Below are 65,321 nucleotides of genomic sequence, written 5' to 3'. Positions count from 1 at the left end.
CACATCTCTAAAGCAGCAGCTTCTCTCAGGGGGTGTTATGGAGACACGCAGCAGCAGAACAAACCTGGGAGAGGATCACATGAAACACGAATGCTAAATAGCATTCATTTGGGCTAATGTGACAAGTTGGTTGTGCCCATGTCCTAGTAACACAGGGATAATTGTGTCGGGGACTAAAACTGGAATCCAAGGAACTGTAAATTGGTGGGTTTATTCTGGTCAGGTGTCCCATTAAGAAGAGTTCAAGGTGAAACAATGACTGTAACTTAACACTTCATAACAACCTCTTGGAATTGTAACTGTCAAAAAGGCCATTTAGGATAGAAAGAATGTTCTAATTAAGGAACATAATAGGACTGGAAATACAGAGAAACCGCAGAAAGAGGGCAAAGTCACTTTTGCCACATTCGTATATTGTAACTTAAAGGCTAAGCCCAGTGAAAACTGAGCTGTATTTAGAATAAAGCCAGAAGCTGCCCTTCTGCTGGGCAAAGTACCAAGAACTGGGTGGGTGAAAGAACTAAGGAGGCTTAAAAAGCCAAGCGAGAATCTGTCTTGAACAAAAAGAGCAGAAAAGAGAGCTTGTAATCTCAAAAGAGAGCTCTGCAGGACAATGCAGTAGGTGTTAACTGTTACTTCCTCACACAGACAGTGATACCACTATCTGCAGCTCCCATGTGTTTTCTTTTTCAGCAACACTGCAGTGGGTGAATGCAGAATCTGATTCATGCTTTCCTGGCTTTGCCAAATGCATCCTCAAATCCTATAACTGTCCTATGAATTAATCTGCTCACCCAAAGGTCTGATGAGACATGGCTGGAAAAACACTTGTCCTTGGAGATTCCAGCCTCCTTGCCTGAATAAGGGATTGGTCATCAGCATCCGGAATGGTATCAGCAGGAGGCCTGGCAGGCACTGAAATCAATAGAAACTGGGTCAGAGCCACTCTGGTAATCCCCAGCAAACAAACACCTCTGAACAACAGGGCATTTTGAAACGGGAAGTTGGGAGGAAAGAGAATTTGGGGTGGCGTCAGGCATACCAGAGGTGTTACCAAGCAGGGACTTTCTGGTCCTGACAGAGCACACAGCAGCTTGATGTGCTTTCACTGGCGGGCACATCACCTCTGCAGCACATCAGCTGCAGCACTCAGACTGTAGATATTCCCCTTTTCCCATTCCATTCCCAGGCTCTGTGCCTTTTTCTCTTTCCAGCCCATGCAAACATCTCTTTTTTTCCAGGAAAGCTTTCAGTTTCTCTAAGGCTGACCTCAGTCTTTGCTGCGGAAACATGAAAGAACAGTTTCCTGTGACAAGACTAAAACTAAGAACTAAAGACTGAGAACTGGGCGTTCATACAATTTTACTTCCCCTCTGCACACTCCCCATTTTGTTCAGCTCACAGGCAGACATCCTGAGTCACAGGCTATTTTGTCATGTTTAGTAGTGCTAAATCGGGTTTTCATCCCCTCCTTCATCTGCTTTTTAAGCTCATTATGTTTTGGCATCGATGTTCTGCAGCTGCAAGTTCTCATTCATGCACAGTGTGAAAAGTCGTTCCCTTCTGTTTGCCAGAAAGTTGTTACCTGGTAATTTTGTTTGATGCCCACGAGTTCTCATACGTGAGAAATAATGAGGCGTATTGACCATTTATGATTACCCAGACCTGTGTGGTATCCTCTGGTGGACAGGATAATAGTCTTCTGTCTCAAGAAGGCACAGGAGAGTGTTAGTCTGCTTAGTCTTACAACATATGAAGCTGTTCCAGGCTTTAAATCATCCTTACTGATGTTGTCTGTTGCCTTTTCTGCTGGTTTTGAGGTGAGGAACAGCTAGAACAGGATATTTGGTACAGCCAGTGTTTGCGCAGTGACCTGTGGGTTCTCTTCTGTTTTGCTTTCAGTTAACATTCTTCTCCTAAGGGCTTTTCTTGGCAGCTGCTGAACCTTACACTGATCTTCTCATAAACTGTTCACATTAACTCCAGAATTGGTTTCTTGAATAATAAATGGCTCATCTAGAAACCACTGCTGTGTTTGCGTAGTTTGGTGTGCCTTTGCTCTGCACATGACTTTGTTTAATAACACTGAATTTAGTCTGACTTTTCCATGCCCAGTCATTTAGTGTAAAGAAATACTTCTGCACTTTTTCACAGTGGCCCTGCTCAGAGTAACCTCATACAGGATTCTGTCCAAAGCTTTTTAAAACTCCAGGAACACTCTTATCCACAACATCACCCTTTTCCATGTAATCAGTGATTCCTCAAAAGCATTCAAGTTGATTTGAATTATTGCTACAAAATCATGTTGATTTCTCCCATTTTATCAGAACTACTGATGTTTTTATAGTATAAGAATGGATGGAAGTTTGGGTCTGACAGCAGCAACCTTAGGACAAAAGAGAGGGCACCCAGGACTCCACTGTAAGGGCCTATTTCATTACCTGTGGCAGGCACTAGGGCTTGCCTGCTGCATCTAGATAATACGATATGTATTTCTAGAGCTTCATCCCACCTTTCAGAGGCAAGAGAGCATCTTCCTTCATCCACATGCTGATTTTCACTGAAGCTCTCACAAGTCGATGTCATTTGAAACATACTCGTTTGACTGGAGTCAGACAGTAGATTCTAACTTGGAGAAAGGTAGGGGAGGTGACAGGCAGATGGACAACAGGAGTGCATCCACTTCTTTCACTTCTTCAGGAGAGAATTGTGACTCTGATCAGCTTACTCTTATCAGTACAAGGTCCTGTACTGGGGAATGATGAAACAAGAGCAGAAGGACCATCTGAAACCACCTAAGGGTTTTCATGTGCTGCAATATAGACACTATATCTGTGGACTTAGTGCTCTTCAGGCTTTCTCTCTTTCTATCTTAGCAAGATGAGCATGTCAGCATGTTCTCATTGCTATTACTAATTTACCATTTAATTTTCTAGCAGAAATAATAACTCAATGTACCAGCTTAAGGAGGCAGCATTATGGGAAATTAAAGCAAATGTTTGGAACAGGCTATTCATGTTCCCAGAGAAATGTCTGAATTAAAATGACAATATGCCAATATTTATTGCTGAATCTAAGAAGCTATTCCAATCCCCCACTCCAACAGCAGTTGCCTGGACATCACTTGTTCCCTGTAATAATAGCAAATCACTCATTTTATCTATTTCAGCCTAAATTAAGCTTTTGAAGCTATCCAGTTCCAAGAACTGAAGTCGTAATCAATTAAGTGAGAGCGGACTGAAATACCTGATGGCATAGGCTGCACTAATACATGGCAAGATGCTGAAACACTAATTAGGGTTTCTCTTTGTTGCTTTTGAGAAGAAATGGTGGGTTAATGCAGCTAGCGAGAATGAATCAAATTGTTTCATAGAACTGCAAAACGTAACAGCTGTCAACCCACCTCCATTCTGAACCATTCCTTTCCCAGCCCACACTCCTTTGTGCTTTCTTAGATCTTTTATAGAGCCCTAAATCCTCCACGAAATCTGACATCATTGTTCTAGTGGCTGTGGGAAGGGTGGTGCTTGAATTTCCCATATTCCAATGGGAATAAAGAGCTAATTGCTTTAAATGACCACATCTCCCCCTCAGTGTATTGTGTAAGAAGAGAAAATATAACCCCCACCAGCAGCTCAGTCAATGTATTTCCCCAAATTTTAATGAGTTTTCTGTGAATGGGTATTTAATAAAATGTCAGATAAATTTCCTGCTCTCCTATCAAACTATGTGACTAAGACTTCTCATGTGCTCCTTCCAACTGTAAGAAAGTGGCCCGGGCTCCCATTCTTCACCAAGCCCCTATCCCTCTGCACTTTCTCTCTGTTCCTTTGGAGCTCACTGATGTCTCCAGTAAAACCTCGGGGAACGTGACATTTCTAATTGCAGTAATCCAGGTAAAACACATCTCAAAGGCAACTCCAAAAGAGCAGCTTGCTAAGTTGAAGAACTTTAACGTTGTTTGCATGCAGAATCAACTTTTTCCTGACTAACATTGCTTTTACACATTTGCTAGCTCACAATTTCGTACCTGTCACCGTATAACTTGTGTTCCTTTATATAAGCAGCCCAGGATTATAGAGCATGAGAGGGACAAATTTAGGTGCCATCCACGCAAGGTTTGGCTGCAGTCCTGCAATGTGATGTGTGTGGGCATGACCCCTCCTCTGCACAACACTGCACTTGCTGCAGTGGGCCTTGGCACAGGTGTGGGGTCCTCCCACACCCATCACATTGCTGGAGTTGGGTCTTGTCTCGTAAATGGGTCAGAGCCAAACGTTGTAGCCAGGTCGCCTGTGTGATGGGTGTCCCGTTGATTCATCTATAACACATTTAGTCAGTCAACCACTAAGCAAAAGTTCTGGCAATTGTGATTTTTGTCCATGCAATCTTTCATCTGTATTTTTCCATCAAATCCTCTTTCAAAACTGAACTTCTTTCAACCGTTCAGTTAACACTTTTCTCTAGGTTACACAGTAATAATTACAATATAAGTAACCAGGTAGATAATTCTCTAAGATTCTCTAAAATTTACATGCTTGAATTTCAAGTTTTGCAGTTCCACAGTACAAAGTAATTTTGCATTTATGATGCAGCTAAAGAAAACAGTTTCCTCCTGTGTTGTTCTATTTTAACATGAGACTTCATTTTTGCCAAACACTACTTTGCTTTTTGGCTTGTTAACTTGTACCCAAATCTCTCTTCACATACACCCTTTTTCTACACTTCTCTACAGACTCTCTGAAGTATAGGAATATACTGTATGGAAAGCATGTAAAGCTTAAATCTTTACTTCAGTTGACACTTTAACATCCGCTCCACTTGATTTTTAATTTCCTCTAAATAAGCTGCTCATGGCTATCAGTAATAGCCCTGGCAAACCCCTTACAGGTTAGAAACCCTTCACGGTCTTCTGGAAAACTTAGGGAATGAAAGTTATTTTGCATTTATTTCTGCATGATTAGAACATTTCTATTTGTTAGTTTTACATCTCGTACTGGCGAAGGCAGACTAAGGCACTGCAAGAGTCCCACTGTGTGCCTGTCTTGTCCTTCAGGTTTCTAAATCTAATCTTTACTGCTAAGGAGAAGACAACAGCTAGTGATAGGATGAAGCAAGGCCATCTCTTACTGAACAGTTGGTCAAGATTAAGCCTTCAAAAAGTTTTGGGTATATTTAGACATGATTTAAACAACGACAACAAAATAAAGACCCTGAAGAAGTTTGTACAACCATGAAGCACACTCTGTAAAGTTGGAAATCCTACTAATTTTCATTCAGAAATGAATTAAGGAGAGTGAATAAAATTTAGGAAAAGAAACTGTGATAAGGGAACAAGAGAAAGAGGAAGGCCAGTGAAAAAAGGAGGAAGCTTATCCTTTTGCTTGAAGAAGCAAAAGTAAAGGAGGGGCAGGGCATTATTTTAAAGAATAAAAAATAGAGACAAACACATTTGCATTTGATGGAAAACAAGTAAAAGGAGAAGCTAGAAAGGACAAGCTAAGCTTCCATAAGCTCCTAACCCTCTTCCTGGGTGCTCAGTGCTCCCTAGGTAACAGCAATAACCAGGCAACAGGAGCAGTAGCTCCTTGTATCTAGAGGCTCTGGTATCCTTTGGAAACCACTCATCAAAATCAGCTGGGGATCAGTAAGTGAATCAGGTTTAGAGCTTGGATCAGATAAACAGAGTGATGAAATATTAAAATGTGTGCCCAAATATTAAAGTTTCTAAAGAAAATGTATAGCTGAAGCTATCAGCTGGTAAGTTGATGATGAGAGATCCAGAAATCCAAAGAAAAGGCATGAATGTTAATAGCCTGTAGATTGTGCAAGAAACTCTACAAAAAGGTGTCAGGAGGGCAGAAATGCAACCACAGACAGGACTGAGGAGGAGCCATGTTAAATTAAAATGGTGCAGAAAAATAGCAGCATAGTTACAAGCTGAGGGATGAATTAAGACAATGAGGTGGGAGGTTATGTGCCTGATGGGACATTGTGCGTACGCTAAAGATAGTATTAGGAGTGGAAAACTTCGAGTAGATCTGGGGGTGTGAGGTGTCAGCCACACAGAGTGAAGGCAGGAGTAGCGGTGGGTATTGAGAGAAAAAAAGGTTTTAATGCTTTTCCAACTATTCTGTGCCAGAGATGAATAAACAGCATAAATAATGAAGCTACAACTTTCAAAATGACTTTAACAACCAAAATGTAAGCTTAACAAATAAGGGATTCTTTTATCAAACAGTTTTTATTGATAGTGGTCAGTGTCAAGGGCACCAATAACTCTAATTGTCCTGACCAACCTCACCTGAGACCCAACCACACCCCCTCCATCCTTGCTCCAGGAGCTCCATTTAAGCTCAGGGCTGAGCACATTTACTTCCCTTAAGTCATAGGCAGATTAGTCTTCAGTCTTGCTTCAGGGATACATCTACATTTATGTGATAGCTATGTTTTCAGTCTTGGAAATGTTGCTGGAGAGACCCTGCTGCCACCCCCTGGCTCTGCCTGCCCTGCTTCAGGTACTTTGGGAGTGTGTCACTTAAGTGCTAGGGCCACCCTTAGCTCTTTGTGTAGCCCTAATTGTGCTGCTCCCTGATGTTTGGCTGCAATGTAGCAGGTTCTTGGTGTTTTCCAGTAACGATATTCTTTACTATATCCTTTCTTTATGCTATTATCAAAAACAGGGTAGTGGGAAAACTTTTCCTGCACTTGGAGCAAGTACTGGAAGCATTTTTTAAAGGCTTAATGCTCAGAGTAGAGGCAGATGACCTAGTGGTCATATTAGCCCTATTAACAATAGAATTCTCCCCAATTTCAAGAAACTTGCCAAATAAAGCACCTTTCTAAGCAGCTTTCAGAATAAAGAAGCCCTTCTGCACAAGTTTAAGTTGCAGTAATAGTTGTTCCTAGGTGACACTGTGCTGGTAGTAGAAGCTCATCTGTATGAACACAAAACAATGACTTCTGAAGCAGACAGAGGAATAAAAGCTGGCTAGCACATACTTGAATTAATAAGGATATGTAGTGGTCAGAAAAGTGAAATTAGGAGGTGAATAGGAGTGAAAATAGGAGGTGAAGAGGTGAATCTTAAAAAAGGAATTGCTGTGAACATAGCAGAGGCCAGGGCAAACTGGCACCATAATGGTCATCATGAATTCACTGCAGCCTGGATCGTCTCACTCAGATATTAATCATGACTGTTGCAGCTTTGTTTTAGTAATAAAAAAGGTCACCTGTATTTACTCAGTAGCAAACTAAATTCAACATGTGGTTATAGCAAAGCTGGCAGCAGTATGAAAGACTCTATCTCCAGGTGATCTTACAGATCTTATGGCATTATGTTTTCTGTTCATCCTAAAGGTACAATAATTTGTTTGTTGTAGGAAATGCTCATAATCATTTGCATACCTCTGCAGTAGAATTAAAAAATATATCTTATGCCGTAAAAGAGGTAGGTGTTCAGCATTTCTTACAATCGGCTGTAGCTTCAGGATGCGCAACCAGCCAGTTCTTCTTAGGCCACCCTAGAGTGACCAGGTAAAAGTGGGGGGGAAGTTGGAACTTCATTGACTTCATACAGGCTGTCTACATTTCTTGATAGGCTCAGAGCGCTGGGCTGGTTCGGCCTGGAGAAGAGAAGGCTCCTTAAGGGAAGACCTTAGAGCAGCTCCAGTGCCTAAAGGGGCTTCAGGAAACCTGGAGAGGGGCTTTGGACAAGGGCCTGTAGGGCCAGGCCAAGGGGAATGGCTTTAACCTGCCAGAGGGGAGACTGAGATGAGCTCTGAGGCAGAAGCTCTTCCCTGTGAGGGTGCTGAGGCGCTGGCACAGACTTTTCCCAGAGAAGCTGTGGCTGCCCCATCCCTGGCAGTGTTCAAGGCCAGGGTGGACACAGGGGCTTGGAGCAACCTGCTCTAGTGGAAGGTGTCCCTGCCCATGGCAGGGAGCTAGAACTGGATGAGCTTTAAGGTCCCTATAACACAAACCATTTTATGATAGTATATGCTAAAGCTCCCCTGCTGCATGGGGTATTTGAATACTGTGTGATTACTAATACTGATTACTTTGACTGTAGAGTATTAGATGTTTCATGGTATCATCTTCTGGAGTTCTTCAGGCTCTGTACAGTGAAAATAATGAAAAACTCGGGTTCATTTAGGGAGAATGGCAAAAGGTTCTTATGGCAAACAAAGGAAAAAAATAATCTTAAACTGGCTTGTCTGAAAAAGGACAATACCAGTAGGAAGACATGAGATGAGAGTATCTCTGAGCCAGGAAGCTTTCAAAGACAACCACAGGAATGGGTCCCCATCCTGAGAATGAGCCAGTGCCGGTGGGAGGAGACCTAACTGAGTGACATTGAGAACTCAACTTGAAAGGTCAAAGACTCTCTTGCTAAAACAAAGGCTGAGATTGCCAGAACTGGAATTGGCACATAGCACAGTGTAATCATACCAGAACAAGCTCTGGTTTCGAGGCTTGTGTTACAATGCTTTGTACTGTAAATAAGCTGCTATTGTACATCTGTTTTTTACCTGTCTTGCTCTTCACTGCTGATAGATGGCAGCAAATGACAGAAGAGTTTCTGTCTGTACTGCATTCTGTTCCTCTTTCTGTAGAACCCTCCTCTTCAAAAACAAAATGGTGCTGATTCCACACTAGCAAAATGTATGACCCCTGTCAAGGCAAGGGTTTGGTTGAACGTGTCGTGCAGTTAAGGCAAACGATGAGACTTTGTCCATTGTGTTCCTATTCCCTGTGATATTGGAAGTAATCTGATTCTGAGTATTTTTGTTCTGCACTGAATTGAATGTGGTTTCCCTTGTTAACTGATGTGCTCAGGAAAGCAATTTCATTTTTTTTTCTATCTATTAACATCCCTTTTGTTTTGAGCCCCAAACAGGTAAACAACTCGGGTTATGCTGCATTACTGCTAGGACGTGAAGTGGTGTGTGGGAGGGAATTGCCTAATGGAGACAGCAAATAAAGTTATTATTGAGTTTTATTGTAAAGTCGCAGTTCACCTGCTTTTATCTGTTGGCAAGAGAAGGCTGAGCTCATCCTCTGAGGTTGGTTAAAGGTTGTAGGATGCTGCCTGAGAACACTCAGATGTTTTAGGAAAGGCAAATGAGGGGGGATTAAACTGCAAGCAGACATAAAGCACTATAAAGAAAAATCTTTGTGGTGTTTGGTTGGAGAGTCGGTCCATTAAACAACCAATTTATGCCCTGTGTTTTTGTACATGTAGCATCTACATAAAAGAAACTACATATCAATGGTTTTGGGAAGGCTTGCTAATGAAAACAGGACTACTAATAGATACCACTGGTACACTACTAGATACCACTGAAGGTTTGCTGAACAGCTTGCAGGAGGTGAGCTTGCTGCTCTAGATGAGAAGTCCAGCCCCTTGCTGGCCTTGTTATTTACCTCAGCATAGTGGTTGAACAGCAAAATGCATTTTAAAACTGGCTGAAAGCTTAATTAACATGGAGATGCGAGAAAAGTCAGTCACTCAGCCTTGCTGAGGGGATGCCTAAGATAAATTTTGGGTTTTCGTGTGTGTTTTAGCTTTCACCTGCTTTTCACTTTGTCAGTCAAAATTACCTCAGTTCTGCCATGTATGTAAAATATGCCTTGTTTTCGGTAATTCCTGTAAATCCCTGGAGAAGGCTAATGCTGGTTACCTGATGCTTGAGGAAGGGGAACCCAGCCGGGCGCAGACGCCTGCTGCAGCAGCCCTGAACGAGGAGACAGTCCCCTCCAGACCTTTGTTCTCTCAATCCATTCCTAACCTCAAACACAAGAGGTAAAACACTTTCACGGAGCGTTACAGGTCCCGGTGTACCTCAGGACACGCCGCCGTCGGCTGCTATCCCTCAGAGCGCTCATTCCTCCCCTCAGCGCTGCGGGGCCGCGTCCGTCCCGGACTGTTCCCGGTGTGTGCGTGGGGCTCATGTCCCCCCACACCGCCCCCTCAGCGTGAGCCGGCCGCGAACGCTGGAAGCTTGATCCTTGCGCGCTCCCGTCCGGGCTCGGCCGCGGTCCGGGGCGCAGCGAGCGGCGGCAGCGGCTGCTCCCGGCGGCGCGGCTGCCATGTCTACCCTGGCCAAGGCCTCCGGCGCGCTCAAGTCGGTGGATTATGAAGTGTTCGGGCGAGTGCAAGGTAAAGACGGGCGCGGGGCAGCGGGCGGGCGGTGAGGGGCGCCGGGAGCCGTGGGCCGCGCATGCGCTGAGGCGGTGGCGGCGTGTGAGGGAGCGGTAGCGGCCGGAGCGGGAGAGGGGTGAAGAAGGGGTGTAAATGTGTCCCCAGCGTAAGGTTCGCCCGGTTCCATGGAGAACACAGGCTCTTGTGTCAAAAGCACTTTCCGTCAGCATGGTTATGTGTGAATCCTCCTCCCTCCCGGCTCAGGCAGCAAACTTCGAGGCGAAAATAAAGTCAAAGGCAATTCCTATATTGCAGTGCCTTCATTAAAGCTGCATGTGCTGTCTGCGTTAATGGACTTGATCGTTTGCCGAGGGGAAGGCTCAAGGCCAGCTTGTACCCGAATTCCATAGACTTTGCCCAATTCGCTAAAATTCAATAACAACTCCTTGAAACTTCTGTAAGAAAAGACCACAGATGGCTTGTAGGCATTTTACTGTACACTTATATGAAGTGAAACTCCCAGAAGTGGCATTCCTTCAAACTATTTTACTGTCTTTTTCTGTCTTTTCCAGGTGTTTGTTTCAGGATGGTAAGGCAATGTCTGATTTACCGGCTCTGCTTTACAGTATAGTATTTCCAGTGCTAAAAATACAGCAGCAGGTCTGTAGAGTGTAAATATATCCAAGCCGAACTCTGAGTTCCAGGTTAGAAGGCTGAGTATTGCAAGTGGATTTAAAGGGGGAAATTTCCCCCTTTCATATTATTGTTACATTAAAATGGATTTTTGAAAGCTTACTAATGTGTTGCTTGTTTGTATAGCATCTAAAGGTGGTTGTTTGTTAGGTTACTTGTGACAGCACAGCCACAAGAACATTATAACATGTTAATCTTCAGAAAGGTTAAGTCTGAAGTTCTTGATACTGGCTTCTGAAACAATGTGTTCCAGTTTAATCTTTTTTAATTGCACTTTTAGTCCTTATATTTAAAGAATGGTGTTTCCTGGTAACAATGTGCTACAAACACGGAGTCTGTGGCTTGTATCTCAGCTGAGTATCTCCTCCAGCTCTGAATGTGCAGCAGGTAGATTTGAATCTCACAGAAACTTAAGAAACAAGAGGACACATTTCAAATAAGAACAATTTGTTGTCTGGGAGTAGTAATATATTAATATTAGAGTAATATACTTAATATTAGATCTAAAAGTTGCTTTTGGATAAGCTACTATGGAGAACCTTATCCTCTCGAAATATCCTCTTGAAATAATCCTCTTGAAAAATGCTCTTCATAATTAATAACACCTTTTCATTGGCTAAATTACCTCAAAATTTGGTTTGCCTCTTGGAATGTAGCTACATCAACCTGATATTTGGCTGTTGGCATTAGAATAAGTGTCTGACGAGGCAGATAATGCGGTGTTCCCATGTAGTATCTGTGTACTGTTTTGGGTAGTACTGCAAAAAATCTCAACCCAACCCACACCTCAAAAAGCAGGGTATTTGGAAATTCCTGGTTTTATCACAAGAAGTGAATAGCTGGGAAAACTGTCATTTGGTGTGGTATTGCAAAAATAATAGAAAGTCAGTATAATTGCAACCTTTGCTGCTATTTTTCAGTAGTAGTGCAGCAGCTGCAGGTAGAATTTAAAGGTGAAAGTCAGGAGGAAAGGATTTAAAAGGAAACTGGAGAAAAGGATCTATGAAGTTTGTAGATGTAGCAAATTTAACGAGTTCAGACACTGTGATTGAAGAGGCAAATGAGCAGTGATAGGAGCTATAGAAAGGAATACGGTAGGTACAAAGGAGTGGTGTGGGATTAGTAGAATTCTTTGTGATTAAAACTGTTAGAAGTTCCTAAAATAAGGGGAGCTAGTCTTCAGCCTCCCTGTAAATGAAAAAAGCCTCATACCATCAGAAGGCTTCTGTGCATATCCATATGATACAGAGGAAGATGACTTTTATGAGCAGTGTAATGTCTTGGTTGGAGCCATCGTATGTGTAGCTTTTTTTTTGAAGAAAACTATTAAAAGCTGTGAAAATGAAAGTGTGAATTAACTCACATTATGTATATATGAAATCTCATTCTTCTTCACAAGTTGCCTGCTTCTGCTGCAACTTCAGAGCTGACAGGAGCATCTTAATGCCTCAGTATGAGCATTGTGGATTTTTAAGTGTAGGTCTTAAAGCTATGCAAATGAAACTATTTAAATGAAAGTGGGGTTTTTAAGTGATACACATGTGGTGTATGTGCTGATGCTGACTGTCCTCTTTCATTATTTTGTGAATCAGTACACAGAAGAGGAAGCAAGGAAGTTAGGAGTGGTTGGCTGGGTTAAAAATACCAGCCAAGGAACTGTAACAGGCCAAGTTCAGGGCCCAGAAGATAAAGTAAATGCAATGTAAGTATTTTCGTGGTTTTTCTTAGTCTCACTATAGTCGTGTACAGAAGCATTTTTAATACAAAGTTGCAAGTAGGTTCATATATCAGTAATTTAACAGCACTTTCAATGCTCAGTTTTAGTTTTGAGGAGTTAAGGAGATGCATTCTTTAAGTTGTACAAAAAGCCTGTAAGCTTCAAAAATGGTGTGTAGCATCAGCCAGTTTTAACCTTTAGTGTCAAATGGTTTCAGTGTATTTCCCTAATATGCTCTTTTACTGTGAAATGAAGGAAAAAACCTTTATTCATACACGTGAGCGAAGATCTGGTTTTTAATTCTTCAAAATTTCTCTAGTAAGAAACAGATTGAAGAACTTCCCTATGTAATTTAAAGGAAACTGGGTTTAAATACGATTTTTTTTTCTGACTTAGAAATATGAATCCAAAATACAGACTGCAGCAAAGGCCTGTAGTCTTTACCATCTGGAAATAAGTTTTGAAGTACTTTGGTGTCTTTAAAAGAATAGGTAATTATTTTCTTTATTAAAATGCCAATTTCCGAAAGCTTAAAGCTATCACTGAGAAAATGATGCCTGGAAAAACACAAAGCCCAGTTCAGTGGCTTCCAACTATCACTTTTTGCAAGTGTATGTAGGGAAACTGGAGTCTTTAAAAATCCTTCAGTGGTTTGTTCCCTCAGCAAAGAATGAGCGATGGTAAAACTTTCCTTTGTCAAGCTTTGTTATGGGGGGACAAATTCTGCCAATTCTGATACAGGAATTGCTTCAAAACTGAACTTGGGTAAAGTGAAGTTGGCTTTTTGCAGAGAAAATAGTGTTAAGCTTCCTGGCGAAGAGATTTATATGTGATTATCTAATGTGACAGATGTATGTGTAGTAATTTTCTTTGGTTTTGAGCTTATCGTTGGGTTGCTTCTCTTGGGCTGCAAAATATTTACAAAGCCAGAGAAATATCAGTTGTTTTCCTAGATCAAGTTTATACTTATTTTCTGGAAGAACTTTAATAGCCTCATCTAAATACTGTGTGAATTTAGTATCTTGGTGCCATCTCTCTAGGTAATATAGAATACTGAAAATGAGCATGTGAGAAATCAGGGTCTGGTTTCTATTTGCTGGAGTACTTTTTAGTATAAAACTTTCTAGTCGGTTGATTTATTCTCATTAAGCAGGTTCAAGTGAAAGCACAGTTTAGCTCCTGATAGTTCTTTGATTTGCATGAACTAGGGTTGCTGCAGAACAGTGTTATCATCCATCCTTTTCCCTTTCCTGTTGTCTGTGTTGATGGGATTGAAAGGAAACTGTGCTTACCCCAACACAGAAAATCTGTGTGTAATGGGGGATCTCACAGCAGAGCTCCAAAATTAGACTAACAAGACTAGGCTTGTTCCCAGAGGTGTGAGTTGGCATACAGACTGTCCTAAAAGGAAATAAAGGGTTTATATTTCACTGTTACACAATTTAAAGTAGGCTCAGCAAGGTGGATTGTGGCAAAGTGTTGACACTTTCTATGTACATTATGTTTGATATTCAAAGTAAATAAAAAGTTGGTTTGAATTGCTGCTTCTTCATTTCACGTTGGAAATCAATGTTTTCCTCTGATGTGAGAATACTGTCACAATGTTGAGGTATGACTTTGAAGTATGCATTGAGATACAGATGATTAAATCAGGGATACTGGAGTAGAAAACAGGAGAAATGGAGCAGAAAGAGTTCACTTTTCCTTGCTCCCTGTATGTGCTCTGGTACATCAGAAATGTAGTGAGTTTATTTTTGGCATTAAATAGATGAACTTCCACATGAAAAGGGAGCTGTTGTGTATGAACAGCTACTTTGAAAGGCTCTTGCTTCTCTCTGCTAGTACATGTTAATAGGAGGTCAAAATAGGGTTGAGTTTTTGAAGTTTATTCCAGAGCTTACAGTGTTATTTTTGTAATGCTCAGTCATGCTTCCTAGGAATTCATAATGCTGTGTTACTTAAAATGCTGTATTAAATAAAAACAAAATGAGGCTTGCTTCTGCTGTGGCAAGTGAATATAAACCAGTAATCCTAAACATACATTTGTATTTAAACTGTGATAAATAATAAGGAGGAAATTCTGGCAGCAACTTCTGTGCAAGCTCTGGTTTGGATTTGCTGGATACTCAGAACTTAAGAGAGAGTGTGTGTGACACTTCTTAACAAATTGGAGATGGTGTGTTCAAAGAAGTGGAACACTTTTCAGAGAAATACAGCCCATGGATCAATACTGCATGGTATTTCAAGCAAGGTCCCTGGTAAGAGCTATTTTAAATAGGGGAATTAATGTGTTACCTTGTAGAAATCTCTCACGAACAGTTTGTGCAGTGTCCTTTGGACAGGTATTTTCACACTTGCCTCAGTTTCTAAATTAAACTTAGGCACAAAGTGGTTCTTCAGAGGTGCCGCACTTGGGCTTTTAAAAATCACTTATTAATGGTAATAGAATGATTTGCCAGTTGTTTCACTGGTTCTGGCTTGTTAATGCTAGTATTTTTTAGGGGGGGTGGAAGGGGTGGTTTGGTTTATCATAAACAGTGTTTATCCTTTCATGATGCTAAATAGAATCAAGAACATAAATAGAGAGTAGGAATGCCATTAGTAAGTATAGTTCTACAACAGGTAAATAGAAAAAGCAATGAGGGAGGGAAGAAAAGAGGGATAAGTGTTTGAGAAGGAGGATAAAGACAGGGAAAGTGTAAAAAATGTGGGAAAAACACCATGAGGGAATTCAATGTTCCCAGAAGCATGGAGTGAATAACAAAGCATGCCTTTGTTCTGGAGCAGTGGTGCGGCAGCTCTAGCCCAATGGTTTTCCAGCTGCAGCCCCTTGCTCTTGGTTTTCTGGTCCTCTTAATTGTTTTGTATCACAGCTATGTGAGGTGCAGCTATGAAGCATCCAGTACAGGCTCAAGAAACAATGCCTTTAGATGGTCGTTTTTTATGCAAGCTGCAAGGTAAAATATAATGTGGGAGATATTGTGAGGAAATTCTTGATGATTTGTTTTACACACTGTTGTAATGCAGGTGTGGAGTTTAGATAGAGAGTGACCAGAACTGGTGTAAAGTGGAGAAAATAAGGTTTTAAGTGCGAGAGTTTAAGGTATGACTATCCACCCATACTTACAGCTCTCAAGTGAGAGCATGTTAGAGAAGATCTGTTCTGTTGGCCAGGTAACTGATGACCTTTGGAGAGCCTTGGTGTCATGGTTTAAGCCAAATACAACTTTATTGGGTTAGAACTGAGGGATTAGTGTGGGAAGGCAGCCAGAGGCTGCATATCCACTGCTGCAGATGCAGCAGTTTGCCAATGCAGGCAGTGGGTTTGGTTCCTTCCCATCCTGCCTCTTTTACCCCAGCCTGATGTGGTTTTTGAAGCAGAGTGCTGAAGCCTGGATTTTGTCCTAAAACACAGACTAATTGTTTCCCTGCAGACATAAAACATGATTATGATGAATTACTTTGAAAGATGACATGCAAAATAGAGTTTGCTCTGGAGCATGTAACAACTTACAGGAGCATTCTGATTCTTGCAGAAAGAAGTGGAAACTGGTAGGTATGAAGTGTGATGTATGAAGGATCAGGGTCTGGAAGGTGTTGCAAGTGCAGGAAGTTGTTTTCCTTCTTTCCTTCCTCCCATGTTGAACATGGGTCTGCATTTCTGTTGAAGTGGTGCTGGAACACTGACTTCTTTGATTTACATTCGGTGTGTTTGATGACACTGAAAAGTGGGAAAAGGTACTGACTTCCTTGAGGGTTTGTCCTGAGAATGTCACTGAAATTCAAGAAGCTTTAAGGTATGAACGGGCAGGTCTTGATTCTATTCATTTCAAGATTTGTCTTCAGTTTGTTTTTCTTGGAACCCTTTTAGGTTCCGAAAGATTGGTGGCTTTTACATGATGTATGTTGAAGCTATTTTTTAATTTCAACTGGGAGGTTTTGCAGCCCATTTTAGAGAGTATTTTTAAGAAGTCTTGAGAACCTTTTACCTGTAAGCTTGCTTTACCATCCCTTGGTTTTAACCTCTAGATGGAGCTGTTTGTTCTGTAGAACCTTTCGGCTGTCTGTGCTTCACTTGAAGCGAGTCTATTTTTAGACTGTTATGGCGAAACCATCTTTTTCTTCACTACCTTTTTCCCTATTGTATTTTATGCTCCTGTTCTGCTTGCTGCTACTGCTTCACATAGATAACACCCATTATCCTTAGGTACTAAACAGCTCATTTCCAGTCTGTTACCTATCTGTAAGCCAAAGAGTATTAAAGACACAAGCAGAGTCACAGCATTTCTAAAACATAATGACATAAGATTTGATGGTAAACTGGAGGCTTTTTTGCTAGCCCAGGTATCATTAAGTGGGGAAGAGGAGGCAGTCCTTTGGTTTCTTTATTTTTACCCAGAAGATTTATAGTACAGGGTTTTTATTATAGTATCCCGTGATATTTTTTCCCTTTTTATTCATCAAATAAGGTTAGAGCCTTTGTAGTCAGTGTGACTGTTGCCATGGCAACTTGCATCCACAGGCTGGAAAGCACTTTCCTATGAGAATTGTTTGAACTTTGAGGACATATTACTTAGTTATCCGTTAAAAAAGGAAGGTAAGACTCTTGTAGAGTAGCAAGTTCAGAATTTATTCCAAAAATCAAAGATCTTGGATCAGGCTGACGCTTTAAAATGTCAAATCTTAGGATGTTTTGTAGACACAGGTAGCGTATAGCAGCATAGTGAGTATTTTTTCTGTCTTTGTAGAAAGGCATGATGTGAAATATAGATTGCTTGTCTTGGAAATGTTTTTAATTATTGAATTAGCTAAAATTAAATTTGGATGTTTTATTTTTTAATATTAATGACTTCAGAAAAATTAATGTTAAATGTATAAATGACACAAGACTTGAAAATTACTTCAGTGTGTATCTGCATAGAAAAATCCAGGGGTTTACCATGTAAAAGGGGAGAAGGGAACTCTGTGTTAGTTAATATCACAACTGTCATTCTCTGTTTCATTACTCAGGTGTATCCAAGATTCCTGTCTGTACTACCTGGCATTGATTGAATAAATACTTTTTCCCTGTATATAATTTTTAGTTGTTTTCAGAGGACAGCCCTGATGGCATGAATTGGAACGAAGTGCTGGTAAAAAAAAATCCCTCCATATTTAGACTGTCTGGGTTTCCTGAGCCAAATTCTACGTCTTAATACCAATTTATATTGAGATATAAACCAAACAGATTTTAGTCTGTATTTTGAGATTTCTCTCCATTTGAAAAGGGTAACTTCTAAATTTTCAGCTCGATCTAAATGTTGTTTAGGGGAATAAACTGTAGCACTTTGCATGTGAACCCAGGCATAATGGTAGAAATGAACCTGCAGGGGATGCTTGTACGGACAAGGAAGTGGTTTGTGTTTTTAGATGCATTTGAGACATTTGCAATGTACCCAAAGGAAGGTGGGTGAAAGCTTCAGAGAGGTTGGAGATGTTGATGGATTAGGGAGGGAATATGGAAGTCCATTTGGGTTTGGCAACAGCTGATCTGTAAAATGCTGTCATTGCAGACTGGGAATCAGTAGCTTCAAGAAATGGTGAGTAACATCAGGCTAGCAGAAAAGGTATAAAACTTCCAGAGATGCTTTTATGTATCTAAGAGTCAGAGAAGCAACATGAAAGAGTAACCAGAGGTGTGCTGTAATAGAAAAAATACATTATGGGAGGTTGGTCCTACAGATGGAAGGAAAATTCTGGAATCTTTTAGTTTGGGAGAGGAGAATGTCAGAGAGATGAGCTGATTCCTTGGAAGTGAATTACCAAGGGGGCACTGAAACCCAGTTTATGGTGAAACATGGTAAGGAGGATTTAACAAGAGAGAGCTTGTTAGACCATCTTGATACAAGTGCTTCTAAACTGATTAAGTAGGTTGTGAGAAAGTCTTTCTGTTATTCAAAGATGAATGCAGTTGTTCTCAAAATAAGCTCCAAATTCATAGGTATTAATTAAAAAGGTTGTAAAATTTTATTACTGGAATGATGTCATTGCTAGCTGTGTTTAATGAACACACTATCTTTTATCTGATCAAGGCATGCGTAGGCCAAGGTGAGTGTTGGCATCCCAGTGTCTGGGAAAGCATACAGACACAAAATTGCCACTGCTAAATTTGAAGTTGTTCATGCAGAGAACACTGGTTGTTGTACGCTTCAGTGTTACAGAAAGCACTTAAAGTTGCGAGGACTTTTTGCCATGCTTATTTTGTGTAATTTTCTATAAATACATCTCTGATGCAGAGCACTTAATGTTTACCTTGTGCCCTGTCAGTGGGGCAGCTGAGTCCATAATAGAATGGCTGAGATATTTCTGGGATGTGCTGTTCTTGGGAAGCTGACAGTGATATATTCTGAAGGAAAGGGGAGAGGGAAATTAAAATCACAATCTTTAAGCTTTCTCTTTGACTTTGCTCGAATGTGAAATGGTGAAAAAGGGTTCCAAGGTGTTCTCATGTATGGTTGTAATGAAGTGCAGTTTTTACATTAATCATTGCTGAAGGTGATTTACAGCATTTCAGTGACTCAGTAGCAGCCAGATGACAAGAAATGATGGGGGTTTTATAGTTCAGTGTGGGTGCAAATATAATAAGCTCAGCTTTGGTTTGGCTTTATTTGTTTAAAGGTAAAACTAACTTATACTGGAAAATCAAACTATGTTAAACTGTGATCTTTGTGACCATCTCCATACCAAATGTTTGAAGTATTAATTCCTGTGATTATTCATTTATTGCTTAGAATTGACATGCCAAATCCTGACCTATTTCAGTTATGCAGGCTCAGAGCTTGGTCCTGTAAATGAAGTATACTAAATGTTACTGATGACCTGGAAGGAATGGAATTAAACCTTGTTCTTTTTGGTTTAGCAGTTCAGAACTAGGTAAATGAACTAATTACAGTTTATTGTAGCAACTACACTCTGCTTAAAAGACAAGGAATGAGTCAGGTAAGTCAGAAGATGTAGGTTTTGTTACTGGCTTCTGAGAACAAAACCAATAAGATATTAATGACACTTAGCTGAAAGATGTTAATTATACCTAGCTGAAGGAGAGAGCTGCATGTTCCAACACAAACCAGGAGGCCTGGTGGCTTACCTTTGTCTGCCCTTGCCATTTTGTGTTGTGCAGCCCTGACTGCCCTGAGTGAAGTTAGCCCCCTCGTTAGTCACTTTGGGGCATAGCTAAAGGCAGTTCCCTCCCTGTGGTCCTGGAGTGCTTGAAGGAGGAGAGGTGTAGCCCTGCCGAAGGTCACACAGCCCACCAGAGACACAGCCAGAAATAGGAGTGGACTCCTGGCACAGGTCCTGTGCTTTAGACTCTGCTGGATTGTCACTGTTCTTTACTTTGAAATGCTGTAAACCACTAAAGCTTTTAACCATGGTTATGCTTTCTGGAGATGGAATAGTGCAAAAAGAAAGTTTTCCACACCCCCGTTTCTCCTGCTGGGGTATAAAAATAGCTCTTGTATGACCTTGTAGATTTTTAATCCAGTCATTTTTACGGTTGCTGTGAATTTGCAGTAGCTCAGTGGAATTCTTTATAAAGTTTCTGCTTCCATTTCTGATCACTGAAGTGTTCATAGTAATACATTTTGATTAAAAAATATAGTTCTAATTTATCAGATGATGCTAAACATAAGTTTATAATGGAACTAATTAATTAGGATTTACTGAATACTGTCTCATTAGAGCTTAATCCTCATCTTCACCTTTTGAGTATCAGAGTTTTGAAGAAGTGTGGGGTTGAGACAAAACCGAAAGTTCCTGTTGAATACTGAATGTTCTCAGTGAAGCTCAAGGTTAACTAAGGGCAGGGTTTAATTCTCACAGCTATAATTATAAGATACATGTTCTAGTTTAGCCTTGCACCATAAACACAAGTCTCTTGAGATACTTTCATTTGTTGGAGGGAGGGGGCCACCTCTCAACAGTTTATGGAATTTGATGCTTGAATTGATTCAGTGAGGAACGCTTTTTCCTTCCAGCTCCTTGTGAAGCTGCCAGAAATGTCTGTTTGCTTTACTGGGAGCCACATGACTCCTTTCACTCATTAAAATCTTCAGGTGTTCCACACCTTGCATGTGCATAGGCCTCTGTAAATGGGGGAAAACCAACATTACTGCAGACCTCTTGTACATATCTGGTTTCCTCTTCTTATTACTAGAGTCAAGATTGCGGAGACAATGTCTGTGTTGTCTTCTGAAGGCAGAATCTTTGCCCCTGGTGAAACAGCCAGAAGCTGTCGGACTCGGTTTGCACAGCAGTGACCCGAAGCTGCTGTCCTTGGCTTCTCAGCAGGGTTTCTAGCTTGAGCTTAGTGCTTCACCAATGATCCTCTGCAGCTTCCAGTCATCTCAGCACGTGGTGGAGCTTGCTCATGTTTGCCTGTATCAAATTGCATAAACACCGTGGGAAGGGAATTGAGAAATGTGTTATAATTTCCTAAGACTCATGGGAGACTGAATTTATTCATGTGCACAGGTTACACACACATGCAGTTGTGTGTAAACACCATCTTGGCCACAGCTTATATGGGGTGTTTCAAACGAGTCTGAAAATGAAACCTAACTGATGTGGTGCTTAAAGAACTGCAGAAATGTAACTTTTTGGTTTGCTTTTTTTAGTCAAACTCATTTGATTTGACCTCAAATTCTAAAGTGTTTTTTCTGTTGAAACAAATTGGGGCATTTTAATTTAACTGCATTGCTGAAGGCTAATGGGTTTCAGCAGATAAGGCACAGATTGTGTAGGATGGTTGTCACTTTTCTCAGTGTTGTCCAGGAATCCATGCCAAAAAAAAGAAAATGATATAAATTCTGGCAGGAAAGTAGTTGGTTTGGTTTCATGTATATTCTGCTGTTTCTCCCTAGGTAGGAACTAACTGGCAGTAGATGAACCAAGAAGTAGCCAGGAAATGCTACAGCTGGATGGCATAGATGGATCTTTGCTTTCTGCAAAGTGCAAGGCATAAGAATTAACAAATGTTCTGTACGCTGAAAGGGTGACTAACACTGCTTATGCAAACTTACAATTTGATAAGGTGTCCACTTGATGTTCTAACCTACAGAAGCCTTCCTGAAAAGGAAGAGAATTCAGCTGAGTGGTTTAAAAATGGATATAAAATGTGCAGAGCAACGTGAAAAGGTCATCACTGAATTTGTGAAACCAAGCATTCAAAAGGCAGCATAGACTGGAAGTGAGTTGCACTGCAGTGCACCGACAATTCTGTTTTGTTCTCTCATCTTGCCTCTTGATGGCTGAAGGGGTTTGTTTCCTTTGTGTCTGCTGATTCTGTTTGAAGATTAATAGTCCAGTAAGTAGGGAACATGACTCTTATGACCACTTTTCCATCATAAGAGGGATGAAGGGTGTTATTCTGGGTCTAGAGATTTGTGTTTATAATCCACAGGAGAAAGCAACATTAATATTAAGGTTGCATAACTAAGGATGAGAAGCTCTGTACTAGAATGCTGCTGCTGTCCCCAAAACGTGTTATGAACTAGGCAAACGGGGACTCTTTTTCAGGTGTATTGTGTGTATAGTACCAGATACAAGAGCTCTTCTGTAAGAAAGCAGAGATTTTGCAGTTGAAATAAACAGAGTACAAAGGAGAGAGCAGATAGCTAGCACAGGGATCCTGTGCTGAGTGGCTGGATTTGATTCAGTTCTGAATCCACTAGTGTAATTATGCACATAGCCTATGACTCTTGCTACTACTGATCTTATCAACGTGCTGGTGGTAAAACGCTGACTTGGAGAAGCAGCCTCTCTCTAGGATTTAAGCACTTAGGTAGCTGGGTGAATCTAAGACTTTAAGTGAAATCCTTACTATGCCATTCTGCACAGATAGGCAGAGAGAAGGAGGAAGTTACTGAAAGCTTGTTTTATGGGGAAGGAACTCTGAAGCTTTTAATGTTGCTGAGAGGTATCTGTCTGTTTTGTACCACAAATCACTGGTAATGATTTCATTCAAGGGCAAGCTGTGATCAGTTTATTTACCATATTTTCATAGAGGATGACTATGTTTTACGCTTAGTACTTCAGATATGCCCTTTGCCAATAGAAGCAAGATCAAAATTGCTTCTGATGCTGCTCTTCTCTCTGCCACTATCAGTGCAGTAGTGGAAAAAATGTATTGCTGGGTATCTTCATTATAGGATCTATAACTCAATTTTACCTCATTCTTTTTTCCCAGCTCCTCCTTCACTCCCTTGTCTTTCACTCCAGAGAAATAGTGTCTTTATTTGCTTAGTGTGGTGCCCTGAGATTTTTCCCTTGAACTGTGCTGGATGTTACCAACTATCCTGCAGAGTTAATGTTGGGTTTTGTGTTTCTTTGCCTTTCTGTTTGATGTGGCCCCTCTGAAGGGGATATTGAAGTCTCTTTACAGAGAATCACTTACATAAAGTTGGAGGAGACACTGGTTTCTTTCTGATGTCCTTCTGCTCTTGAGTTTATTTGCTACAGTCTCTCCATGGCACTGGATTAGGTTTCTTTTCAAAGCTGGTGTTTTGTGATGGTTTTTCCATAGTGGGGGTGAAACAGTTGGCTGGTTTCATCTATAATGAATGCTCTGCTTGTGGACCTTAAACGCTTTCCACTGGTGTTCAGGCTTGTGCTCCTGTGTTGGGATGCTGTGGGCTCTTCCTGCTTGTTTCCCTGCTGCTAAAGGAACAAAGAGAATCAGTCTGGAAGGTCTGGAAAGTATTCAGAACTTAATGAAAGAAAAGCAGGCTTTAGAATTGGCAGCTGATATTATGTTTGGACGAAGATTCCTTGAACTCCCAGTGACCATTCTGATGGGAGAGGGTCCTAGATTTACTTTCCTTTTTTGACTCTATAAGCCACAGAATTTTAATGCATGTTAGAAAACAAACCATCTGGAGCAAAACCCCCCAATCTATTCCAGCTCCCAGCAATCATTTACTGAGACTTCAGTCATGTTCTTGGAGCAGGTTTGGGCTGCCGCATAGGAACTCACCTCAAATCCTGTAATGCTGTACAAATGCTAATCCTGAGCCTCTGGCTCTGCTCATTGTATAATAGAAGCCATTCCTTGAAATGAGATTTCAAGGTCAGTGCTAGGAACCTTTCAGGCAGCGCAGCTGTACCTGCTGCCAGTCTGTGGAGGCTTAAACTGTTCTTTGCATTTAGATGGCTGTGTTTTGCAGAAGAGATTTTTAAGAGCTTAGGAAAATAAGGCGGTTTGGCTGTGTATTCTAGGAGGGATGAAGAGCTGCTGCCAGTCAGACATAGAATCATAGAACCACAGACTGGTTTGGGTTGGGAGGGAGCTTAAAGCTCATCCAGTTCCAACCCCCTGCCACGGGCAGGGACACCTTCCACTAGAGCAGGTTGCTCCAAGCCCCTGTGTCCAACCTGGCCTTGAACACTGCCAGGGATGGGGCAGCCACAGCTTCTCTGGGAAAAGTCTGTGCCAGCGCCTCAGCACCCTCACAGGGAAGAACTTCTTCCTTATATCCAACCTGAACTCCCCCTGTTTCAGTTTGAACCCATCACCCCTTGTCCTATCACTCCAGTCCCCGATGAAGGTCCCCCCGCAGCATTCTTGTAGCCCCTTTCAGACACTGGAAGCTGCTCTGAGGTCTCCATGCAGCTTCTCTTCTCCAGGCTGAACAGCCCCAATGTTCTCAGCCTGTCTCCATATGGGAGGTGCTCCGGCCCTTGATCACCCTCGTGGCCTCCTCTGGACTTCCTCCAACAGCTCCATGTCCTCCTTATGTTGAGGACACCAGTACGGCACACAGTGCTGCAAGTGGGGTCTCATGAGAGCAGAGTAGAGGAACAGGATCACTTCCTTTGACCTGCTGGTCACATCTTGGCTGCTTCTGCAGACCGTGAGTCCAGGAGCTGGAGCCTGGAAGCTGAGACCTCCCGTGTCAGTCGGGTTGTAAAGACTCATCATATGGGAGCTCTGCAGAGGCTGTTGCAAAGCCAGGAGTGTTGGAAGCGTGGGTCTTGAGTGAGTCTATGTAGCACAGCTATCCTGGGGCTGTGAACTTGGAAAGCTCAGGCTCTCCAGCAGCCTCAGTCAAACTGGAAGCATACTCTGAGGAAAAGGACTCATTGGAGTGCAAAGTCAGTTGCTTTTGGAGGTGAATCTCTTCAAACTGCTGTTTTCCAGTGAATCACATCTGTAACCTCTCCATGGTCAGGAGTATATACACAGATAGAATCTTTCAGTTGTGCTGTTGCAATTCACTGTTGCATGTGCTGTGCTTGGCTGGGAAGCTGTGCCTGAGCAGTATCACTCAGCCTCAGTGGTAGGAAAACACATTTGCTGTTCCCTGCTGATAGTTGCGAACACTGTCCATGTGATGTCTGCTTGTGTTTGAAGTCATAGCTAGGACGTGGTCAGCTCTGCAGATGTTGAGGTGAACAGGGTGCCTGTGGTTTCTTGCAGGGTGACTGCTGCCCATTTGGCTGCTTTTCCAGTTCTCCTTGTTAGAGAGCAAATTGCTGTATTCTGTTATCCTGCTGCCCTCACCAACAGGCAGCAGTAATGCCCATGGTGTTGCGTGAGACCTGCTAGTGAAAGCAAGGCTGATTGAGTGCTGGTGCTGAACCTGCTACCACAATTGTGTTTATTGGTGTTTTCAGCTTTCCTCTATTTGCTGTATCTTCTCAGTGAAGGGAAAAAGTGCTGAATAGTAGCATGAGTGAAATGAGACACAGCTCTGCTTGAGTTTAGATTGAAGTGCTTTGTATGCTGAGTGTGCCAGGGATGTCATAGGGATCTGTTGGGATCCCTTGAAGATCAAGATCTCATGGATTCACATAACACCCAGTTGTGTGTGAAGTTCAGCTGTCAGGACATGCTGTTACCCAGCCTGGGGGGGGGGTTGATGCTATCATTGCAGTAAGCGATGTCTTAAAATACATCAGCAGCAATACAGTACAACTTCAAAAACCAGATAGAGTTCATGTTTGCTTTTTGCTGCTGTAATGGAGCTGAAATGGATAGCTGGGAAGGTATTAGTTATATTTGGAATGAGGGATGAGGCAAATTAGGGTAAACACTTGTATTTTAGATCCCTAGCACAAATGTGAATTAAAATTGAAACTAAATCTGGTGAGCAGCTACATCTGTATTTTCCCATGCTGTGCACAGAGGAGCTGGGGCACTGAGCAGCATCAGGACAGTCTCATACAGCAAATCTGTGCTGGAGTCAAGAGGAAGGTGGGGGGCTGTTGGTCATTAGAGCAAAGTTTCTCCCTTTCTGTTGTTGGGGTTCTGTGCTTGGGTTAGCTAATGCCAATAAAGCACTGAGAATAACATCTTGCTTGAAATTTCTGGGTTTAGTATGTTCTTACCTAGTGTCCAAACTGCATTTGGGCTGTTTCAAACTGTATTGTTGCATTATTGTATTGCGTTCTTTAGGACAGCTGGAGCAGGCAGTTGGTGCTGGGGTCAGAAGAAATGGTACCTTTCTCATCTCAAAATCCCCCTGATGTTAAACATTCCAAAGAACAAAAGAATTACAGGCTGTAGTCAGTGAGGACCTCATTCTGCTTTATTAACATGTTATAAGAGATTCCTACTGCCAAAGAACAGACAGTAAAATGAAGCAATAAAGCCAGAGAATGAGAAAGTATTAATTTATACATGGAGTTCTGTAGCAGAGATTAACTGATTGGCTCAACCACACAGGAATTTCATTGCAGACCCTGAATTCAAGCTGTTTCCTGACTCCCAGTCCAGCCCCTCGCTGCTCTATTCTCTTTGCCCTTCTGATCCTGTAGTTTACCACAAATCAAAACTGTTCAACTTTGTGTTTTCTAGCTAGTAATAAGAAAACGAACGCCTTTTGTAGTTCTTGCACAATAGAAGGAATTCTGCATGCCAGCTGGCATGCTTTTGTTCAATATTAGCATTAATAATAATTAATTGGATAATTACATAGACATTTTCTTTCTGGCTCCTGTCCGCAGTATAGGCAGAGAATCCTGAGGGACAGCAGCGTGGAGCGGAAGGCAGGAGCAGTGACTCGTTGCAGTGAGTACTTGTTTACAAGGTCAGCTCAGCAGGCTTCAGGACATCTCCTGTGAAATGTGATGCTGTCTTCATTAGCCTTGTGAAGGGGTTTGGTGCAGCACCACCCCAGCAGGCAGGATTGCTCTCTGCTATGCTGTCTGAGTACGCACAGCAGATTTATCAGGACTTGCAAACCCACAGATAAGCATTTAAAACCCCCAGACCTCTGAGGTCTTTTATTACAACTGTATTTATTCCGATCTTCTGGAAAGCTGTTCTTTTGCCTGAGTCCTGTCACAGTTATTCAGTGTATTTAGGCTAACAAAAATCTACTCAACTTAGTGTCTGGTTTACTATTTTAGCTGGTATTACTAGAGATGCCCCTGTTAGTCCCAACCAGAAGCATGTAGAAGGCTGATAACCTCAATATTGAGCCCCACTCATTGAGAAATGCTAAAAATTTTGCTTGATTGTGTTGGGAGCAATGTAATAGACTTTAAAACCATCTTGAGTATTTTCTCATTGCTGGGCATATAAGGTATTCCTGCTGGAGACAAATGGGAATTGCAAAGTATGGAGCACACATGGGACCCGGGCATGAAGCAGTGTGTTGATGGGAGAGGTGCCAGTGTTTGCCTTGCCCAGGGAGCTAAAATGTCATGTTGCTATGTGGGATTGGTGTGGGAGGGATGCTGGAGCTTGTGGGACAGCTCTGGGACCTGTGCAGGGATCACTGAAGAATCCTTCCCACCAGAGACCTGCCTGGTGACTTTGCCCTGACAACAGTGCCCCTGAGGAAGCCTCACTGTGCTATTGGCTCTCTTCATGACTGTGCTTTAAGTATCCTACCAAATGGAGGTAAAAAAGGAAGTTAATGGCTTCAGTTGGAGTCTTGCATGGAAACATGTCTTCTCCCAAGGGAATCAAGTCACTGGGAACGTGACTTCCTGTAGGAGAGGTCTGTGTCGCCATGTGGTTTGAAAATAGAACTCACTAAAATGCCATAAATGATTTTCCAGCTGATGTGGCTACCCAAAGCGATGACATGAATCTTGAAATAGAGAGCTTCTGTATGGATGTAGAGCCCAGGTGCATTTAGTGGAACTTCACTGGTAGAAGGTCTGTCTGTGCATCATGGCACTTCTCATGGGAAACATTTGCCTTGCTCTGCTTCATTGCCTGCTCACAATCATAACACTTGCTTTGAGATACAGGGAGCTTGACAGAAATAGAGTATTTTCTTATTCTTTGCCAGGTGATATGTGCTGTCTAACCCAATATTAATGAAGAAAGGAGCAGAAATGTCAGAGCACTGAGGGCAGTAAATACATTGTCCCTTTGGGTCGTGTGAGTCAGTGTTCAGCACAGTGTTTGTTTGCAGCGGTGGTTTCCCCGGTGCGGTTGCTTATTGTTGCTGCTGTTAGACAAAACCTCAAAGGACAAAGTGGGGAAGGACAGAGCATTTATAGTAGTTTCAATAACATGTTGATGTCAAAGTAGATCTGGTATGTGCCAGTGTTAATTTTAAACAGCTGCCTTTAGGTAGAAGTAAGTTCTCTGATCTACACCTCCTAAAATACAGTCCGGAATCGTCACGTTCAGCTGGTCACAAGATGAGGCAAATCTGCAAGTGAAATGTAGCAGTGGGGAAAGGAACACGAACAGGGGTGACACAGGCTCACTGGAGGGTGGAACAGGCAGTCCATTTCAAGTTAATGCCGATGCCACTTGTTGAGAGCATTGTGGCTGGTAACCTTTTCCTCTTCTCAAACTGCCTCCCTGCCCTTAAAGTGGATCAGCAGTGGAACGTGCCAGTGGCTTTTGGAATTAACCTCAAGGTCATCCCTAAATACAAGAGAACAAAGTGGAAGGGCTGTGCTGTAGGCAAGGATAATGTATACTCTGTGTCAGTACTATACGGTCACTTTGGTCTTCATGGTGAACTTAGCATTTAAGAAAGCTGCTGTGTATTTAAAGAAGACAGAACTATAGCCCATGGCAGTGTGACAAAAGCCTTTTACCCTTGAGACAAGCATTTATGTTTAAATAATTGGTATATAAGGGAAATTTACCACATTGATGTTAACTTAAGCATCATGACCATAACAAACAGTATTTCAAACAGGAGCTTATGGGCCTGCCCTCTGCTAAGGGTACAGATACAGTGACCAAAACCCCCTTTTTTTTCAGTTTGGAGTTGGTGGGGACAATGGGATGAAGCTCACTTAAGAGGAAGGCATAAGGTGAAGTACTCTAAATGCTGACATGAAAGAAAATGTTAGTTCTGGCTCTGTAACCAGCTGAAAGAGTTAAGATGGGGCAGCAGAATCAAGTACTTCTGAATGCCTTTTTGTCCTTGATTCCGTCACTCTCCAGTAGACAGAAGAGCAGCTGTCTCAGCGCAGCAGACATTGAAATCCATGAGCACTTTTGCCCTCCCAGTTGTTCTGGCTCTGCTACAGCCTGACAGCAAACAAGTTCCTCTTGTGGCAATTCAAGTTGAAGTTTTGGCTACGTTTATATCGCCATAGTGGGACAGAGTGTCTGGATGCCAGAGAAATTCTGCCTTGATGAAGTTTAAGCAGTGTAGTGATGCATTAAAGGCAAAGCAGCCTCAGAAAGGCTTTTTTCAAAGCATGTGGATCTTGATGGAAAGATTTTTGTTTTCAGAAAGGTGAAAAATAAAATACCTTTGGGAGAAAGGGCTATAACCTAAGAAATCATGCAAAGAAATTGCTCTAACAAATAACTTCTGGTGTGGTTTTAGTTGGTGAGTAGAATAAAAGGTCTAGAGAGGTCAGTTTTTAGTTAACTCTGTAGAGAACAGCATCAGTCTTTTGTGAAGCCTGTCTTCAGCACACTGATGATATTTAACTCACTCATGACTCAGTGATTGCATCTTGATGCATTGCTAACTAAAGATCTTTGTGACAATACTTTGGTTTTTTTTCTTAAAACCCCAATGCTTGGTTTAAAACTATTACATAGGAATTGAAGGTCTTCTTTAAAGGAAGGTTTCCAGCCTTGCACATTGCAGAGAAGTTGTTGGCACTGTTAAATAACACCAAAAGCCAAAGGCAAGCAAAATATCTAGATTTTGTTTTAAAGATCTCACAAGATTTCAGCTGGTCTCATGATTTTCTGGCACTTGATTAATGAATCTAAACATGTGGATTATTACTAATCTTCAGGGAAAAGGAGATAAAGACTGTTATGAACAGTTTCCAGGTATTTCTTGTCCTGTGCCATATCTGTTCAGGCTCATTGCACATTCTGTTCTGATGGCTAATTCTCCTAATAAAGAAAAAAGGTGGTGAAAATGAAGAAATCAGTTATGCCCAATTAATGCCATGATGTGTTTAAGTGTTATTATTGTTTTTTAGTCAGGCCCAGTGTAATACTAATGACAAATAATAAAAAGCAGATCCTGAATCAGTGTTTGATAGTTGGTTCAACTGAATTCCGAGTTGTTTTTCTGGGCAATGTTCAGCCAGAGCTATATCTGGATCTAGAGAGGGGGGCCTAAATTTCTCAACCTCACAACACAGTTAAAATGCATTGTGGTGTATGTAGCTCATGAACCAGTAAAGTGTGGTATGAAATACCAACTGCTTCAGAATTGGAGATTTTCAACAGTGGTAATCTCACTTCTTTCATCCATTCAGTATTCCTTCCTTCAACTCCTGCAGTCTTGGAACTGTGGAGGTGTTCTACACTAGGATATAAGGAAGTATATTTAATCTGTGATTTGTGCTGTGTTTCTCTTCCTGTAGTTGCACACAAAATCTCTCTTGATTTGTCACAAATTATAGTGCTCTTTAAATTGCCTGTGTCCAGTGGAAAAATACCTGTGTATGAGGAGGACTTTGAGTGTTGGGATTAGTGTGTGAGGAGGACATGAGACAAACTGATGAACTGTAAATTACGTCTAATGTGTAAGATACGATGGAGTCAAATAAGTATAAAGAAACTTACGCCCCAAATCTGTCAGATAGTCAAAGGAAAACAAAACATAAGCTGTTTGTTTAAAAAATATGTAGTTTTCCTGTGTTTTCAGTATGTTTCTGGAGTAATTATCATGGATCCTCATTGGGCATTTCTCCAGTTGGTTTCCTGTTGTTAGGCTGCAGCACAACCCAAGAATGGATGAGATAAGGGGTTTTCCTCAGGGTCTGCTTGTTTGCAGTGTCTGAAAATCCTCAGCTCGAGGAACAAACTGCGTGATTTTGAGCTTGGCAAGATCTTTGGTATTGAGCAAATTCTTCTTAGCTTTCCCTTTAGAACTCTGTAGGGTTTAAATGGTGCCAAGAACCTATTTTCTGGTTGACTTGACGTGTACAGTGTAGTTACTGTCAGGAAAGTTTCACTTCACTGCGTAGGCTGAGTTTTGCGTCCTGTGCCCTTGCAGCAATGGCACAGTGAGAGCCATTTGTTTCAGGTTTCCAGATGTATTTACCATTTCCAGAGCTTATCCTGAAGTCGTCCCTCCCTCTGACTCATTGTGCAGAGGTTCTCTTGAGTCCCAAGTTTTCCTGAGTAAAAACAAGCCTTTGGTCATAGCTCCAACATTAGAAGCTGTCAGTTGTTTAACGATTTAAAGTATTGAGTCAATGTCAAGCTGAAGAATCATATTTATTCATAAAAAAAGTATTAATTTTGGCAGTTAACCATTGCTCAGGGCAATAGGTTATCAGAGCACAACGTGACCATCAGTGGTTAGGATTTGTGACAATCAACAGGAAGAAAAAGTTGAAGAGTTGAGGGATAATGGTGAGAAATATAAAAACCAATGGGAGATAACTTTTATTTTTTAGATGCCTGTATGTAGCAAATCTCTGTTGTTGGTTGCTCCTTCATGTCAGTTTGGTAATATTCATAGCATCCCAGCCTGGTTTGGGTTGAAGGGAGCTTAAAGCTCACCCAGTTCCAATCCCCTGCCACGGGCAGGGACACCTTCCACTAGAGCAGGTTGCTCCAAGCCCCTGTGTCCAACCTGGCCTTGAACACTGCCAGGGATGGGGCAGCCACAGCTTCTCTGGGCACCCTGTGCCAGCGCCTCAGCACCCTCACAGGGAAGAGCTTCTGCCTCAGAGCTCATCCAAATAAACAGACATAGAGGTAACATACTAAATGCAAAATAATAAAGTACTGTGTGTGTGGCCTGAAGGCTTCCTTACGTGAATGGGGACAGTTACTGTAACATGTAAACCAATTTCTTATCGGTACCTTCAGGCTGCACCATCATACTTATTTCCATGCTCCTGCCCCTCTCCTCAAAGCCTTTTCAAAGGCTTTTTAATTCCTGAACTCAGTGGTTGAGAGGGAAATGAAGTACCAATGTTTGTGCTCCATCTCGTGTATTCATACACCGAGCATAAGGATGGGGGTGGACAGGCTGTGAGCGTTGCCTCTAAATACCTGGAGTGAGAACATAGATGGGAATGACATCTCCAACAGCTCCAGCTGCTGCGCTGTAATTCCACTCCTATTTAGTAGGAGACTTGTAAAATGGTTTTGGCTGACCGTGTGTTTGTTAAGCTGTTCTCAACAATGACACTGAAAGGGGGCTGCACAGACAACGGCCATCACACAAATATTAGCAATAGGCTCTGACACTATTAGTTTCTGGAAAGCATCTAATATCTAAACATATGGGTGAGAAACTAATAGGCTTGAGGAGGTTTTGGCAAGGGCCAGAAGAGAAATCTTAATATCGTTACAGTAAATGAATCATAAATGAGTTGGGAGTAGTAATGCAAATGTACTTGTGTCAGCTTTTTAGGGTACTAGGTTTTGATCTACTGCCTTTCCAAAATTACTACAGACAAGAAGGTGCAAATAGGCCTGAAATGACTGAAACTGCCAGGAAAATGTGTCTAGGTCCAAAATCTCTGCCAATGCTACCATGAACTTAGACATGATACTGGTAAGAATAAAAAGGTGACAGGCTTTGAGATTCCATTGCAGGAATGAAAGCACTTTGGACTAAAGATATTGGATAAGCTAAATTGTAGGATACTGATGTTGATACTAGGTTTAAATTCATCCTTGTTGATATGCAGTATAAGCTTTGTAGTTCAGTGTTTTCACACTAGATGTCAATCTACTTGCATATGTAGAAGTTGCTACCTATTTTTTGCCTTCTAGATATTTCTTTCACCAACTACGCTACTAGAATCCTGTTTTCCATCTACTTTACAGGGTGGTCAATGCTATATAAGAGAAGGGATAAACTTGATATTTAAGTTTATTTTGATGGCTAATATTGAAGAGCACTCTTTCCAAAGACAGCAGCAGTTTGGGGATTGCCAAGGGTAGCTAAAATCCTTGATTTCAGTAGAGCTGATTGATGGCTTTAATGGAAAATGGAATTTCAACAGCATGGAAGCCGATATTGGGAAGACTTGGGTAGAAATATCCTGTCTAATTGCTGACCAGCGACTTAGTATGCCTATTAATATTAGTTATTGATAGCTGTTTCTTGCTGTTTGGACATTGTAGTTACTGAGTTTAGCCAAAAGGTTGAATATTTGTGTGATTAGTTTCTTATTGGCTGCATAAACCTTCTGTTTGTGAGAAGAAATGAAGTTCCCAGAAGGCAGAGGCTGCAGAACTGTGAGTGCTGAGCTGGAGGCAATCATGGATGGATGTGTGCTCATGTCACCCCACCTCTGCTCTGTGTTCTATTCCTGTAGCAGGCAGTGTAATGAGGGATAGGAGATGAGCCAAATTAAACTTAGTAGGAACACCGCCAGTGTAACAGTGAGTATGAGAGGGGAAACTTGAACCATTTGGAAGTCTGAAAACATGGATTATAAACATACACACAATTAATCTTGTCCACTGTCTTGTACAGAAACATGTATAATTCATAAAAATGCAGAGGAACTTGTTTCAGGGCTTATTTCTTAATCTCTTTCCCTCTTTTCAAATACCAGTCTTGCCAGGTCTTATTGAAATGAGATCTTTGAATTAAAGGAGGCACAGTGTGATGTGCTGTGATGTGCTTACAAAACACATACAACTTCAGGCTTCAGTAGCAGACATGACAAGAGGCATTTGAAGTCCATTTAACATGGTCTTGCTCTACAAGCCAGGAGATGCACGTCAGCTCACATCTGTACTCATGTAAGGATTAATGTTCTGGATGGAGGTGTCTGCAGCTGACTGAGATATTAATTCCAGAGGAATCCTGATATTTTTCAGTGATTGTGTAGAACTACTGAAGAGGGAGGACTATTAGGAAGAACAGAAACACTTCAAAAAATCAATGTTAATTTTTCTGATATATCCTGCCTCTGCTGTATCTCTTCCCCCCACTGTTTTAATTTAAGAAATCAGGGGGAAGAGCAGCAGTCTGAAGTGTATAATGCTGTGTGGAAGTCAGCTCCTCAGCACCAACCACTGTACTCCACAAGCCTGCTCTGGTCTGTGCTCCTGGCTAATGTTGGTGTACTCACAGTCTGTACCTACCCTGTCTGTTTTGAACACTGATGTGCCATTTACAAAAGCATTTCATAGAACCATAGAACCCCAGCCTGGTTTGGGTTGGAAGAGACCTTAAAGCTCATCCAGCTCCAACCCCTGCCACGGGCAGGGACACCTTCCACTAGAGCAGGTTGCTCCAAGCCCCTGTGTCCAACCTGGCCTTGAACACTGCCAGGGATGGGGCAGCCACAGCTTCTCTGGGAAAAGTCTGTGCCAGCGCCTCAGCACCCTCACAGGGAAGAGCTTCTGCCTCAGAGCTCATCTCAATCTCCCCTCTGGCAGGTTAAAGCCATTCCCCTTGGCCTGTCCCTACAGGCCCTTGTCCAAAGCCCCTCTCCAGGTTTCCTGGAGCCCCTTTAGGCACTGGAGCTGCTCTAAGGTCTCCCCTTCAGGAGCCTTCTCTTCTCCAGGCTGCCCCAGCCCAGCTCTCTCAGCCTGGCTCCAGAGCAGAGCTGCTCCAGCCCTTGCTGCATCTTCATTTCCCACCTTGACATTGCAGAGTCATTGGGAGGATTGGAAAACCTTTGAGGCTGGCACAGTACAGGTAGAAATCTCTGCCACCTCCTAGTTTTTCTACATTCTGTTAGTATCTTACTCCAACTATTTAGAAATAAATGGAACTGATAATTGCTATGAATGCTACTGGCAGTATTCAGTGAGCTACATTGAAGTATCTAGTCAGGGAGCAAGTAATAGTGGTTGCAACAATAGAACTCCCTCATTGTGTTAACCTCTCCTGTGGTGTTATAGCTGTGGTTTTGCAGCATTACTTCTCTGTCTCCTCTTAAAAAAGCCTGGTATGATCTTAGATGCCACTGAAGGAGGTAATTGGGCCAAGAGCTTGAGTAACTTTCTTGACAAAGGTAAGTGTGATTTGATATGAAACTCTTGCCTTTTGCTTTGCCACCTCTGCCCTCCTGTTCATGGCTGGCTTCCAGAACTAGAGACACCTCTTGTAGATGGCTGTGGAGGTCTTCCTTGGGCACGAGGGCCTGTCTGTGGGGCTGGAGCACTGTCTGGCATCTCAAAGGTGTTGCATCCTGTTGCACTCCACCTGAACCGCAGCATGTGTTCATCTCAAACCCCAGAGCCGAAAAGCTTTTTTCTAGCCAAGCAGTGTTTTAAACATGTTTTAACTAGTGTCTGAGATGAGCTTGACCCTGGTTGGAAATATCCAAACAAGACATCTTGTGTTATACTCTAATTCTGTCAGATTAAAGCTTCCAAACTGCAGTAATTCTGCCCTTAACAGCATGCAGGAGTCTTGTTATAATTTGGGTGTATTAGCAGTGGTATACCAATGCAGGCAAACTTCTTCCTGAAGAAACGTGATCCCGGTTTTTGCAGGTCCCTACCTGTTTGGCTCAGGGTTAATATTTTTGTATGTCTAAATAAATGAAGGAAAGTTCACATACTTTGAACTTTAATATGATTTATAATTGCATCCAATCTAATTGCGTTAACTACTGAATCCTTGAAACCTTTCAGTGCTTTTCCTCAGGGCAAAATAAAATACCTTGGAATATTTCTCAATTTTTGGTGTACTTATCAGCACCTTATTAATATAATAATTTTTCAAGGTTTTCCTATTTCTTAAACAAACAAACAAAAAAATTGAATAAAAATCAAGAGATTAAAAATTCCACACATCATTGAAGAACCAAGCTGGGCAGTGGTTTTAGTGATTTGGAGACCTGTTTATTTGGATGAGATATTAGGCAGAAGCTCTTCCCTGTGAGGGTGCTGAGGCGCTGGCACAGACTTTTCCCAGAGAAGCTGTGGCTGCCCCATCCCTGGCAGTGTTCAAGGCCAGGTTGGACACAGGGGCTTGGAGCAACCTGCTCTAGTGGAAGGTGTCCCTGCCCGTGGCAGGGGGTTGGGACTGGATGAACTTTAAGGTCCCTTCCAAACCCAAACCAGTCTGGGATTCTATGATCTAATACATATTTAGACATCAGTTTAAAAAGTGAAACAATCCATTCAACATGAGAGTAACCCAGAAGAGCCGGGCAGAGCATCATGGCCAGTTAAACTGGATTTTCATTTAGTTTGGACCTCTGGTGTGAGCAATCTTAAGGTGCGGTTGTGCCTGGCTTTGTGTTTGCACTGGGTTTATCTCTGTGGTGAGTCATGTCCAGGTGATTGATGTGTCCATATGCTGACACCAAGAAGACTTAGAAGCAGCATTCGATAGAATGAGTGCGAAGGCAAGAGAGGGCTTGGTGCCAAGAGACAGGCTGAACTGCTCCACATCTGTAATAAACCTCCAGAGCCATTTATAATGTCATTTCTTCATGTTGCCTATTTGAAAATTAGTGAAGATTTTTAAATATGCAGAGGCTTGAAGAATTTGTACTTCATTATGAAGTTAATTGCAGATGGAGAATGAGATGGACCCCAATTTCTTAAAGAACTCAATTAACTCCAACTTGTTAATTAATGTTTCTCCTTAAAAGGTCAGAAAATCCTTTTAGCTCACAGTGGAAGTGCTCTAAGGTTGGGGAGGACATATGACTTTGGGAGTGAAAAGATTCATTGAATTTGAAGTTCAGAGTGGAATGTAGTCTCAATGGAGTGGCAGCATCTTTCATTATCTTCGTAAGTCTTTCATAATGAAGAACAATCAGAATTTCACTAAATAGATATACAACTGCCTGACAGGAGGATGGAGCCAGGAGGGGGCTGGTCTCTGCTCCCAAGGAACAAGGGATGGGACAAGAGGAAACGGCCTCAAGCTGCACCAGGGCAGGTTTAGATGGAGATGAGGAACAATTCCTTCCCCAGAGGGTGCTCAGGCATTGGAACAGGCTGCCCAGGGCAGGGCTGGAGTCACCGTCCCTGCAAGTGTTCACACCCTGTGTAGCCGAGGCCTCAGTGCCATGGGTTAGTGGTGGCCTTGGCAGTGCTGGGAATGGTTGGACTGGATGAGCTGAAAGTGCTTTTCCAACCTGGTTGATTCTGTGATTATATTTTGCAAAGAACAAACTGCAGTGTATGACATGAGTAGAACAGATTAAGTGAGAGGATGGGGAAAGGCAGAAGCATTTGTATAGCCACAGGTAACACCGAGCTCTGGCTGCATCCTTGAATCTCTGTGTAGTTTCTTGGTGGGGTGAAATACTGTCTTTGAAAGGAAGTATTCTAAGAATTCAGTTCTAAACATTAAAAAGCTTTTTTAGTGCCTAATTCAATGTGGTAGCTCAAAATACTTGTGAGCTTCCTTAAAAATAGAATTTGTTTGGTTTGGGATTTTTAAGTGGTTTATTTAAGTTCTATTTTTCTGAGTAGAGGTTCTTGGAAAGTGTATGGGTAGAATGTGGTCTGCAGAGTTATTCTGTGTTATTTCATAGGGCTTACGAGCAGTCGAAGGGACGACTTTACATATGGAGTCACTGTGCTTGGGGAATGACCTGAACAGGACCATCACTATTATCTCTAGCTCTGTGCCAAGAGCTCTTCCTAACGTATGGGTATGTGTAGAGTCACTGGGCCGTATTTCCTGGATACTGCTGCTAAAATAGCTATTGAATGTATATCATTGTAACATAAAAGTCTCAAATACCTGTTAAAAGTGTCGAATGTACATAAAGTAATAATTAATGAAAAATAATTTGCTTCCAAAAGCCCTGTTTTGATGAGCTGGAATGATTTGTATCCTCTAGCTGGCATCTATCATGCAACAGTTTCATTATTTGAAAGAATTTTGCCATAAGGGAAGTGTTTTGCATTCCTTAGCAAACACAGTCTCTTCCAGCATTCACTGAGGTGTCCTGAAGAACAGTAAATAAGAAGTAATAGCTCGGGACTTGGACTTCTCTTTAAAATTGAATTTACTTTGAAAGTATATCAGGAAAGAGGATGCAATTTGGATGTTAACATCATAGAACAGGCATTTAGGTGTTCTTTATCACATTTTACACAAAAATCCCCAGTTCTAGGAGCAAATTGCTTTGCAGCAGCCTTCAAAATGATTTCTGTAGAGGCACATAAGTGATTCTCTTTATAGATGTCCTTATTTGCAAATGTACATAGTTCTTTTTTTCTCTTGCTTCCATGTTTGAACCTATAAAGCAAAGGGAATGTTCATTCATCATCATCTCCTGTCACTTGTTCTTCCACTGCACACTGGAGATGTTCTGTCCCAGGCTTTACTGTGCATTCTTTATTCCTGCCATCTACAAATCAACCAGCAACCAGGTAACCTCACCAGGAGGTTTAAGGTGGTGTCCTCCTTCTCCATAGACTTTTCAGCCAGTGTTCATGCCAACTGTGGTGGTTTCAAACAGAATGGTGAAACCCAGAGGATGGGAATGCTGATGTGTTGCTGTGATATGTTCTTTTGTATTCAACTGTGCAGATTTAAGCACAATTACTGCTCTTACTTGCTTCTTGCTCTAGCTTTGCCAATCACCTCTCCTTGTTTTCCCTCTGTCCTTTTTGCTGATGAGTAGATCTCTCTTCAGTCTTAAGTACCAATAGTTCATAAGGAAGCAGTGTGCCAGCTGCATCTTTGATGCACTAGCAAGCACCTGTGGTTTTTGACTGTCAGAACTTGCCCGTGGAGCTAATGGCAAGTTCAAGTTGTGTTCACAGCACTCAAGTTGAGCAATGGAGTGTATATGCCGCAAGGTAGCCTTAGTTTGTAAGAGTAACAGTAATAAGGAGAGAAAAAGTGGTGACAAAGATTTTTCCACATGTAAATGGATTGGAAAGCTCCCATTACTCTGCATTAAGTGCTCTTTGCATCCCCCTTAGCATCTATGTCTGTGCTGGGATCTGGTGTCCAGCCAGGTTTCTATCACAATTGTGTAGCTCTTCTATTTAAACGTAGCAACTTTGACCTGCTTCTGGTTCCTGTTAAAACTATAGCCATGGAACCAGTTTTGTCCCATGTGCTCATAGTAAGTGTAATTGGATTAAAACTGTGCATTCAGATCAAGGCCTGAATTGTTTATGCATAGTTTTCTCTATGGTAATTTGTTCTCATTGAGGTTCTCCCTGTTATTTCTTTTTTCCACTGTATGTTTTTCCATCTCGTAAGGCTTGTGTACGTTTTTAGGTAAGAGAAGATGATTTTATTATCTCCCAAGTGCCCTTTTGCTTCAGGGTTTTGCTTGTTTCCTACTTGGTAGTTGCTGGTCACACCAGCAGTGTATAAAGTGTAGATCTGGGAAAAAGGCAGGACTTTTTCCCTAATAAAATCACTGGTTTGCATTTGTGAAAGATTAGAAACTATCATCCCTTTATCCAGTTCTTGGATGCCATCCAGCCTTTTGGATCCATCAGTGCTGTGGGTTTTGGAGAGAATCCACTTGAGCAATTTGGAGTGTTCTCTGTCTCCAGACACAGAAGGAGCAGAAGATGTGCCCAGCACTGTAACTCAGGTTGAGTGGATGGAGTCTAAGGGGTTTTCTGGACCATCAGTTACAACTTGATTACTTGGGCAGGGATTTTGGCTTTGTTTCTGTCATTTTACTGCTTCTCTAAGAGCAAGGCAAAGCAGTAGATATTAATGTTTAATAGAATATTGTGAACCTCAGCTGTAATCACATTGCTCTTTGTCTGGATTAAAAAGGGTGTTGCCTCTTCAAGTTCATACTGGATTGTGTTGTCTTAAGAGGCTAAATCCAGATTTCATGAACTAATATACTTAATCCTTGGGTGAGTTGTATTGAGATATGCTTACCAGTTGGTTGGATATATTTGTAATGGGTCAGGCTCTTGGGCTGAGATTTGTTATGAGTGAATATCTAGAGTGGGAAATTACTTCAGTGGGTGGTGAGCTCTCACAGACCTTCACTGAACTGATTCTTGACATAGCTTGAAGATGAAGCACTGTTAACAGCTGAAGTAAGAGATGGACCTATCGGTATTTATGAACTTTGGGGCTTTTTCTTCCAGCTTTGGAAAGCTAAGTCATGAAAAATGACTTAGTCCAACAATTAAGCCAAAACTGAGGTGGAAATAATATTTTTAAAGCTGAAATGCAGAGTTTTAGCTATTTTGGGGGATAACATATTTAAAAAACATGGTAGTATTATGCATATTGTATCAGGTTATAAAGGCAAATAAGTAAAATTGCATAAAGGAGTAAAGGTTGTTTCTATTAAGGACAGTGGGAGAACACAATTTGTACTACATTAGCAAAAAACCTGTCAATACTTGAATGACAAACTCTTGTTTCCATTGTTTAAGTAAACCAAAACCCATGTAGGCAAGGCTGTAACATCCTGTGTTAAGTTGAAAGCCAAAAGGGATGGACTGTTTTAATTAAATAACAATCCTTTCTGCTGCATATAAGAGAAAAAGTTGTTCTCTAGGAATAGATACTGCCTGCAAGTAAAAAAATAACTCCTACAGCTCTTTTATGTGAAAAGCTGTATCCTTCAAGTAATGAAGGAACAGGAGGGAAGTTAAACATGGGACCTCGACTTGCAATACAGTTGTTGCTGTATTGATGCTATGCAGTACACACTGAGCATTGCACAGAGGTGCAGGGGGGTTAGGCATGCACTTTTCATACTTCTAATGAAAGTTCCATGGCTAAATTCCCTGGATTGCAATGAGAACTGAGTCAACAACTGTGTGCTGCATTGTTTATGGCATTAGATATGTTGAATTCTAGGAATCAGCATTACCAAGTATTCACTGTCTAATGAATTGCAGCACAAGTCCTTGGTGGCTGGATTTTGACATCCGTTGACTCTGAGTACCAGCGTTTCCAGTCTCCTGGAGTTGCTTGGTGTTCCTAAATAATTGAGCATGTGGTTTGGTGTGTGTGTCCAAGAGGAAATGTGCTCAGTGTGCTCTGGTGATTAAGATAGTGTTGGTGTTCTAGAGTTTGAGGTCTGGCTTGTCTGATCCTTATCTTTAAAAATGCAGGTCTTTTGAATTGGAAACTTACATATGTTTGAGATTACATTCTAGAAGTGTCACAGTAAAGATCTAGCTCTATGTATGTTCTTTTCTACACTATGTATAATGCAGGTTTGGCCCTACAGAGGATGTATCTACCCGTCTTTACACAGCGCTAGCAGTTGTGTTACTTCAGACATCTTTGCATGTGTATGTTCTAATGACAATTGTGATAGAATCCTAAGGTACTAATTTCTCCAAATACAGGAAGACAATTCAGTATGTCAGAAACAAAACTATCACTTTGCACTTCTTGTGTTTCTGTAATGTGTTGCATGAGATGGCAATCATGTGCTTGTTGGGGGTATAAAGGGTGAAATTCTGGTTCTGTGCCATTGGAAAGGCTGCCACTGATTTCTGCAGGGTGAGAATTCCACACAGTTGGGCTCTTTTTCTACAGGGAGTGCTCTGGCACAGCCATCCCCTTTCCCTGGAAGCAGCATTGCTCCCCAGAGGAGTAGCAAGTAATAAGAAGACAAGTATGAGTGTGTGATCTTTACTAGTATAGCTGGAGTAGTAGCTCTACAGAAGTGAAGTTATTCCCAAGTTATGTAGTAAGGGAAGTATTGGTGGTGGGGAAGCAACCCATAGAGTTAGGAGAAATGGTGAAATTGCATGGTTGTCTAAGACTTAGTCAGTTGTAACTCATTCTGTGTCTTGCGTTGAACCACTTCACTGTACAGTTCAGAGGAACTAGTTGGCTTTGTGTAGCAGAAAGACTTGTGGCTTCTGGTCATGCCTTCTGCTTCTACCAGTCCTACCAGTGCGTAAGACAGGAAGAAAAGGCTGATCAACAATTAAACGCTGCTCTGAATGGTTGGGATTCCTCTACTGCCATAGATTTCCACCATGGTGCCAGTCAGGTAATTCAGGCTTCTCATACATGAGCTCTGTCTTTCTTCTTTTACTGGTACCCAGTTGGAGACCGTGGAATGCAACTTGCAGGAGTGATGTGCACTGAGCTCCTTCCTGACCTCAGTTACATCTGTTTGCTGGTGAAATTTGTCATATGCTCATAAATACTCTTAAATATCAGGGCTTGCTTATCTCAAAATGGCCATTTGAATTCCTGAAGGCTTTTAGTGTCTTTATCTGGAGCCAAATCTGTGGCCTAGTCACCCTTTTCATCTGAAATAGTCTCTTGAATCTATCTCTTGAATCTCATTGCAGCTGTTGTAATGCAAAGTTCACATTTAGCTGGTGTGATTTATGTAGTGCTTGGACTATTTCTGGCCAACAAGGAAGCTGGAGCATGCTCTCATTTGTACAGTGTCCATATGGTGACATGAACTGTTCTGATGTTAATTTTGCAGAATGATAATTTCAGAGCAGCTCTCCCTAATCACCCACTGCTGATGTTTGCAAGCTTGGATAACTCCTCCTCCTCCTAAATTAGTAGTTCTCTTGTTTTGCTCCTAATGTCTTGGTGTGGCAAACAAGGAAAACATCTTTTATTCTCTATGCATTTATAAATGGCCAAACAGACCTTTGTGAGCAAATTCAAAGAGCGTGAGCGCATCTTCTGAGAGGTTTTATTCTAGGAAACCTGCCAGTCCTCAGTGCCAGCATTTCAGCTCTCTGCCTTTGGAAATCCTTGTCACTGTGAGCACCAAGTAACTCAGAGTTCATTTTGAAATGAACTATTTGAAACACTTAGTTTTTTTTCTCACTTTAATGAAGTAGTAACTTTGGGCTGTATTCTGGATCCCTTAATGTGTATGTTGAGGCAGCAATGTTGCGGTTAACAAGGAAAAAGGCCAAAACCTGCACACAGGTGATCACCACACCACGACCATCACAGGAAACACTCGGGAAAGACATAATGCAGGGTTTGTGAGTATAATAATGCATTATCCCAGTGCTACGAATCCTGTTGGAGAGCCCTTTCTGTGGGGTGCACACAGCTTTGTAATGGGAAACAAAATTGGTTTCTCTCTACAACTGCCTGACAGGAGGATGGAGCCAGGAGGGGGCTGGTCTCTGCTCCCAAGGAACAAGGGATGGCACAAGAGGAAACAGCCTCAAGCTGCACCAGGGGAGGTTTAGATGGAGCTGAGGAACAATTCCTTCCCCAAAGGGTGCTCAGGCATTGGAACAGGCTGCCCAGGGCAGGGCTGGAGTCACCGTCCCTGCAAGTGTTCACACCCCGTGTAGCCGAGGCCTCAGTGCCATGGGTTAGTGGTGGCCTTGGCAGTGCTGGGGAACGATTGGACTGGATGAGCTTAAAGGTCTTTTCCAACCTGGTTGATTCTGTGGAAGTGGTGAGCCATGAGTAGCCTGGTAGCAGTCAATACTCATGCTTTTGTGCCTTAATGAAGCACTGGCAACCAGCTACAAAACCTAGTTTTGTCAAGCATAATATTAATGAAATATTTGTACATAACACATTTCAGTAAATCTGAAATAACAATTTCAGTAAAATCACTGGTTTTCTAGGGTTTTTTGTAGTTCTCTATTCACACTACAAACCCCTGCAGTAGTCTGCAGTGTGAGAGTGATCAGTAACAGATCTGCTTTAACTGTCCAGGCAGGATACAAGTCAAAAAGGGGAGGAAGGGAAAGAAAGAAAATGGCATAAATTACAGAAACCAAATGAGATGCTTGATTCTTCCTGACAGCCCCTGAAGCTTGGAGGAAAGATGGAAAAACTGGGAAGATTTATGAGCTTAGGAACATATTTATACTTGGCCATTCATCCAATGCTTGGAAAGAAGAGCATAAAAAATCAAAACCTGTTGTATATTAAATTACAACATATTGCTCTGCTGGTGTTGCTTCCTGTGTGAGACAGTAGTTGGGTGGCATTGCCTGAGCAATGCTGTCGAAAATCTAATGGTGGAGATGTTTAATTATGCACACGATTTTACCTAACTCTTAATGCTTATTAAAACAACCCCTAAATCTTAGTGTTTCACTATTAAAACATACGTTCATAGCTCACTGCCCATAGTTCCCCTGACAATGTGTTTTTGAACAATTGCATGGAAGCCAAACAAGTTATATTGGAGAATCATAGAATGGTTGGGTTGGAAAGGACCTTAAGATCATCCAGTTCCAACCCCCTGCCATGGGCAGGGATGCCTCACACTAGACCATGTTGCCCAAGACTCTGTCCAACCTGGCCTTGAACACTGCCAGGGATAGAACATCCATCCAGAATACTAAAGAGAAGCTGAGATTCAGCAGGTTGAGACCCATGTCAAAGGAATATGCAGTTATCTTAAAGAAGGGATCAATATGTTTTCTAAAATGGAAATTCTTTGCAGTGGAGAACATTGGCAGGTCACTGCACATGTAATGAGCTGGAGAAGGCTTCCTGGGTCTGTCAGTGTGTTAACCCAGAACCACATCTCCTCCTGATGCACATTTCTGCTCTGGCAGCTTTGTGTGAAGCATAAGTGTGACACTTCGTGCTCATTAATAGTGATTAACAGCAGCTATTGAGGAATACTTGACAACAGTATGGCCCAGTTATCTTCCAAAGCTGGTTTCCTTTGTTTGGGCTTTTTAGATGTTTATTTCTTGTAAGTAGTTGTAGATCTTTGTTTAAATGTTATAAAACCAGAGGTCAGGTCTTCCTCGCTGGCCTCATTAGAAGTGTTGCTGTTGACTTCAGTAGAAGAATGAGATGCTCTCTTCAGTAGAATTCTGCTTTTCTTCTCATTTTTGAAGTCTGAAGCTCTCAATACAAAAAGTACAGTTAAAGGGCAGATTCTAATGAGTAGGTAGATGTCCAAAACAAATGGAAGCTTAGGAGGAAAGAACAAGCCCATTATCTTCATAATAAAAGAAAAAGAAATTAAATCTGCTGGTTTACTTTCTGTAAATGGTAACTCTGAGTAGCATGTTCCATAGTTGTCTTGAGAAGGTGATAGTGGAGGATTTCCAGTCTGGGTTTATTTCTATAGGATTTTTTTTCTCCCTAGGAAGAAAATCTCTATTTCTTGATTCAATTTATCACTGTGGCAAATAGGAAAACATGTTTTTAGATAAATACTCAGAAAATCAGGTTTAATAAAGCTCTGTAGCACAGCACAGGAACCACTGAGTAGCAAGAACATGTATCAGCTCTTATTTCAATAAATATTAAAAGCCTTTTTCAAAATGACAGTTTTACACAAAGAAACATTGAACTAAAGTACATGTTCATGCTCTGATGGCTTCCCTAAATAGCTGGGAGCTTTGATGTCAAGTGGTTTATTTCTACTAAGAGAGTAGATTGCTACTGACAGTTTATGGACCTCGGGAATGGGCTTTGCCATAGGCATGCTTGCAGCTCACAGGAATAGTTGTTTTTCTATCAAGCTATTTATGATATTAATAGAAAGTATAAAGACCAACTTGCTTCCCTGTCAGTGTTCAAGGCCAGGTTGGACACAGGGGCTTGGAGCAACCTGCTCTAGTGGAAGGTGTCCCTGCCCGTGGCAGGGGGTTGGAGCTGGAGGAGCTTTAAGGTCCCTTCAACCCAATCCCAGTCTGGGATTCTATGATTCTAACAATTAGAGATGTTACAAAGCTGACTTGAATTATGTGGGTACGTAGGAAAACAAGTAACCTATGGTTGAGGGTTATTTTTGGGTGTCTCTTATTCAAGATCTCAGCTGATATATCCAAAATTCCCCTTATCAGAGTAGTTTGGGATCATAAGTTGAAGGGCTTCTTTAGGTGATGTATTTAATACCTGCAAAGATACCATGTTATCTTAGGGACTTCAAACCAAAGTGCCTGCAAGTGATATGATAAATTTCTGGAGCTCAAAACCAGTAGAGAAAAACAATCTTTATTATTAGGTCTTTTGGAAATGGTATTTTTAATGTATATGAAGTCATAAGAATAATATCATAAAGAAGTAGTATGTATGTTGAAGAATGCAAAGAATTTTTTTCCTGTAAATGTAGTTCAGTTCTTTGGGATTTGCCAGTGTGGAAAGATGTGGTCGTTCTATAAGGTCTGTCTGTCCTTCCATAGAGACAGCATGTAGAGGCTTGGCACATCTCACTTTGTGCTGCCTTAGGCTGCTTTTTGTGTCTGAGGGTTTCAAGGGGGTTTTATTTCCAGGGAATTTTATATGTGTATGACAGGGGTACAGTGTTACCTGCCTTGTGAACACACCACACTGAGTTCATCTCAAGAACATGCTCTGCTGTGCTGGAAACCACAAATAGCTCTTGCAGAATAAAGAACATAATAGCTGTAACATATCCTTATGCTAATCTTTTGCTTCCTCCTTATTGTAGCTATATTTATAATGCAAAAAATAAGAGCATTATGAAAGTAAGTCTTGACAAAGCCCAAATTTCCTATTTGTGTTAAATAGAAGCAGACTATTAGCTAGTACAATGTACTTGGTGTTTTTCTGAGCAGTTCTGCTCTCCAGTATAACATTGTTAAAACATTTTCCTGTTCTTTTCATATATTAAAACATCTACTATTTTATATCAGAGTTGCTATGAAAAAAGCTCCTTGAGATGGCAGGTTAAGGTGATGGGTGGAACTGCTTCCTTTGAAAGTGTGCAGCTTAAATTAACTCATGTAATGTAAAGCCAGTGGAGAAAATGGAGCTGAGCTCACTGAATGCTTAATAAGAACATTTCAAAGCACTTTCACAAGCTCTAGATGAAAAGAAAATCACAACTCTCAGTTGTTAGGTATTTTTCTGTCAAAAGCATCCACATCTACAGGGGCCAGGCACTACGGGTGTTGCAGTTAGCTTGTCTTTAAAGGTGATTTGTAAGTCCCAACATACGTAAATCACTTGGCCTAATGGTCTCACACATACATTTTCCTCTTACTATTATCCAAAGTGGTTATTTGAGCTTCAGATTGTTTTGGCTGAGATTTCTGTGACAGTCTTAGCGGGGAGGTTTGTGCTATAAACATGTTTTATGTGTACAAAAGCAATTGTACATTCGCTTCAGCAAAAGAAGCAGCCGGATGACCACGTACTTAACCTGTGCTCACATGTAGATGCTTATGTGAGGTATGTCGATGGAGCAGTCACTCTTCTGTGGCTGGGAGGGAGCCAAGCTGATAGCTCCTGAAGTACCCAAACGCTGCAGTGTTGTAGGGGAAGGGGAATTCATGTGCAGTCACTGCAGGGCTGGAAATGTTCATTGTTCTAACTTAGACTTGCTCAGTGCTCTCTAACATGCTTTAAAGCTGGGGATGCTTCCCTTTTAAGATGTCCATTTTTAAGTTTGGAAATTGCAGCTTCTTAATGAAAAACTTTGCAGTTTTCCAGTCTTCAGCTACTCCAAGGGCTTTGTAAAGCAAGGGAGGCTTTGGAGAGAAACAGCAAGAATCCCAGTGGTGCTGGAAGGAATTCGCTGTGTTTGGTCTGGCATTATTTTTCCTTCTTGCATAATAAATTAATCTGTTTTTCTGTGTAAATCTCTCTTCTGAGAATTATAGAGAGGACACAGCAAGTGTGGTAATGTGGGGGTTGGTCCTCACATGGCTTTTCTGTCTTTGTGCCGTGCTGAACCTGGTTACCAGTGAACAGAAAAGTGTTGTCTGTCAAATGCTTCATTGCATTTGTCATCTCCCTTTACTGTAGTGCCTGTTTCCTTTTTACCAGGCTGTATAACAAAGTGGGTTTGAAGTAAAGCTGAATTGATCAAAGTGTGATGATTCATTATGGAATTCCAACAGGGTTGCTTTGAAATGGCCAAGGTAAGGGTTTAATTAACATTTTTAGGTATAAAATTGATGGTCAGAGGCAATAGGACTTTACTCATTGTTCAACTCCACAATACAGCCATTTGTTTTAAACACCATTATGTGGGTGATGGGTGCTAAGCAGTTCAGAAGCTTTTCTTCTCCTGAAGCCTGGTACAGCACCAGTTCCTCTAATTTGAGCTTCCTGTGGCCTTAGATTTAATAGAAGTGGAATGAGAAAGAACTTCGAATTGCATTCTGTGCAGTGAAGTGGGGTTAGCCAAAATCCCTGCTCTGCCTTCTGAGCCAAATCATACCCTGCAGAGGCAGACATACTACAAGGGGAAATACAATCAGTGTTTGCTGCCTCTGGCTTTCTGGTATGTCTGCTGCTTTGGGAAGATAGGACTCAAGCTTAACAGGAAATTCCCTTTTGTCTCGTGCTTTCTGTAGGTCAGTGTGGGCACAAAACCTGTTTCAAATTACTGAAATGGCTGGATTTGGCTTTACTTTTCATTTACTTCTTTATTCTTACTTCTTGGACCAAATTTCTGCAACATTGCTTAGGTTTTTCTGATATAATCTATGAAAGAAGCCAAATGTGACTTGTGTAACATGGATTAAACAAAGAGGGATTCTGATAACTTTTTAATAAAAATATACTTCATATGATTTCATGTTTAAGTAAATTGCTAAATTCTACTTGAGGTTTACCAAAATGGTGAATAGGAAAATGCACAACAGATCTTTGTTGTATACAAGAAAATACCAACTTCAGACTTGGTTTCTTTTACTCTCAGATAATTCCTCCTCTTTAAGAGGTGGAGACATTTAACATAGATCAGATCTGAATAACAGTAAATCTGAGGTACATAGAGCCAAATTCTGTGCTAATGCAGACTAGTAATGATCGCTTTTACATTAAAGAATCTTGCCAATAACACAATGTGCTGAACATTAACATGAAAAAGTCATTTTTTTCAGGTTTATATATAGAAGTGTGACACCAAAATATGTATTTGAAGCTTATGCAGTATGGTGCCACACAATATAGAATCCCAGACTGATTAGGGTTGGAAGGAACCTTAAAGCTCACCCAGTCCCAACCCGCTGCCACGGGCAGGGACACCTTCCACTAGAGCAGGTTGCTCCAAGCCCCTGTGTCCAACCTGGCCTTGAACACTGCCAGGGATGGGGCAGCCACAGCTTCTCTGGGAAAAGTCTGTGCCAGCGCCTCAGCACCCTCACAGGGAAGAGCTGCTTCCTTAGATCTCACCTGAGCTTCCCCTGTTCAGTATGTCTTCAGTATATCAGATTCTGTTGCTTTGCCTTTGCTGTTGACATCACTTTCAAATAGTACTTGGAAGAAAAGCTCATGATGTGGCCTCTGGAGAAACACTGGCCTCGAGTGTGACAGAAAAGGAAAGAGTAGAAACCAGTTCACATTCATCTGACAGCTGTGTTTGAAAACACGAAGTCAAACACTAGCTTTGATTAAATATCTCTTTCTCTCTTTTCTAAAACAGTTACAGAACTTGTGCTAAATATCCAGTGCTCCAAGAAATCCCTGTTGTGGGGATGCCAGATCAACTAGTGAGCAGGCAGCAGCAGCAGCACTCCTTCACTCCAGACAGGCTCCTGCTTTGCTCTGGGGCACTGTGCCTCTGCCTGAGCAGGTTGCTCCACTTGTAGTCCACGTAGAATACTAGTTACTACACATATAATATACCTAGGTACTTGTCCTGTATCATCAGAGTGCTACTGGCTTTCTCCTTTTTGTTGTAATCCTCTGAAGTTACCCATCACGTGGCTTTGATTTGATGGACTGTGATGGGCTCATCCTAATAAATGTGCTAAAATTCCCCTCTCGCACTTTGCTGCCTTCTCCCTCTACTACGTCCCCCTTCCTGTTGCAGGTATGTGTATGCAAAAGGCTTCAGGCTTCTACCCCAAGCTAGAGCCTACTTTCTTGAGAGCTAACAAAATTACAAGGAACAGGGGACGAAGGCCAGTAAGAGCAAGTTGAAGGTACATTAGTCCTCTTGACCTTATTCTACACCAAAACATTAGTGATTCTCCCCAGCATCCCTCATGTATTTTCTTCAGAACCTGTTTTCTTCACCTTACTAAGGCCTTAATTGCTTTTGCTAAAGTTGAAATGCTGAATGTGTTTGGGTTTTTGCTCAGGCTGCACGGATTCAAATCACGTCAAACCTCAGTATTTTCAAACACACTTTTGTTACTGAGGTTTTTATCCTTCCTGCTCCCTTTTCACAATATAAATCTTGTTTTCAGTTTCCTGTTTTACCATCAGGCTCTGGCAGCAGGAGCAGAGGTATAGGGGCAGTGGAATGGCTCTACAGCAAGCTGTGAGATACCTTTACTATACAGGCTACTAGAGGCTTTACCTAGATATGAGTATAAGGTTTATAAAAACCAAGGTTTAAGTAAAATGTTCCTAGGCCTTGTAGGGAAAAGCTTAAAAACCATGGCTGAAGTTCTTCCCAGAAGCCAGATAGTGATGAAAAAGGATTCCACATTTCTTCTGCACACATTCAAATATGAGGATTTATGAAAACATGACAGTGCTGTTACAGAATACAACAACATTTTGGAGGTATTTCATAAATATTTGCAATCCTAATCTATGGGCTGCCACAGATATAAATACAGTCTTCAGAAAGCAATGTTCTCCCTGGTATTTTATCTTAAACAAAGGGAAATAAAGTCTAAACAGGCCAGTGCCTTTATTTTCTCTCCTAAATAAAAGCACACATTTCTCTTGTTCCATGGTGACCCTGTGATTAAGGTGAAGAGAAACAAACATATTCCTAAACTGGGCCTAGCTCACAGAGTATTAATGCTATAGGTCACTTCAGGGTCCATTTCTAGCACTGTAGACTGTAAATTGCTCCAATCTTGGGATAGCACAAGAGGGATGTGGAGCTGTTGAGTGAGTCCAGAGGAGGCCCCGGAGCTGCTGCGAGGGCTGGAGCAGCTCTGCTCTGGAGCCAGGCTGAGAGAGCTGGGCTGGGGCAGCCTGGAGAAGAGAAGGCTCCTGAAGGGGAGACCTTAGAGCAGCTCCAGTGCCTAAAGGGGCTCCAGGAAACCTGGAGAGGGGCTTTGGACAAGGGCCTGTAGGGACAGGCCAAGGGGAATGGCTTTAACCTGCCAGAGGGGAGACTGAGATGAGCTCTGAGGCAGAAGCTCTTCCCTGTGAGGGTGCTGAGGCGCTGGCACAGACTTTTCCCAGAGAAGCTGTGGCTGCCCCATCCCTGGCAGTGTTCAAGGCCAGGTTGGACACAGGGGCTTGGAGCAACCTGCTCTAGTGGAAGGTGTCCCTGCCCGTGGCAGGGGTTGGGACTGGATGAGCTTTAAGTTCCCTTCCAACACAAACCAGTCTGGGATTCTGTGACAAAACAGCTTGGCTTTTTGCATACAATAAATGAGTTATTACAAAAGCTTCCTATGGGTATCAATGGTTCAATACAGAGTCCAGCACAGGAAAGGTGGCATTGTTCATTTACGAGTACAAGGCTGTTTTTTCCTGCATCAGTTACTTTTTCCTTGTCAGAAAGATTTCAGTCGGAAAGTAATGCCAAACAAGCCATTTATTTTAATCTGTTTTATAGCATAGACTTCAGTTAAAATAAATCTTATTCAAGGAAATAATCAAGTTACTGCCTGTAGTACTCAAAGCCCATGGGCGTGCTGGTGTGATTCTGCATCTCGGAGGCCATGCTCACTGTTCTGTTGCAGGCAGCTTAAAGCAATGTCCTCATTTGGTTCAGGCCTGCCCACGTGAGGAGCGAGGTGCAGGCTGTCTTTCTCACTCCTGAAGAGAAGTGGGTAGCAGCAGTGAAGTTTCAAATGCGTACTATAAATGGCAAGCTAAAGCTCCAAATGCTGGTAATTGCAGCAAATCTCTGGCACGTATTGGGGGATATGAAATCCATGGCAAGAAATGAAAGAAAATCAAGAAGGCAGTGTGAAGCAAGAGGAGGATACGGAACCTTTTCTTAACTCAGGTCTGTTGATACTAATAAGAGTTCAAAGCATTTAAAAAATACTCCCTTACCAAAGATATTTGAGATGCAGATAAATGAGGAAACAAGTGTAACCGTGTACTACTGTGTGCAAATACTGATGTCCTGCTTTCTTAGCTCGTTGAAAACGTGCCTCTTAGTGCTCAGGGAATGGTCTGTCACATGAGGAAAGTGAGGAAGATCGATGAAGAAAGTCTTACTGCAAAGTATTAGTACCTCAGTGAAGGACTGAGCCCCACAGACACGCAAATCCCAGGTAGGGAACAGCTCTGTAGCACTTCCGTCACTACCTCTTGTGTTAAATAAGGAGTAAAATACATGCATCCTATAAAGGGTGTCCCTGGAGCTGGATTGTTTTAATATAGTGTATTGTATATATTGTATTGTATTAATATGTATTTAATATTTTCATATGTTGTGCTTTATCCTTATTCATGTGAGAGTATATTGAGCTGACAATCGACAAAGTTTGCTCTCTGTAAAGTTTGTAGTTACTTTCTTCATGCAGTGGAACTTAGGACTTGGAAGCAGGTATGAATGGATTTTGGTCTTATGTACAGTTGCAGAGGCTGGGCAAGAAATATTTCTTCTGGTTGTGTCCGGGACAAGCTCACCTTTAAAATGAGAAGGAAAAAAGGAATAAGTCTCTTCACTTGTAGATGCCACATTAGTCTTCTAAAAATAGTACAGATTAAGTAATTCAGTGTTTCAAATACATGTTCTCTTATTCAAGATCATACAACTATATTAGAGACTTCTCTGCTACACCCAAAAGGGGCTTTTCAGGTCTTTCATAATGTGGAATAAAATGGACTGGTCTGTGACTGGGCTTTTCTCCTGTTGAAATATCTGGTCTGCCTTTAGGGCTTCAGCATGGAGTGGAAAGTTGGGTTCTCTTTTTAAACTTGTGTACTCCTGTTCCTGTGTTTTATACTGCTTATCGGAAAGTCTTCGTCTGCAACAGACGAGAAGGGAGGTTGTTCACACCTTGTTCTTTGTGTTGTGAAGATGTGCATTGATTTTGATTGCTCTATACTAAATTAAGGCTTGTCACTCTTCAAACATGAGATGCCCATATCTGGTTTGTGTTTTCTAGGAAATCTTTCCGTGTAGAGCCTCTATTTAGTGGTCAAAGAGAAGGAGCTCGTGGAGCTCTTTGGCACTGCAAGTCTATAATCCACCAAGCATACTCCTAGGGTTATATTTCAAATATACAAGTAGTAGAACATATCTGCTGTCTTCATTAAGTATTATGGAGGTACATTTACTCATAAGGAACTGTGAGGAGTTTCAAGGAAGAGATTAATTGCATTAGTCCTGAATGCAGGTTTGGAACTGTCTGTGCTGGTGATGAGACAAGTCTAATGAGGGACTAACACAGTTTGGAGAAAAGGGCTTGTTTCTGATAACCAGCCAAGAGATTTGTGTTCTGTGCTGTTAATGTTGTGTCAGGAATTGTCTAAAAATAAACCTTTGTCATATAGGGTTTCTAACAAGATGCATTTCTGTATCTCAGGTGTGTTTTATTTACTGGCTCGAGATAAGTGACCTCTGTGCACTGTTCTCATTATAAAGACATCAAAATTAAGTCTCGCTGCAAGAGCATTGCATTTGATAGTGCTCAGTGGGATTTTGCAAAGGATTATTTAATATAACTGTTAATAAGACAAGTTTTATGGTCTTCAAATTGGAACTCTGGAAAGGGACTTTTTACAAGGGCATGTGAAAAGGGGGAAGGCTTTAAAGGGGACAATGGGAAATGGTTTTAACCGCAAAGAGGGGAGATTGAGATGAGCTCTGAGGCAGCAGCTCTTCCCTGTGAGGGTGCTGAGGCGCTGGCACAGACTTTTCCCAGAGAAGCTGTGGCTGCCCCATCCCTGGCAGTGTTCAAGGCCAGGTTGGACACAGGGGCTTGGAGCAACCTGCTCTAGTGGAAGGTGTCCCTGCCCATGGCAGCAGGTTGGGACTGGAGGAGCTTTAAGGTCCCTTCCAACCCAAACCAGGCTGGGATTCTATGATTCTATATTTTTAATACTATTCACAGTTATGTATCTATGTATCCAGTTTATGCATCATTAAAGTTATAAAAAGTATTCGGGTAAAATATTTTTTCCTCAAATATAGTATATTAAAATACATTCTCTTTTCTATTTCTGAGACTTTAATACAACAGAAAATACTGGGAAAGTAGGATTTTTACATAAACCTCCCTGTGAGCAGTGTTGTCTGCTGCACTTGGAGTGTTTGTGGGCCTCTGTCACACAATAGTTTATCACTGCTGTGAAACAGCAAATCACTGCAGGGTAGGAATACAGTGGAGGTGTGTAGGAGCAGCCTCCCCAGTGCCAGCTCCAGCCTCTATTACCTGATGGCAATTGGTGTTCAGTGCAGGTTTCCAGTGTGCTGTGGAGGAAGGCAAAGCCCCAGCATAATTAAATCAGATCATAATGCAAATACATGCAAAAGCCTCACTTAAAAATGCCTGTATAAAATACAATGTTTATTACAAATTAGGATTGCTTTGACACCAGTTTGGTTTTTATTTGCTTTATGTCTTTTTGCTGGTTGTGAACTTACTCATTTTCATTTCAGTTTCCATTTCTTTTAGTTGTCAGAAAAGGGTAAACTGGCTGTTAGAGTTCATTTTTCTTAATAGTTTTCAATTAGGGTTTTTAGGTCCTTGCTACAAGTGTAGGATAGAATCTGCAAGGGTAATTATACCTATTTTAATGCTATTAATAAGCACTCGAAAGGGATCATTACAATAAATCTGCTTTAGCCTTTTGTCAGACATATTTTTATGTAATATTGTGTAAGATTTCTGAAATACTGGTACCTTTTAACTAGTTTGGTTTGCTTTTAAAGGAGAAAGGGAGGGGAAACAGAGAAGAACTAAGCATATTTGGGGTAGTTTCCTCATTGAAAAACTACTGCTTATGGCTCTTAAAAGGGAAGGCATAGGCAGGAGAATAAGCCCCACATGTGCAGCTCTTTCTGTGCTAACCCTCCTTTCCTTTTCTTGCAGGAAATCCTGGCTGACTAAAGTCGGAAGCCCAAGTTCTCGCATCGATCGAACCAATTTTTCCAATGAAAAGGAGATTTCCAAGCTTGACTTCTCAGGATTTAGCACTAGATACTAATAGAAACCATCACTGAGCATAAAACTGTGATGTTTCTGCTGCATGATAGTCTCTGGGCCTCCATAACATGTCACGGGAGCATTTGGATGCTTTCCATAGTAGAGAGAAATAGAAAAGGTCCCTGTTCACATGGAGTAAGAATTCTTTGTTGCTGTATTAGACATTTAACACCATGAATGTCAATATCTAGTATCTAAAATGCCAATATCTAATTTATTACATTTTGAAAGCTACATGAATGCTTGAAAGTGTCAGTGATTACTCGTGCACAATGAGACTTGTTATATATAACCATATGGCACCTAATCTTTACACTGTGATTCATATTTTAGATGCAGAATGATGAAGTTATGTTCTCCTGTTTGTAATCTCACCAAAAATCCCACCAAAAATCCTTAACTGGAACACTGAGAGATCTAATGTGTGTTATAGACCATGTTAGTTGTCATAAGGAGTTAAGATATAGTGGTAATTTAAAATAAATGTATGTTTATTCAGACTCAGACTAAGATTACCTGACCAGTTCTGGTTTAAAATTCTCTAGTAATTCAGTATAAGTGATTCAGATAAGTAATTCTAGTAATAGTTATTCAGATAAGTCATGAAACGTGATGGTGAATGTGTGGTCTTGCCCCTTATTCCATGTCTACCTACAGCTTACATCTACACTGACCATAAAGGATGTTTTAATCTTTTTGGCTTTTTGCTGTTCTTACTGAAATGGAAGACTTCAGTTATTTTCCTTAAGGATGTGTATTTGGTCCTTAGTTAACGTATGCTGGAACCTAATTTGACAGGATGCACCTACACACATCATGTCAAGTACATGAAAGGTCCTCAGCAACTTGAGTTCTGTGCTTGCAATAAATACTGGAGAAGTGTTTGCGGTATTGGATCTGATTCTCATGTATAGTGCTCTTTTCACAGGCATCAGGGAGCCTGTCAGGGCTGGAACAGAGCTATTCCCTCACTTCCGAAGTACTTCTGTGTCAGGATTAGTACATTCTGGCAGACTTTGGCTACATCTCTTGTACCCGAGCAGGCAGCTGCATGATCTTGGTGTACTCTCAGTTGGTCACGATTGGTGTGGTCATCCTGTGATGGAGGCTCATGCTGGAGGTCCCTCTGAGAAGTGTGTAGCACATAAAGCACAGTGTGCTACACACTCTGAGAGGCATGTAGTAAATAAAGCACAGTGTGCTACATGCTCTGAGAGGTGTGTAGTACATAAAGCACAGTGTGCTAAGTGCTACTGCTATGGGCATGGCCTCAGGTTGGCTCCAAGCACTGCCAGAGCCTGTTGTTGTCTGCCTGCACTGTATCCTTTAAGGTGCCCTTCATGAGGATGCTCAAGCTGGTATTTCCCCTGGCTGCTCTGTACCTCTTCTAAGGGTAAGTAGAGTCAATTTAAGCAACATCATCAATTTGCGGTTCATATTTTTAATTTCAGGTAAAGGACATTTCATAGCTTGAGCATTGCACTTTGAGCTGTGCATAGAAAGGTATTTCTGCTGATGATTGGATTTGTTTTCACTGGACCTTTGTGCACTAAGCAGTAAAATCTCCTTCCTAGACGTTGCAGGAGTTAGGAATTGTTGTAGTTCAAATGCACTTGACTTCTGTGACTGCACACAGCATCCTTTGTTGAAGTCATTGTCAATAACTCTTGTTGAATGGGAAATGGCAAAGTTCAAGCGCAGTGGTAGCTCAATAGCTGTTCCATCCTCTCTGAAAACTGTATCCTGCCCAAGTGAAGTAGTTTACATTTCCCTTGAAGCTACCTGGCGGGAGATACCCCCTCTGAGGCATTTCCAGCCAAGCTGCTTTGCTCATATTTTGAGCAACAATGGTAGAGGAAGGAGGAAAACAAATGGAACACTTGAGACACAGGAAGAGGAGAACAAAGATGAAGTTGTTGCTTTGATGGTTGGCATGGGCCGAGCCGGGTGCTCACAAGGACTCCACTAGAAATGCAAGGCCTGAGGAGGGGGAAGCTGCTATTTCAAGTGCTCACTTTTGGGGGGAGAAAATGTGCAGGTAGAGAACTTTGAGAGAGTTGAAAGATGAAGAAATCTCTTGCTGAGTCTGTGTCACAAGAGGTTTTATTTTTCCTGTACCTGTGCCATAACACTCAGCCTCTACTTTTGTGCCTGTTTTGAGCCCATCTGATGGAATGGTTGGTTCTGGAATACATCTATAGCCTTCCTCTTTGTTAGTCAGCAATACTGATGTTTTCCTTTCTCAACATCCACTTCGCTCACATCAGTGATATGACAAGAGGCAAAATTGCATATGCTTTCTGCAGTGAGTTCAGCTCTGAGTGGTTTTGACATTCAGAACTATAATACATGTATTTTGTGTTGTGCCATAATGTATTTAAGGGTTATCTAACAGTGCTGGATAAATTGCACATACTATGCTTTTCATGCTTAGGGAAGTTAAGATTTTGCTGAGCAAATAAGCATTACAAGTGTGTCAATGTCCCCAGAAACCCTGGGCAGGGTTTTCAGAGGAAGAAGAAAAGCAAATAAACATCATATTCCATACTTTCAAAGTTCTGGGAAGTCTTATAGCCAGTTGTACTCCTGGAGTATGCCCAGGTAGAGCTTTCTGCAGTGGATGGGGTTCCAAGGGACAAAGATCTCTTCCATTGTACTTCCTCATTCTAGCTGGAGGCCCAAGGTGGCCACAAGGGTAATAGTAATATACAACATATAAAAATAATCTATGTCCCTGTGAATTTAGGGGTTACTGAGGTCAAAGCCCATCTGTTATCAAGTTGAGGAATTACTACTTGACTTCCTGAGTGCTGCTGGCTTTGTGCTGCGTGGCCATGGGGAAATGCCTTTACAGATGGTTTAGGTTCTTTTTCACGTTGCATTGAAATCAAACTTTAATGCATCGTATCTGTTCTTAACTCTTGCTGCAGGGCATGTTTTATTCATGCAAATGCCTGCAGTATTGTTAGGATCCTGTATTGTTTATGCACAGGGAAAGGTTTGATCTGGGCAAATTGGCACCTGCCTGGCTTGTGGGTAGATAGAGATTTGGAGGACCTTTGTCAGGTGAACGTCAGCAATAAGCAAATAATCCTATATCTCCTCAGGGATGTGCTGCACACAAAATGGAGGCTTGTGCTGAAAGAGAATGAGGTTTGTAAGTAGCTTCCATAAGATGGTGTTGTCAAAAGCACGTTGAAAAGAACTAGTCTAGAAGACAGAGTGTCATTGTTGCTCTCCTGAAAAGGCCATTCGGAGTGAACGGATCCCACTTTTGCTTTATATAACTTGGATGACTTTTTCCAAGAGAGATATTTGAAGACTGTTGAAAGTGACTTCTGTTCTGTGTCTGAAAGGTGCTTCAGATGGAGGCAGGATGCAGTCCTGTGGCCCAGGCAGGTCAAGCTTAATGGGGAGCCTGTGGCATGGCAGGAGCTAGTGGTAACTTCCATCTGCCAGCTTCCTGGTGAGGCTGGCCCGTGTGCCAGTGACTTCAGGGGTTCTGAAGCTGGATGAAGGCCTGGCAGAGGGATGGGATGGGTCTGGGCAAGACACCTTCACATTTAGGGGGAGATTTCAGCCCTCTGTAGAATTTGGTTGCTTGAAAGTATTATTCCATGCTGCAAGTCACATGTTGCTGTGTTATTGCAACTAATGAAGTGTTGTCTTGTGCTCCATGCATTAATCTTCTCATTTTATTTAATCCTCAGATTCTGTTAATGTCAGGAGTCCGAAATCATCCAATTTGTGGAGATACAGAGTGTGCAGAACATCAGAGCAGTGTCTCTAGATTTAATGAAAACATCATTGATTTTGAGGAGCCAAAGAATTCCAATGGTAAGATAGGATAAAAGAGACAAGAACTGTTGGCTAATTAGGCATCAAAACTAAGCTGACACCTTCTTCCTTTCCTGCTACATACTAATATCACTCAGTTGTAACTGTAGATATCCTTTAACTTCATTTTGACCTAAATGCAATGCAGCAAGAACAACCAATCCAGGCCAGTTCTGTTCTTGCTGTAAGTGGAAATTGTTTCTACACATCTAAAGAGGGTTGAGACTTCTGAAAGTCTGTTCCCACTATTTCCAAGTCATTTGTGAATTCTGGACAATGCTGACCTTCCTGAAGGAAAATGTCATGCCTGACTTGTATTCTGCCATCCTTTAAAGAAGTTCACGTCATTAAACCAGGGGCCTACAAGGATGCTGGAGAGGGACTCTTCATCGGGGACTGTAGTGATAGGACAAAAGGTGATGGGTTCAAACTGAAACAGGGGAAGTTCAGGTTAGATCTAAAGCAGAAGCTCTTCCCTGTGAGGGTGCTGAGGCGCTGGCACAGACTTTTCCCAGAGAAGCTGTGGCTGCCCCATCCCTGGCAGTGTTCAAGGCCAGGTTGGACACAGGGGCTTGGAGCAACCTGCTCTGGTGGAAGGTGTCCCTGCCCATGGCAGGGGTTGGAGCTGGATGATCTTAAGGTCCTTTCCAACCCGAACCATTCTATGATTCTATGTTAATTACAGTTGGAGCTTAACTCCTAAATGGCCAGGCAACTTCAAAAGTGTGTGGCTTGGTTTCTATTTGGTTAAAGAATTGAAGAAGTAAAGCTCTCTTAAGCAGTGAACAGAATGAGAGTATCCTGCCTCATCAGGAAGGATGTAATCTTGCATTAATGCTATTTACTTTCAACACTTAGAATGTTGTAGTGCAGGATAGGAATGTTCTGCTATACCTACTCGTTCTTGAGCCTTCACACGGAGAAAAGCAGGGTGGTTGCTCCTGCCATACTTTCTCTTCTGTGACACCAATCTGTCAGTTTTTGTTTTGTTGACATCCTCTGGAGCTGCCTTTCCTGGCTTGCTTTCTTCTTAGAAAACTGTGTGCATGTTTGCTGCTGGAATCCTCTTACTAGACAGAATGAACTGGATTAGGCATGAGAGCTTACTGATTAATGCATAGCTCCATACTACTGCCTGCTGAAAGGAACACTGTAACTGAAGATGCTGAGGGCACACATTGGTGTGTGCTGAATTTCCTTTAAATACAAGGGCAATACTGTAAATTGGGATTTCTGTAGTGTCATTCTTGCTTTGAGGCTCTTCACAGTGTGTGGTGGGTATCAGTACTAGTATTAAAAAGTTGGAAGCTATTTTTGCATCAAAAACACATTGCACAGATATAAAATAACTCTGCTTGCCTCGATTCATTTGATAGTAATACTGCCATAACTGAATAAGAAATACTGAAATGGAAGATGAGAGCAGGAACAGCCTCACTTTTTGTTAAAAGGGCTGCAAAAATGGATTGCAAGGGTTTACTGGTCAAGTTCAAGAATGGTTTAAGCAATTGTGAGGCTACTACTTGTCTGCTACAATTGGGTGAGCTTACTGCGGTAGTTAATATACATAAGTACAACTATAATTATATAAACATCTTTTCTGATGAATCACTTGATAAATCAGTTGTGAAACGTCACTGTTTCTATATCAGAAGGTGAAGCAGCGTGAAGACTTGCACTCTAAAGAGCGTTAATGGAGGAGGATGAGGAGTTTAGCCCAATATCACCAGAGAAGAGACCTTGTTTGAAAAGACCCTGTGGGCTCTTTTGTAGCTGTGCAAGTAGCTTCTTGGTGTTAACTAACATTGTGATTCCTCTCTTTTAGAAACAGCTAAGTCTTGTAACATTTCCTCCTGCACTGGAGCTGTTCCTGCACGTGAACAGTAGGCTTTGAGCCATGTTTTTGATTCACAGACATCTTATCAGAGTCAAGAAGTGAATATTGTCCATCAGAACTGTACACTGGTGTCTATCCCAGAAAAAAAGAACTTTTCTGAGGCTTTTTGAGACCAGATCTTTTCCAGATCTGACATGCAGAGCAGACAGAAACCAGGCTGAACCAGAGGTACACCCGAGTCCCTGTGTTTCTCCATTAGCTGGAAGGTAACTTGGCATTCACTTGTATTTGGCATGGAGATAACAAAATAAACAAGAGAGAGACACAAGTTCTGTGCTCGGAAGCAGTAACTTCTCTTCCATTGGAATGCTGCCATGGACTCAAGTGAGAACAGTAATTGGTCATGCAACTGGGGGAACACAACCAAGCAAGGAAATGCATTATGAATGGGACAGTGCTTGAGAAGTGGCAGATAAGATAAAGACACTAAGTCACTTACTTGGTGCTGGCTCTGTTTTTTTCCTACTTAAAGAAGAATCACTGTGGCTTCAGAAACACTATAAAAGCCTGAAGTTTCTTGCTTGAAGCTCACCACTTGAAAACATGCCAGATCCTGCACTATCCCCAGGAATGAGTAATTACTCATTTGTAGTTACAAAGCTGTTCTGCAAAGAGTGGGAGTGGAGATAAGCGGATACATACAACCCTGTGAAGCATTAATAGTAATAACAACAGAACTCCAGCTGAGGCATAGGGGTGGTAAATAGAGCAGGAAGGCCGCAGGAATTGGCCTTTAAAAAGCTTACCATGGAGAAATTTACCTGGAGTTGTTTGTTTTGAGCTGCAGTCAATGGCATCAGTGGAAACCAGTTGTTGTGAGCAGCATGAACAGAAAAGGGCTGCCAGGGAGAGGGTCTCAGCAGAAGAGGTCCTGTCTTGAAGGAGTTCTTGAGCTTGAGAAGGCATTCAGGAGCAAAATTTCTTCCAGCACCTAAAGGGGCTCCAGGAAACCTGGAGAGGGGCTTTGGACAAGGGCCTGGAGGGACAGGCCAAGGGGAATGGCTTTCACCTGCCAGAGGGGAGATTGAGATGAGCTCTGAGGCAGAAGCTCTTCCCTGTGAGGGTGCTGAGGCGCTGGCACAGACTTTTCCCAGAGAAGCTGTGGCTGCCCCATCCCTGGCAGTGTTCAAGGCCAGGTTGGACACAGGGGCTTGGAGCAACCTGCTCTAGTGGAAGGTGTCCCTGCCCGTGGCAGGGGGTTGGAGCTGGATGAGCTTTAAGCTCTTTTCCCACCCAAATCAATTTGTGGTTCTATGATTGTATTGAAAAGCTCAGGAGGTATGTTTGACACATAAAAAGAGATCAAAATAATATATCAACTGATAAGAGAATCATCTCTTTGGGTGGCAGCATCTTGGTGCTCTGGGCAGATCACAGATGGGGACATTCGAGACTGTCTTTTGTAACTGTTGCTGATAATTTGTATTTTTCCCCTGTTTAAAAGCAACTAACCTCATAAAATTTCTATGGCATGTACTACTGAGCTGTAAAACTAGTGCACTGCTGGGCAGTTTAGTCTACCTGGGAGGAGAAACCACCAGGTAGGAAAATACACACGAATTGTGATGTGTATCTCCAGCTAACAGAGGGGCTGCAACAGTAACATCCCTTGCCAGAACTAACCATGTCTGCAGTCAGGAAATAGGCAGACAAAAAATGTGCAGACCAAGTCAAAACTAATAAATGACCCTCTCTATAACTCAGAGAGAAAAAACTGTTCAGTTATCCAAGTTTGCTGACACCTTTAAAACAAACTGATGACTGAATAGTAATGTGTACTCCAGAGAATGAGTGATATACCAAGATGAATAGGATTTAGGCACTATTTATCACAGTTAAGCCATAGCCTGAATACCATAATGCTGATTACTTCAGTTCATTATGCAGACAGTATAATCTAGCAGTCAGTAATGTGCCTGTGAGAAGGAAGAAACTATTTCTATTGTTTTAAACCGAGTTGTAGGCACAGAGATTGTGCTTCCTCTGAGTTCTAAGATACGATACTAACATTTTAACCCTTTTGTCTGAAGCAAAGTTCATTAAACCCACTGAATTCTTATATTCTACTGTTTCATGTATTCAGAACTGTGAAAATCCCCACTGCTGATGAAGGACCCATTTTCTACCTTTAGTCTTGCAGTGGTATCATGACACTTAGCCAAGTCTGAAGCTGACAGCTTTCAAGCTGAGACACGCATTTCTTGATTCCTCTAGCCTCGTAGCTCTCCAAGTTTGTTGGATCCAGATAAGCACACGGTGTGTTGTGATAAATGCCTTCCCAAAGCTTTCCTGCCCAGATGAATAAGAATACTTAGTGCCTTTCGACTTCCAGTCACGGAACCACTTTATCAAAGGTAGGAAGTGTGATTTGCCAGATGCATGGAAACTAAGGCACGGAGAGTTTGACAGTTTTGATTTAGATGTCATTTCAGCTGTAAAAATGGATCTTTATGTCTCTGCAACACTTAAAGTTGGGGTTGTGAAGCTTGCTTGGCACCAAGGTGCAGGTTAGGAATGGAGCATACGCAGGAGCTTGAGCAAACCATTGTATATTTGTATTTAATGGATGTAGAGAGGTGTCACTGTACGTGCAAGATGTGTTGGTGATGCATCTTCTCCATTTAAATAGCCATCAGTACACAGGTACACTTCCAGCTTCTATTAATGTGACCAGTCTGTGTTCTGTGCAGTAAATAATAGTTGATTTTTATGGTGCTAATGCTGGTGAGCAGAGCGTTACAGCTCTGCACACAACTGCTTGTAGAAATTACCATGTCTGAAACAACAGTTGTGTTCTGACCTAGCCATAAAATTTACTCTGGGTGGCAGGAAATGCTGCACTCCTGAGCTGCCCTGCAGTGGAAATCCTGACATATTTGGGGAAGAAAAGAGCAAGAAGAGGCAGAAATGGTCAGCCACAACTTCTGACATTTATGGCTTAGTCAAGGTATGTTTAAAAAGCACGTGTTCTGAATGAACTAACTGAATTGCTCTGAAGATGCTGAGGTGACAGTTGTGCTTATGAGAAATGCTCACAGGTTGTCAGGCAGGCAATAGGGGCAGATCCTAATGAAAAAGCCTGTAGTGTTTGTTTTGCTTCTTACACTGTCTCATACTGAAGCAAGTGAGCAGAGGGGTTTATATATGCATGCAGGCTGGGTTGCAGTGACTGCTTTGTGATACAACTGAACACCAAGAGGTATTTCAGTGTCTGATGCAAACCTGGTTCATCACTTTAGTGCTGCAGCTCAAATACAGCGTTGGGTTAAAGAGAATGGGAAGAATTCTGCTGTAGACAGCAAACTCAATCACCTTCTGTTTCTAGATGATGCACTTTTCCTCCTCCCAGCCCCAACCAGTCCCTCTGTAATGTACATAGAATCATAGAATAGTTAGAGTTGGAAAGGACCTTAAGATCATCCCATCCTTTTACCCTGTTAGCAAGGAATTAGTGAGAAGAGGAAAGCATAAAGCCCAGTAGCAAAGTGGCTTCCTATGGGGCAGTTCTGAGCAGCAGCTGTTACCTCTGGGTAGCACTCCTCACTCACTGCTTGCCTTTAGACTTTGTAGACAGCATTCCTGAAACACAGGGAATGAAACCACAGGGGAAAGATGTGATATTTTTTTAATGACCTCTTCCCTTTTCTCTGAAAGCCATGGCTGGGACTTTTTTCTAAAAGCTGTCTGGGGGGATGGAGACACTAAAAGCTGTGGTGGGTATGACATGGCTGTGATAATTAACATCATTTCATATGCTCCAAACAGCCTTGAAGCAAATCACCATAGAAATCCACCTCGCGTTCAGTCCTAGGGGAAAGTCCTGGGTATGTTATTCTGCTTTGTAGTTAGCCCCTAGGGTAAGGCTTTGGAGTGGTCTAAAGGAAGCAGTTTGCAGAACCAGGGCCATTTGGCTGAACATGCTACAGAATTCCCAGTCCTGAAGAACCTTGGCAATCAGGTATTATCTTGGCTGCTTTCACTGCAAAGCACAAGAGAAGAAATGGAGTTTTCTCTCTATGGCTACTGAAGTACAGGAGGCAGAATTAGCCTTAGATGCTCTTATTCACTGAAATAAAAAGATGAGATGTCAGCTTTATATTATTTAGTATCAAAACCCTGATGCTTCTAATAGGAGAAGTAGGGGAAGTGCCCTCTGAATTTTAAAAAGATGCTTTAATCCAGAGAGTAAACAGAATAACCACAAATCAAAGACCTGCAGCTGAGAAAAACACTTGAGAGAAGGACCTGAAGTAACCTGAAGCAACCACTAAACTAAGGCAATTGAAACAAGTATTCAGAAAGAGAAAGAAATCTCCCTGCTATTAGAAAAATAGTTAAAGGGATCTTTACCTCTTTCCTGGCACTGTTACCCCGAGTAGCAGTGTATTTTGTCTGCATTAGTACATGTGGTACTTGCTGCTCAATAGTCCTGGGCTGTTTGGTTATGCTTCTGTATTCACATTTGTTATATATAATGCTTGTCTCAATGAGAAATCCTTCCAGTTTACTGCTCCACACTTCACACTCATTTAGTTTTCCTCAACCACTTTCATGTTTCGAACATGGAGCTGCCATCCATCTGTCTGTGACTGAGCTGTTTGTTCTTACTCCAAGACGGGATTTCAGATTGCTGTTTCTTAGTTACCGTTTCCCTTCACGCAGGATTTATATATTTGATGTATGATATTGACAGCCTAATGTTTCACGTGGAGCTGCTTTAAAAATGGAAGCACCTTGAACAGTTCTAGATGCCCTTTGAAAT

The 65,321-nt window shown here is 41.8% G+C and overlaps 1 protein-coding gene across 1 annotated transcript; it reads left to right on the top strand.

The window, feature by feature from the left end:
• The first annotated feature begins 9,782 nt into the window (after window positions 1-9,782).
• ACYP2 (acylphosphatase 2) lies at window positions 9,783-55,716 on the top strand. Its single transcript, XM_030489234.1, has 4 exons — window positions 9,783-10,162; window positions 10,717-10,733; window positions 12,430-12,539; window positions 54,712-55,716. The coding sequence occupies exons 1-4, from the start codon at window positions 10,093-10,095 to the stop codon at window positions 54,824-54,826; spliced, it is 312 nt and encodes a 103-aa protein (XP_030345094.1). The 5' UTR covers window positions 9,783-10,092; the 3' UTR covers window positions 54,827-55,716.
• The last annotated feature ends 9,605 nt before the right edge of the window (window positions 55,717-65,321 follow it).

This window comes from Strigops habroptila, chromosome 6 (assembly GCF_004027225.2).
Source record: "Strigops habroptila isolate Jane chromosome 6, bStrHab1.2.pri, whole genome shotgun sequence".
NCBI lineage: Eukaryota > Metazoa > Chordata > Aves > Psittaciformes > Psittacidae > Strigops > Strigops habroptila.
This window is presented reverse-complemented; position numbering and strand designations above follow the sequence as displayed.

Bases quoted from the DNA above. Each gene is read 5' to 3' on its own strand.
- ACYP2 (XM_030489234.1), top strand. From the start codon at position 10,093: ATGTCTACCCTGGCCAAGGCCTCCGGCGCGCTCAAGTCGGTGGATTAT. The intron at 12,540-54,711 runs GTAAGTATTTTC...CTTTTCTTGCAG, and splicing joins GAAGATAAAGTAAATGCAAT to GAAATCCTGGCTGACTAAAG.